General features: G+C 37.0%; 2 protein-coding genes across 2 annotated transcripts; both read left to right on the top strand.

Annotated features, from left to right (window-relative positions):
* The first annotated feature begins 3,907 nt into the window (after window positions 1-3,907).
* LOC131156622 (probable protein phosphatase 2C 60) lies at window positions 3,908-9,671 on the top strand. The gene is given in 6 exon segments (XM_058110450.1): window positions 3,908-4,309; window positions 4,835-5,296; window positions 5,851-6,218; window positions 8,089-8,325; window positions 8,896-8,975; window positions 8,977-9,671. Coding segments are annotated over 5 exon segments (1,191 nt in total). The 5' UTR covers window positions 3,908-4,309; window positions 4,835-4,977; the 3' UTR covers window positions 9,164-9,671.
* A 19,100-nt stretch (window positions 9,672-28,771) lies between these two features.
* On the top strand, window positions 28,772-71,207 carry LOC131156621 (chaperone protein dnaJ GFA2, mitochondrial). The gene is made up of 20 exons (XM_058110449.1): window positions 28,772-29,093; window positions 29,214-29,287; window positions 31,913-32,165; window positions 32,283-32,379; window positions 32,480-32,545; window positions 33,090-33,175; window positions 33,307-33,390; window positions 33,474-33,512; window positions 44,920-45,018; window positions 46,245-46,295; window positions 46,388-46,475; window positions 46,653-46,717; window positions 46,830-46,904; window positions 54,832-54,904; window positions 60,548-60,639; window positions 68,023-68,094; window positions 68,430-68,486; window positions 68,612-68,660; window positions 70,434-70,500; window positions 70,778-71,207. The coding sequence occupies exons 3-20, from the start codon at window positions 32,085-32,087 to the stop codon at window positions 70,872-70,874; spliced, it is 1,338 nt and encodes a 445-aa protein (XP_057966432.1). The 5' UTR covers window positions 28,772-29,093; window positions 29,214-29,287; window positions 31,913-32,084; the 3' UTR covers window positions 70,875-71,207.
* The last annotated feature ends 882 nt before the right edge of the window (window positions 71,208-72,089 follow it).

The raw sequence follows: 72,089 nt of genomic DNA, 5'->3' as shown, positions 1-72,089 counted from the left end.
ATTCGAATTACTTCAATTTCAACGGAATCTTTTTTAATATCTTGATCCTCAAAAAGATTTTTTTTTTTACCAAAAATGTTTAGCTGGTTTTATGAAACCAGGGGCCAATGACTAGCCTAGGGTTGGGCGGTTTGACCTGCCTCCAAACAAACAGAGGGTGGTGTAGCCGTGTAGGGCCTTGTTTGGTGATTGGAATAGCAAGTTCCCGGAAATTGGGTTGTAAATATTATAAAAGTAGCTTGCATTTTAAGTAAAATATTACTATTTCTCAAATAACAGAGTTTGAACATCTCTCTCTCTCTCTCTCTCTCTCTCTCTCTCTCTATACATATATATATATTTAAATATATATGTAATTATTATTTATTATTTATTAAAAAATAAATATATACCCCACAATTTTTATAATATTGTATAAATTATATATGATGCAATCATTCAATTATTTAATTTTATCTTGCCCATTTTATAATTGCAACTGTGTGAACTTTCTAGGTTTGGTTTGCTGCTGAAACAGAGCGTGCTAAACAGGGGAAGCCAACTCAGGCGGAGAAAATTGCCATCCACATGTGTTCAATGTGAGAATATCTCCAAATGCAATGTTCAGATTTCATATTGTGAAGGAAACAAAATTAGATGCCTTAGGTGCAAGTTACATATAGGCCCAATTAGGGCACAACTTTCCACACCTATTGCACTTTTTTTTAGGGAATTTTTTCAAACGTGGTTACATAACGAAATGAAATTTATCTTTTATCACATAGGCACTTTTATTTTCTTGTAAAGCTAAATTCGATAGTGTTAACCTAAAAATAGTAAGCTCTAATTTTTAGATCTCCTAAAAGACTGGTGTGGAATTTTCTGGTAATATTTGAATAGGACAAGTTGAAATTTCCCCCTCTCCCTTGATGGATAGAAAAAGGAAAATAAAATAAAGGGGAGTGCATTATTATATACCTAAAAAAAAAAAAAAGATTAAAAGGGACCACCTTAAGATGCCATATTGTGGAAAGAGAATGTTTTTGCTTCATTATGAGATTTCCTAAAGATCCTGTTTCAACCATTCATATTGTTCGTTCTAATAAAGAGTTTTCTTTATTTTGACGGATAGTGTAACAGTCTTGAACAAAACTCTATGAAGTTTTATTCGCTTTTACTCATTGACCTCACGATAGGAGTGTGCAAACAGTCGATTCGGTCAAATTGGCCTAATTAATCGAATTAATCAAAAATTTTGGTTAACAATAATCTCTAACCGAACCACCCAAATTATGTGTTGTAACCAAACTGCGCTTGACCGAACCAACTTTTCGGATAATTCGGTTAACCAATTTTGACTGAAATAATTTAAAAGTAATTATAAAAATAAAATATGATTGCAAATTTTAAAATTAATGTTTACCATTTCTTTTAATTGTAAGAGCTAAATTAAGAGAATGACATTGATTTAATAAATAAATTAAGAAAATCAAACAATTATATAATTTATAATTTATCAATTGCATTTAATATTGCTAATTTATATTTAATTTTTAATTAATTAGTAATTCGGTTAACCAAATTAAATTTCCCCATACCCGAACCAAAAATCAAATACCAAAATTATCCAAATCTATAACTGAACCAAACCGAACCAACCGAATTTAGTCGGTTAATTTGGTTAAACCTGAATTATGCTCACTCCTACCTCATGAGTTTCTCATTTAAAAACTGTCTCATTGTTGGAATCAAAACCATCCTTATAAATCTAGGATAGTATACATTCGATGTAAGATGTGACACACGGATACATGACTTTAAGCTCGACAATTCTAAAGTTGATTTTGTCCATCTAGATTCTCAATATTAAATAATTAACAATTTAAGATAAAGTAAGAACTCATGTCAAAGCAACAGTAAATATAATTAAAAAAATTTAAGTACTAACCAAGTCGTCATCGGGGCTGAGCTTTGAATCGTTTGAGCATCAAATACCTATTTAAGATTTTTATTTGTATTTAAAAAGTGACAACTTAATTTGAACCTTATCAATAAATATTTATACTTTAAAAATTAAGCACAATCTCATGAAGTGTAAAAAATATTTCAAAAGGAAACAATTATTTTAAAGTGTTCAACTAAATTAGACATAGTTTTCTACCAATTTCTTTTGACCATAAAAAAATATACTAAATTCAAATTTTCTCCTAATAATAAAAAATAAAAAATATTTTATTTTTTTAACCTATTATATATACACACACTCACATACAAACCCTAATTTTGCTCTTGAAATAATAAGAAGAATAGGCAAGTGGGGTGCAATGAAATGGGTAGACCCCAACTTAAATAGAGTGGGGGGGGGGGGGGGGGTTGGGAACATTTCCAAACTGAGCAAATCACAAGGCATGATCTTTGGAATAAAAAAGCTTGCACAACTACTAATAATAATAATACATAAATAAATAAAAAATTTTAGGAAGGAAATGACCAAAAACTCCGAAGGCCCAAAAAGCAACACATGATTTGTGGGCCAAAAAAGTAGTACCAAACTGCCCATTTGAAACTCATACAAATATTATCTTATCCATATGGGCTTGCAATGAACATACCAATGGTGAGGTAGCTTCTCAATATTGGGTCAATTAAAGTCTTCCTTTATACTTTCAAATGACAAAAATATCCTTCTTAAGTGTTCTTTTAATAGTTCAAAATGACAAAACTATCCTTTTTAAAGGCACCAGCCCATAACCCATTCGAGCACACCGAGAAAGTCTAAAATACCTATTTATATTTTAAGTTACATAAAATATCATTCTTTTATGCTAAATGCTTAGGTTCATTGGTGTTTTTTACAATATGTAAAATTGTGCTTTCTCAAATTTTTAAAAATGATTTAAAATTATGTTTAAAAACATAAAATTTAAATTTATGAAAATTTTTAAAAAATTATATAATTTAATAAAATTTTGACTCAATTTCTTTGCAAGATTCCAAAATTTATAAAATTAGTGACAAAATTTGATTAATTAGTTGGTTTATAGATTTATTTCAATTAAAATAACTTAAATGAAAGCTCCTTGAAGGTCAATCTCATGCATGTAAACATTTTGAAATGACAAAAATATCCTTCTTGTGACACATGCCTCAAGCCTGGGCGCTTTTCCTAAACAACCCATTTATCATTTGCCAGAGATTTTATTTACATTTTAAAATGACAAAAATGTCCCTCTCATGGTTCAGATCGATTGGAAGGGGCAAAAGAAACATCTTATTATTTTCAACAATTTCTGATCTTTAGTGGACCTGTCAGTAAGATTTGAATTCAGATGAAGTTATGATGATAAAGAAAAAAAATGACTGAATTTTATAAGTTTTTCAAAAAAAAATTTGATTTCTTTTAAAAATAAATGAATAATTATTTGCTTCTCACGTTTCGTGCGGGACATTCAGAAATATCTAGAAAGACATTTTAGGAATAGGTCTGATTCTATCTTTCCGTTTGAAAAAATGAATGATCCCACACAAGGTCCCCTGAGTAAATGCACTTGAAGAGAGCTGGCCAATCCGAGGCTCCAACTCATATGAAAGCTGCTCGGAGGTCAAGTGTGAAATGACAAAATACCCTTCTCGTGGTACACGCCCTGAGACCCTTTTTGGCCATTTGGCCTTTCCACGAACCCATTTGGGTAAATAAAATTTTGTTTGGCTTTGACCTTTGGAGGCGCGGAAGTTCTGTGCTGCTGCCTCCAGAAGCGGACGCGTGGACTAGGAAACTGGGCCACCAATAATTATCCGGATAAAAACAAAACGGTTACTTCGCTATCCGTCGGGTACCCCATCCCTCGCCCGTCCACGTGTTCTCACGTGCAGTCCGGTTCATCTAAATTCTATGAAATCACCGTAGACAATATCCTTGTCCCGTTAACTTCATTGACTCTCTCTCTCTCCTTCTCCCTCTAACACTGCTCCGTCTCTCTCTCCACTGCTGTGGAGCCCATGGCTGGACCTGTGCTTTGCTGGCTTCAAGCTCTCCAAGGCTGGTCTTTTATGGCGCTTGGCGCGGTGAGAGAGAGGGAGAGGTAGAGGTAGGGAGGAAGAGCTTCAGTTGGCGTAATCTGCTCCTATAAGTCATTTCAAGAACGCCCATTTCAATTCTCTTTTAATTCTGGGATGCAATCGAAAGTTCAAAACCCTAACGCCGTGTTCCTTTGTTGATGTCGTAGATCCGTGGATCTAACGTCTTTGAACTGGTTTCATTCTGTCGTTGGATCTTCTTCTTCTTCAATTCAAATCTGTCTAGAAGGCCCTAAAAGAGTCAAGTCGTCCTGTAAGTTTATATTGTTTAGTTGGGGCCGTTAACTTTTTTGATTTTTTATTTTTCATTGTTTGAAAATTGGTAGTTGAAAATTATTCTTTTTTAAATTCGTAGTTGAATTGTTCTGATTCAAGAGTTATTCGGGATTTCTGCAACTGGGGTTTATTTTTCCTGAGCTATTAGTTAAACCTTCCGGATTTCAAATGACTGACCGGTGACCGAAAAAAGTTGAGGGAGAAAAAGCGGGTTTGGGTTTGGGTTTGACTACCATTGTTTTCAAAAACCGCCGTTTTGTATTCGCGTTGTTTTTTTCATTTTTAGCGGCTGTTGTCGTCGTGGGTTTTCTGTTTTAAGGAGAAACAGAAATGGGTTTCAGGTCATGTGCCCTAATTCCCTTGTTTTGGTGCATTTCTCAACTGAAAATACACGAAAAGTTGGCTTCGTTGATGTCATGTCTTCGATCTGTTATGTTGTGATTGTTAGAAATTATTAGAAGTATAAATTTTGCGTCTTCGTTTGCTGTTTTTGATGCTGTAGTGCGCGTTGATTACGTATTGAGGTAGCGAGGACTGAGGAGATTACACAAAAAAACAACTGAGGTTATCTCAATTTGGGTCGAGGTGGTGTTTTCAGGTTACTAGATGTGGAGGACTTGGAGAGTGGTCTGGCTGAAATGAGGTATGTTATCGGGGTTGATGACATTTCTGAGGGCCTGTTGGCGGCCGAGGTCGGATCGATATGCTCATGCAGGTTCAGACACGGGGGGTCGCCAAGAGGGGCTGCTGTGGTACAAAGACAGTGGACAACACTTGAATGGTGAATTCTCAATGGCTGTAGTGCAGGCCAACAATTTGCTGGAGGATCAGAGCCAGGTTGAATCGGGCAATTTGAGCTCGAGCGAGTCCGGCCCAGTTGGCACCTTTGTCGGGATCTATGATGGTCACGGCGGGCCTGAGACATCGCGGTATATCAATGATCACCTCTTTCATCATCTCAAGAGTAAGTAACTTTAATTTTAATGGAATTTGGTCACTAATGTATTTTTACTCCATAAGTAGCTCACAGCCTGTTTATTGTGTAAGAAACGTAAACTAGTGGTAGAATATATGTATATTTTTCATCTGCTTATTTTAGCATGATCATCTTTATTTACATCTGGCTCCGAGTTTTGATTACTCTCCTCTCACAATGCCTGATGAAAAAATGAGGGAGCAAGAAGAGAATAAAACCTCAAATATGATCTTAGGTGCCTCCCTGGAAAAGAGAAGTCCTGCAAACCATAAAACATTATGATTCAAAATTTCACTTTTGTTTGGTTTTACTGTCGCTTGTTTCCAACTGAATGTAACATCTGTTTTTTCAGTTCAACGCTTCAAGTATTGACTAAATATCTAATTTTATTTGTTTATTAAATTATTAAAATACGGATTGCATTGTACTTTTCCTTCTATTTTTCTTTTTCTTTTATCCTTTTGTGGGCTTTTGGCGATTGGCGATCAATTTGTACTTCTTAAAGTTCCCAATTCTTAAAGTTCCCAATCTTTTTTTTCTAGGGTTTACGTCGGAACAACACTCTATGTCACTGGATGTTATAAAGAAGGCATTTCAAGCAACAGAAGAAGGTTTTCTCTCTCTTGTTACAAAGCAGTGGCCAATGAAGCCACAAATTGCAGCTGTTGGATCTTGCTGCCTGGTTGGGGTGATCTGTGGTGGAACCCTTTACATTGCTAACCTTGGTGATTCCCGTGCTGTACTGGGAAGAGTTGTGAGGGCAACTGGGGAGGTTCTGCCCATCCAGCTATCAGCAGAGCACAATGTGAGCATAGAATCTGTGAGACAGGAGCTATTTTCCGCTCACCCAGATGACTCGCAGATTGTGGTTCTAAAGCATAATGTATGGCGTGTAAAAGGCCTTATACAGGTAAATTCTTGTAATTATGGAGAATGATATTTGGCATTTAATGATATTTGGCATTTAATGTTAGTTTTGCAGCTTATATTCTCTGTGCTATTTCCATTTTCTGGACTTTGCAATGTTTTTGCACGACTTTTTTTATTTTTTGACTTGTGAGAATTTCATAAGACTAGTGAAGTTGAAACTTCCTTATTTTTCTTGTTAATTTTTTTTAAAATTTAAATAAATTGTTTGATCAAATATTAGGTTAACTTATGTTTTCAGGGCAATTTTGCCCCTTGTTGTACAAAAACGTGCATGCTGAGGTTCTTTAATTGTTTTTGTCAACCAAATGGTGATTGAAGTGGAGCCAGATGGAGTTCTTGTTATGTCTTTTAAACTCTCTCTCTCTCTCTCTCGCTCTCCTTCTCTCTCTTTCACCTATTGCCGTAGTTAGTAGGCAAGAAATGGTTAGGATTTTGAAAGTTTCAGATTTATTTTTTGTTCTTTCTATTTTGGGATAAGTAAAAGCAACTTAGCTTTTTTTCCCCCCTGGCTTGGTGGCGTGACACAAATGCAGTACTATTATTTCTGGATGGTTGTATCTTGAACAGCCTTAAATAACCCTTATCAAACGATACAAACTAGTTCCTTATCAGAAAAAAAGTGGAAGTGGACTTTCTGATGATTAGCCTGAGTTTGGCTCGATTGAACTTGGAATGTTTGAAATCTTTAGCAAAATGATGAGACAAGATGTTTCTAAAAGTGCAGTGGAAACATATATTGCTTTTTTTTTCTGTAAATTAATGGATCAGATCTACTACTTTATGCATGAGGGTTCCATCTTCTTTTGTTTCTTCAGTGCTAGCTGACAATTTGTCCCTGTGGTTTTGTATGTACCTTAAATTCTTGCATGGTAGGATTTTACATTTAGGTTTTTGGTTTGAACGATTTTTTATGCAGTTGAAAATATCGAAACATTGTTTTGAAATAGTTCTGTAGGCTGTTTGAAAAGATTTTTCATTTGAGCATCTAGCATGTTTCTAGGCAATTCTAGCTATTGATGAATTGCTAGAAGTTTTATATGGAGAGAAGTGTTTACTATTGGTTTATGGGGAATTATGAACATTCAGTTTTGCTTCTGTTCAAGGTACTCTCTCTGACTCTGTCTTGCTCTGCCCCCTTCCTTTCTTCCGTCATTGTTCTTATCAATTTATTCTGTTTCTCTTTCTAGGACTTCAACTCAGAAATTAGGTTACTGGATAGTCCATAACTGTTTCTTATTTTGGAGGACTTACTGTGGTGAAAACCCAAATATTCCTTGCTTTTTTAATTGGAATATTATATTGGGGGAAATCATCTATGTGGGACTTGAGGCTTGGTGGTTGTTTCTATCGTCGCAGATCTAGATTATGAATTATTTCAGTCAACCCAAATGACATCTACTGCTTTTATATTGATTGCCCTGCTTTGCTTTTTTACATTTGTTTTAAATCCTTTAACTGAAAGTTCAATGTTTAACATTTAGAAGTTTTGACTGATCTGTCAAAAAAGTTTATATACTTCAAGAAACTGCTTCTGTTCTTGCCATTTCTCTTGCTGCTGCAGTTATTGACTCTTTGTACTAACTAATTTAAAAATCTTGTCAACTAGCTTTAGCTCAAACCTTGTATCGCTGTGATTTTACCACTAGTTATAGATTACACTATTTTTCTTGTATTTTCTTATGAAAATATACAGTTCATATTTGATTTGGCAGATGCATAGACACATGCACCTGATTGTTGTGCAATGAATATTCTTGCAAGTCATGTCCATACTTGTTTGTTTTGGCTGGACATGAGAATCTCATATTTTGGATTTTGTTGTCTAATGACTGGAATCTTTGATGCTGTAGATCTCCAGATGTATTGGGGATGTATATTTGAAGAAGGCTGAGTTCAACAGGGAACCTTTATATGCTAAATTCCGCCTTCGGGAACCTTTCAAAAAACCAATATTGAGCGCAGAACCATCAATTTCAGAGCATCAACTGCAACCGCATGATCAATTTATTATATTTGCATCTGATGGCCTATGGGAACACCTTAGCAATCAGGATGCTGTTGATATAGTTCAGAATCATCCACACAATGTAAGTTCTGTTTTTTTCAGCACAAAATTTGGTATATTGATGTCTTATAATGGCACTTTAGAATCCCATTTGCATCGTGATTTTTGATGCAGTATTCATGAGGAAGATACCTGTTTATCAAAAAAAAAAAAAAAGGGAATTTAGAGAATTTGGATGCAATGTATGTTGGATAAGGTTGTAATTCCATTTTTTAGATGACATTTAGTCATAAAAATGTAGCCAATGGAGCTGCATCTGAAAATCATAATGAGTTGATGCAGTGTTGCCACCCTAGAGTATAGGCTTTGAATTTCATGAGTGGTGTCCTTGCCATGGAATGCCCAAACAGGTCCTGAATAGCCTGAAATTTGCGAGTTGTCATCAAACTTGCAGGCTTTAGGCCAAGTAAATGTAGGTTGGACCCGCATGTATGTGCACATAAATGGGGTTTCTGTTCGGTGTATATATGTGCATTTGGCAAAAGCTCCTGAATAGTAAAGGAATAAACGAAGCAAATGAAAGAGATTTAGTGAAGAGGATTAATGAGAAGTAAAGGGGGGAAACTTTATTTTTATTTGCTTCTTTATGCAGGGAATTGCTAGGAGACTGGTTAAAACTGCATTGCAAGAAGCACAAGAAATAGAAGTGAATACTCAAGATTTGAGAAGATTGGCGTGGGGTACGCCTACATTTTCCACGATTACTCACGGTGGTTGTTTTGTTTCTTGACTCAAATCTTGTGAGCAGGGCTGGCTCAGTCAAATCCCCTAGTATATCTGTGAGAGGAGGTGGAATTAGTCTGCCCTCTAACACTCTTGCTCCTTGCTCTACACCCACGGAAACTGGCATTACATCCTGATGTTGCTACTTCTCATGTTATTCTCTGTTGTACTACTCTTGCTCCTTGCTCTACACCCACAGAAACTAGCATTACATCCTGATGTGCTACTTCTCATGTTGTTGTACTACTCTTGCTCCTTGCTCTACACCCATGGAAACTAGCATTACATCCTGATGTTGCTACTTCTCATGTTGTTCTACTACTCTGTGTGTGAATACAAGATGGCCTCCAATTCCAAACAAGATATGAGGAGCAGGCCTTCCATTCTTTAATGTACCCTGTAACGTCAATGGCGAACTGATACTTCTGAGTAGCTTGTTTTGTGCCAGAGTGGGGTGAAAACAAAATCAAAAAGAATTGGGGAAGGAAACTTAAGGTGACAGTTATTATAGATCCTCGGTACAAGTTATTTCACCCTTTTTTTTCCCCTTTCCTTTTTTATTTTTCTCTTTCTTCTTCTGTGGGTCTTCGCTTTGGTAAATTGTAAGACATGGCAATCTACGTTTTCCTTCCCTGTGCTTGTTTATTGTCCTACTACAGTACAGTTACTGGTGCGAACATGAAAAAAAAGTTTCAGCGTAGAGTGATTGTCCACTTTTTGTGTGTGTGGCATGAGACGGTAATCAGGCAATGGAGTAATTGTTCTATAGGGAAACACATAAAGATGGAGGATTGTCAGGTAACGTCGATCAGGCATGCTTTCATCTGATGCCCACGGTTTGGCAAACACAATATTGCAATACAGTACAATGTTGCATGGACATTGCTCGATAAATTATGATGCCTTTTCAAAGATGGTGTTTAGGACAAGCAGAGCTATTCGTTTTTATGTGCATGATTGTAGAAACTTTCTACCTGGAGCATTTTTTCGTGCTGAGTCTTCTGTTATTTTTTATTTATAATTCCTATACTACTATAAGTGCATATCTAATAGTGCTTTCTTCTTACGGGGCGAGGTGGACGGCTGAGTTTCTCTCCTCTTCACCCCAAAAAGGGTGCTTCATTTTATTTACAAAATTTTCTGTAATCCCTAGAGTGTATGGCTGGTTGGTGGCAGAGGTGCAGAAGTAGAATGAATGAATAGTTTCTTGGTTGTGCAGAAATTATGTATCTGGAAAAATAATGCAGTCTCCCCGAGAGCCGGACTAACGATAACCTGCTCTATGGTGGTATCATACTCAGTTTCAAGCTACTACTATTGGCATGAAATCCCCACTCAGCTGCCAATCCTGCAAACGCCTCCATTGGACTCATTGGGTCCAAAGCCATTTCCACAATAGGTATCTCCGTCTCTGAGATGCGCTTTGTATGGTTCTACTCTACAACTACAATCTTTTCAGATGCCCTTTTGTTTGTTAATAGGCACATCAAGGCGAGATTAAGGTGGATTTTTTTGTTTTCTTTTTCTTTGTGGGGTTGGTGTATGCAGGTTTTGTATCGACAGCTTATCTTTGATGTGCTCTATTTTTCCAGGGTTTGGACATAAGGAATTAAATTAACTCTGGGGACTCTGTAGGGATGGGGAGGGAACCTCTTTTTCCCATCTGCTGTCTTATCTTTTTAGGGCATATGGCTGCAACCCCACGGTAACCCTTAACCCCTACCACGGTTTCATCCAAACGTCCCTTTAACTGAAGGCACAATTCTCAATGCCACTGCCCAGTTGCTTTTTTTTTTCTTTTTTTTTTTTTTAAATTTTTTACTCTACCAACTTGGGTTTTATGAAAAGGGTTGGGGTCATTGTGCATGGGACAGAAAGGGGTTGGTTTGGGAGCACTAACGATTAATATTGAATGGGTAAACACTAATAACTAGCATTGAGTTAGAAAAGGAAAAGGATTGAAAGTTGGAAGTATTGTTTATTTTGTGAAATTCCTAAGATAGTGATGTTTGATCTTGGATATTTGCTTTTGTTATGAGTGATATGAATTTATTATAATAATATTATTATTGCATTTCAAAAATTCAAATATAATTAATATATCTACATAACAAAAATTAATATATGATTATTAAAATTATGTTAATAATATTATTGAATGAACTAACATTTAAGTATTTTTCTTATTAAAAATTGATTAATATTTTAATTAACATTTTAAATATTATTAATTAGACAAATTAGTGAATCCAGTAGGGTAACTAGATTTGGTGCACTAATAGGTGGCTGAACAAGGAGGAGATGGAGGCGCCTGTTGGAGGAGGCCGTAGAGGTTGGTGAGAAGGTTGGCACAGTCTCGCGCACAATGGTGGAGAAAAGAGAAAAATGACTATCATGCCCTTAAGTTTTTAAAATTCATGAGAATGATACTAACTTATAAATAGTTAAAAGTAATTGATTATTACTGATTATTTAAAAAATATACATATTTTAAAATTAATTTTTTTAAAAATGTCGAAATTTGTGTGATCTCAAGAGGGGGGTGAATTAAATATTTAAAAACTTTTTGACTAATTAAAATATTTCAATTCACCACAGTTCATATCTTATTCAATATTAAAAACGTGTATGTAAAATGATTAAACTATCATTGTAGACATACATGTGTGTAACATATATCATTTAAATTAAATGTGTGTATGCAAATAGTTATAGTAGTAAATAAGTAAGCATACACATATGAAAATTAAAGTGCAATAATTAGATGAGATAGGAAGAGAGAGACATACGATATTTGTTATCGAGGTTTGGTCAAACCAGTTTACGTCTCCACATTGAGTATACCCGTCAAAGATTACACTATCTCTGCTCACTTAAACGGGCGGAGTAGAAGCTGTTACAACCTTTCCTTACGGGCAAAGTAAACCCTAACTCGATTACAAGGCTGAGCCCAACTTGTCTTCCTTACGGGACAGAGACTCCCCAATTTAATTTTTCGAGTTCCGATCTCACTTACGGGGCTGAGACTCCTCGGTTCAATTCATGGGATGAATCTTACTGATACATTAAAAATATTTTTGTACATGATAAAATACTTTTAAATACAAGCAGAAATGTACAACGTTTAAATTCTAAATAAATGCACTCTAATATGATATGAAATATGCTCAGTAGAGTAAGGGTGCTTTCAAAATAATTTTTATAATCTTTGAATATAATATGTATGATGAGGACCTCAAAGATTTAAATCATACAATCAGAATTATTTTTTTTCGCCAATATTTACATAAGAAATAGAGGAACCAGGGTTTTTACCTTTGCAAAAGCTTTGCACACTCAAACAAATACCCGCATTTAAACGTTATGTGCAAACCAAGTAAGGCTATCTTTTCGCCAACAAAATAATTAACAGTGGACATAAGTAGAGAATTCCCAAAACGTTTACTCTAACAAATCGTTTTTTCTCAACTGCAACCGAGAGAGAGTAAAACTCTTGAATGAAATAAATGCCCAAATAAAAATACTTTATTGTAAAAATAATTTTCAAGAAAAAATGAAAAAGAATTTGGAGAGTATAAAAAAATGACCCCAAAGTGATTTTGTAATAAAAAAATTATTTGGGGAAACTTTGATTAAGAAATAATTTGAGAGAATTTTAATGCTAATCAAAGTTGCTAATCTAGAGTTATGAAGGGGTATTTATAAATTTTTCGAAAATAATAACCGTTAGGGACACGCTTGACATTTTGGAAAAGTTTAATTATAAGTTAATGACATTTTAGCCCTTAAAAAATTTTCAACTCGAGAGGTTTGGTCGATCATATTAATAGGTTAGGTTGATCGTGTCAATTTTGAACTATGGATTTGGTCAACCGTCTTAGGGCAATTTTGAACCCTTCGTAGGTTCGGTCGACCATGGCTAAGGTTCGATTGACCGCTTGTATGGTTCGGTCAACCGTGACCCATTTGAACTGTGAGTTCGATTGACCAAGTAGTTGGGGGTCAAACACTTGTTAATTCGGTTGACTGTGGATGGTTAGTTCATTTTAGAACAATCGACCAAGCCAAGTCAATATATTAACTTCTGGTCAGCTTGGTCAACCGTGACATTTATACTGCCAAGGGTTCGATCGATCGAGACAATCAAATGTTTGACTTTAGGGTAGGTTCGGTCGACCAAGTTGGTGTACTAAATGGTTCGGTCGACCGAGACTTTTGAATAAAACCTAAAAACCCAACGTTGGTTGACTGTAAGCCCTAAAGCTATATGAAAATAGTTGAGTCAGGTGTAATCCCAATAGGGGGGGTGAATTGGGTATTTAAAAATTCTAAGGCACTTAGTTACCTCTTACACCCTTCTTATAAATTTACCAATAAATTCTTGTTACTCAATTACTTAAGTGCAAAACTATCCTATCTATGCATGTAATATACACAAATTAAATGCAATGCTGAAAATAAAGAGTGAAGGGAAGAGATAAGACAAACACAGTTTTACGAGGTTCAGTCGACTTGGCTTACGTCCTCTCCTTGAGCAACCACTCAAGGATTCACTAAAACCCTACTCCTTAAAGTGGGACGGAGCTTCCCGTAAAATCCATTGCTTATAAGAGGCACAACTTCCTCCTATTCCGCTGCTTACAAGAGATACAACTTTCTCCTCACACACCAGTTCACACCCCGAACCGTGTATACAATAAAATCTGAAAAATACACTCAAAATAATGCTTCTAACAAAAGCTTGCGAGTACAATTCCAAATTCCTAACACATGACATTGATATAACTTGAAGTTCATGAATGTATGAAAAACATACATTCGTTTATGTATGATATGTGTCACACACAAATTCGTATTTAAAATCAAAACTCTCAGTAATATTATTTGAAAGCCTTGCGTTACTAGGGTTCTTGGTTCACTTTGTAAGATGGCAAAGTATATTTGAAGTGAATTCGTTAAACAAAATCTTTGTCTTGAGAATTAAAAAACAACTCAATCAAAATCACAAAACTGTATTTCATGTATTCAAGCACAAACTGAGAATAATTAATTTTCAGAAAATACCCGCAATTAATGTATAGTTTTTAAGTACCAAGGATATTTAATCAAGTAGTATATAACTAAAATAATATATCCTTTTGGAAAGACACACTTGTAATCAAAAAATCAATCAAGCAAGTTAATAAGTTTTTCCTCGAGTAATGACTTCTCAAAAATATATTTTATATTGATAGGCATAACTCAAGATCAGAACTTTTCAATACTTAATCAGAGAACAAGTATTAGATGAATAAAAAGTCACAACACTAATAACTTCAAGATCAAACCTATATACAGATTTGAGTCCAGTTGATTACACAGTTCCCTTTGAAAATCTTATTTGATTTGGCCCAACTTGAAGATTTTAGATTAATGTTAGGCAATCGATAACACTTTTTAATGATCTTACAACCAGGTGTGTTCCGTCTCTTTCTTTCTTGTGTGTCTAACTTCGTTCTAGGTTTAAGATCTTCATAATATTAGTATATTACTCATTAGGATTGATCTCAGCCGTAGACAATTAATATAGCCTTCAAGTCTTTTTAATAAGAAAACTGCATTTTTAGAAAGGCTTTCCCGCGAGTTTCGGCAACCCGAACTCGACTTAGGAGGCAGCTATCCTAAGTGGCAACTTTAAGCACCTGATGTTCCAGGGTCAGGCGACCGAGGTACCTCTACCAGGTTCTGTCTTTCCTATTTAATTCTTCAGGCTACTGAACTTAATCTTCAAACTACCGAAGAAATTCTTCAGGCGCTTGAGGTTAACTTCAGGCTACCGAAATTCTCTCCTTTTTTTATTTCCTTTTTCCAATTAAAAAAAATATTTTGCTTTTTTTTTTGGGCCTTTTATAAAACATATATTTCATAATTTTCCAAATATTTATAGATCCATGAAGATTCCCTAATGATGTACATGAAATGCGTGAATCCTAACAATCATTCTAAGTTATGAGTCTCAAATTAAATCATACGAAAATGTAAGTACATGAAATCTAAATACCCATTCCCAAAATATTCTTGAACTTTGCCGCTTGCATCTTGATTCTCATACTCTTTGAGTTTCATGGTGCTTTCTAAAAATGTATAAGCTTTACTTTATGACGTTCATGACTCGTTATCTTTCCGTGCATGCTCAGTGTAAGTCATGTTCACAAACTCAATGCACATATCAAATATCAAGTGATTTGTCATTATCAAAATAGGATTGGACTCGTAGAGTCAACAAAAACCTTTGTAAGATTTTATCTTTGTATGAAAAATGTTTTGTATGAAGTGTAGGTGCCCTAAGGTCAGTCTATGGTCAATCTGAGCATTTAAACCATATCATGTAGATGCATGCATTATTACAGACCAAAGATAAGAATTAAATGCAATACAATTCAAAATATGTCTTCTTCTTTTTGCTCTTCTCTTCATGGAATATGCCAATATGATGCGAGTTAAGTCTTCTAACTTCCATTTCCCTTTTGCCATAAGTAACATGTACTTTGTTAATATCAAAATAGGGATCGGATTTAAAAAACCAACAAAAAATATTTTTTTTTGCCATTAATATATATATATTTTTATATAATCTGCATACAAAAAATGTAAAACAAAATTGTACTGGAAGGAAATGTCAAGTTCCTCATGGACTATGCCTTAATTGCTTTGAAAAGAGTAACTGGTCTGTACCAATCAGGCTCCCTTATTGTCCATTTGAGAGAACCCATCTCTGTTTTATAATGACCTAATTCGTGTAAGACCTAACTTGGAATTCACATAATTTAAGAATTCAGTCTTAAAGTCTTAAAGACTACTTTTACTTTAGTGAGTTGTGTATAAGAAGGTACCTTCTCTACCATGCATTAAAGGGCAAAGCAATGTTATGACAGTCCAGCCCAGTCAGTGCTTAGACAGTCACATGACTCAAAAACGAAAGTAACCTCTGTGTAGTATAATGCAACTCTGCACCCCCCCTTTCCTCCACATGAACTCAGGTGGTAATATGTTTGCTTTTGTTTATAATAGAAAGCTAATTTTAGAGATGAGGATACTTGCCATGTGAGCTAGCTAGCTACTAACTTCTACTGTAATGGAAAATTAGTTCAAAATTGTCAGAGATTTCTACTCAAAAGAGTCACTTGGAGTCTGAAAATTGTTTATTATCAGGGATATTCTAATAGTTATAATAATTATAGCACATTTGAAGTTTGAAAAATATTAAAAAAAAAGTAAAAGAGGACGAATTTGTATATTGTTATGTTTGGTTATCAATAAAGAAAAGACAAAAAGAAAATAAAAAATATAACGAATTAATGAACAAAATTTTAATTTTATACGTACTTAAGATTTGATTTTTCTTAATTTTTAAAAATCCATTTCACCCCCCTCTTGAGACTATTCCATTCCCCTCAAACTTGATTCCCAACATGATGTCTTGTTGTAATTTCAGCACAAATGACATTATTCTCTAAGCTTCTACAAACTAACCTTGTCCCATTATATAGGTCATTTGTAAGGTCAAGGATCCTTAGCAATAAGACAGGGCAATTCACTTGGAGCATAAGTCTATGGAGGCAATGCCCATTTGGCATCAAAGTATTCAAAAACTCTTCTGGGTATTGATTTTGAGTATCATCAATGGTTGTGTCGTAGCTAAAATATCATCTCTAGAAAACATACAAATGAGTTCCTTATTTAACATGTATACAAATTCATTTTTAGTAGCAAGAAATAGCACGATTTGTTATATACTCAGTTGATTGAACATTTTGGTGTAGGCATGGGAAAACATTATTAATAAGTAGGCTCTTTGCATTCTCCACCTTTCGGTACTTGATCATGTTCATTAGGAATTTTTATCATATCACCATTTATTGTAGTTCCCTCACCATTCCCAACCCGCTGTAGGTAATCACAAAATGTTGGATTAGTTTGTGCTCACATATTAATTGTCAAGATTAGTTATTCTATGTTATTCCAAAGATATGATTTCACCAAGCTTGCATTGATAGTTTGTGCCCTTGTTTCTTTAGGTACTATTGGTAATACTTGTCTGAAATCACAACCAAACACAATCACTTTACCCCCAAAAAGTTTCTAGTTGTTCATAATATCTTGTAAGCTCCTATCTAAACCTTCTATTGTCCATCTTTTAGCCATTGGCGCCTTATCCCAAATAATAATTCTTGACCTTCTTAATAATTCAGTTGTTCCATTCTCGTTCGGAATGTCACACATTGTGGATTCATTGCCATTAATGGGTATTTTATACCTTGAATGTATCATTTGACCACCTGGAAGTATGGATGCATCAACACTAGATGTTGCTATAGCTATTGTCATCGTTCCTTTCGATCTAATAGTGGCTAAATGCATGATACAAAAAAGTTTACTGGTGTGACAAGGTCCATCAATGAAAAATATTCAGCTAGTGTTAGTATTCGTAAGCTAATTTTCACTATTCAAGTATGTAAACAATTGTTGGTCTTCTAATGAAATGGGTATGGATAGTTCATCAACAATTTCCCCTTTCTCATTGAGCAAATACAATCACCATTTAAATGAATAACTAGTAAGTAGTAGTCATCTATTTTTTCCCCATGCTCTTGATAAAGAACTTCACATCCTCAATTGTTTTCCAAATTTATACCTATGGCATGATACCTTGTTCACATTTATAATCTCCTAATAATGTTTCATGATACTTATCCCATAATTCTCGTACATCAGTTGGTTGAAAATAAACCAAAGTACTAGGTAAAGACCTTGGCATTTTGTATGAACTTGCTTCGTATAGATATTGTCAAATATTGTCATCTATTTCTAGAAGACCCCTTTTTTGTGCAGTTTCTTTAATGTTGTATAAAGAATACCATTATATGAATATAAATCATCATATGATATTGGACCCCTAGCATTATTTAATAGGAATCTTTAATAGTATCTCTCTCCTTTCAAAGGAGTTACACTATTTATACGACCAATTACTCCTTTTACTTGTCTTTTTTGCCACAGTCTGTCTTCTTTATGATTGTCGCAATTCGTTATCTTGAGCACATGTCGTTAAAAGTTCAGTAAGCATTGTCTTTGGTAATAAATTTGAGTTAATAACACTAAACAAATTTTAGAGTTCACCATATGTAATGCATTGCTTGTTTGGGAGATGCAACTATAGATTTGTCAATATAGGGTACATTTCATTTAGATTGAACTCAAATATCCTTCTTGTCGCTTCTTGTGCAGATACACAACGTGTATCTTGAAAACGTTGTATCTTATCAATTCCTTCTTCACCACCGCTATTCATTGTATTAATGACAACTTTATCATAGCCATGACATATGTATTTATAAAGATATTTAACTACTTTCAAGAAAGAACATATTTCAACATTTATGTGGCAAATATAACGTGATAAGAGGAAGGGATTAGAAGGCACAACCCATTTATTATCAAAAATTGCATTATGAACAACTACCTTTGGCCTCTCAACACTCCTCTTATAAATAGGATTAGAATCCTTTCCCTGCATTATCTTTTGACAGAATGCCCTAGGATAATGATTTTGCATTTGTCATTTTGCATGCACAAATTTCTCTTATTAGTCTCTCCACATGGCCCATGAAGCACATGTTTAACCACCTTCTCATACAAATCAAGATTTTCCGTTCGATCCAAAATCTCTGCACGAACAAATTTATTAAATTGATCAAGACTTGTAATCTTATATTCTGCGTTTAAAATTATTAGCATATGAGCATAAGGTAGTCCCCTTTCCTAAAAGTCTATTACGTGGACACGTGCAGCAAACTTGCCAAAAACACTTCTTTGAACAATTGATCCTTCAAATCATGTAGTTTGACCTTAAACACCCAAGATATCAATTTAGGTCTATCTTGGGTCAATTGTCCTTCCTTCAATTCTTCCACATTTAAGTCAGGCATCCTTCATAACATAAATAAACTATAATAGGTTATGGAAGAAAATATCATGGATTAAGTGCTACAAATATCTCATTGAAATTGTAATACAAATCTAATCCTTTTAAGTCTTTCTTCCACGGGGTATCACATTCTCTCCCACTTACAGAACGCAACGTCCTCGTTGCGAACCCACATTTCCAAACTCAAGCGATGTGAACCTCATCACACTTTCAATTGAGTAATTGCTCTGATACCATTTTGTAACGCCCCGACCTGGGTCTGTCAGGGAGCACTGCGTCTTTCCTCCTCCACCTAGACCAGACAATAGGGGGCGAGCCTTATCAGACTAATGACTGACCCTACAAACCAACACGTGCCCTTTTTAGTGTGTTTTGTCCTCACTCACACACTTCCTGAAAAAACTTCCTAGAAGGTCACTCATCCTAAGATTACTCCAAGTCAAACACGCTTAATCGTGAAATTCTTATGAGAAGGCTCCCGAAAGGAAATGTGAACTTTGTTGATATGGGTTACATTTAATTCTTTTAAGCATTTTTTACACAGGATATCACACACACACACACAAACATAGCAAAATAAATAGATTTAGTACTTTTAAACAAAAGTTATATTAATTAAATAAATTTCATACTCGAACCTTTGTTTATGTCCATTGTCCTAGGCTTAAGCACTTGAAATGTACTTTATGTTTTAAATAAATGTTTCCTACATTGATAGAAATGCACGTTCCTGGTTGAGAAATAACCAATAGGCACATGAAAAAGTTATAAATTCTATACTACAATGAGTTAAAATTAAAGAACATGCGGGCTAGAACTACAAGCTAGTGTTTTTGGCTCCACCACATCGTCTTTAAAAAAAACCCAAGACGAGTCTTACAGAGAAATTGATATAATTAATTAATATAATTTTTTAATGGTTTATTATATAATATATTTTTTGAAAGATAGTTTTTAGAATAAAAGTATAGACATAGAGGTGCTTTCCAAAATTAACAAATTTAAAAAAAATTTAGAAAATAAAAAAAAAATCATTAATCGAATTATCACTAAGTAAATTAAAGATAAAATTTATCTAACTTTAGGCAGCAAATCATAGTTACACGGACATACATACAAGTATACACGCTTACATATAATAATATATTATATAAAAATAAAAAATGAAAAATTTATATGTATTTATTAAATATCTTATCCATGTCACATATATTAATATTAAACTTAATATCTTGTCATTGAATTTTAATATTCCATACTACAAGAAAATCCATTGTTGAATATACTGGAATTAGCAGTGGTTTAGAAACTAAAATTGTCAGCTCTATCAGCATAATTTTCCACGTCCCACCTCACGCCTACCCATCTAGTTTTAAGGTCCAGTCTTCTCCACATTTGTTGTGATCTTCGTCATCAATTGCAAGATTGATCAAGTTCAGATCTTCCCAATCCCAAGATGTGCTATCTAATGAAGTCTCAATGTGATCAAAATAGCTACCAATTTACTCTGCTATGGCCACAACTCATGCCTTTATTTCTCAACTCCAAAGTATTCTATTTTACATAATAGAACTATATTCCCTCCATATAAATTTAAATCTATTTAAATTTTCAAAAATGTTGCGTAAGTTGTCCTCTGAGAGATTATAGGAGGGAATTTTGGATACAAAACCCTCAATTAGAGGGTCATCCCTCAATTATAGGGACAGCCTTTAATTTAGCCTTGATATATGTATAACTAAATATTGATAAATTTCTCTTTTATATATACTCATTCATCCTTGTAAAGAAAGTATTGAATATACGAAATTTTTTATACTCTGTCATGGTATCAGAGCAAGGTCGTAGGACCTCTGCTCCAATTATCTAGTGATCATAATTTTTTTTTTTTCTATTCATCACCAAGAGTCTTGTGCACGGGCATCTCTAGCCCAGATGACGGCGACGGCGATACGCCCAAACACACCCATTCATCACCGAGAGCCTTGTACCCGACCATCTCTCGCCTACACGACGACGACGGCAACACGCCCAGACACACCTGACATCTCCGATACTTTGTCATACCTCACGACAGACGGTAGCTTCTTCTTCTCAATTGTTGATATGCCTCTGAGATCAGTCTTCAAGGTTGGTTGACTCATCTTTCTCGTCGAAGAAAATCAAGATCGTCATTCAATATTTCGTTGTCAAGAACAAAAGAAACCCTTCTATCCACCACAATCACAGCAACAATAGCAATCGATCCCAATCCATGCTCCCTACTCCCGATCCTTTTTAAGCTATTCATCCCAATTTTTTGACCTATCTTGTTTTCCTCTTCCTTCACAACAATCGCACACCCACTCTCGCAGGCATTGGCTAGGCTCCTATTTATTCTAGGAGCACATGTGCACGATGACCCCATCCACCTTAATAACTGCACACCCTCCCTCCAGGGATAATACAGAGTCCCATATTGATGAATCTTCACCTTCCTCCATCTTGGTTGAGTTGACCACAAAAATGACTGAAGTTTTGAGTAAAGCTTCAACCCCAACCCAAACCACCGATATTGCTACAAGACTAATCGGTATCAAGTAAAATGGCACCAACTAAGCTCTTTAGTCCTAGGTTGTCGAGATATATATCTTGGGCAAAGACAAATTGGGGTATATATACGACAATCTCCCTCAACCTCCTCAGATGGACTTGACCTTTAGACAATGGCATACATACAACTCTATTGTTAAAGGTTGGTTGATTAATTCCATGGATTCCTCCCTTATCAATAACATCATTTGATTTCTAACAACCAAGATAGTCTAGGATGCAATTGCTACTACGTATTTTGATGGCAGCGACACTATAAAGGCCCAAAAATTTTAAATAATAAGAAAATAAGAAAAGGAGGAAATTGAGTTTGGTGAAAACCAAACCGTCGATGGTTTGGGGAGGGGAGCAAAAAATCGTCGATAGTTTTTTATTTACCACAGGCCAGTTATAGGTGAAACAGTAAAACGAGCGGGTTAAAAACCCAAACCGTTGACAGTTTTGTGAAGGGTGTAGAAAACAGTCAACGATTTTGTCTGCAGAGTTGATTTTAAAGGGAAGTCCCACGAGCTTCATTTTTTAAATCAAAACAAAATCTCCCTCTCTCTCTCTCTCTCTCTCTAAACCCTACGGTCCTAACCCTCTTCTCTCTTCATTTTCGCTCCGATTATAGCTTGTTTTGACTATCCGAAGCTATCACGAGGTTCGTAGGGTGATTCTCTACAAATTAACAAGAGCGGATCGTTGAGTTGGAGTACCGGGGCACCACTCCAAATTTAGGATAAGTAAGGTATTTTAGGGTTTAATTGTTAATTTGGAGTATATGGGGTCTAGGAAATGATAAATGAGAAATATTATGGGGGTTGAGTTGATTAATTTGGGGAAAAATGTAATTTCAAGGTTTTGAACTTCGACCGCTGTGTGGTGTGGATTTAGGGTTGCTAGCAGGCTTCTTAGTAAGGCGGGTTAGGGGATAGATTAAATTAGGTATTTTTAGTAAATTAATCATTGAATATATAGTATTTGATTCAGAAAGATATATATATGAATTAGTATAGCTTTTGGAAATACTGATGTTGAATTGAGGGAACGTTGAAAACATATTTAATATTATTTTGTTAGCAAAATATGATTTCCTAGGCCAGATAATTTATTACAGAGTAGTACTCACTTGTGTGTGGCATGAGTATAATATTACTTTAAATAATGGTATGTCATAATATTTTATGAACTCCCTTCGTTGGCTCGTCGACGAAGACGCCGCCTCGTCGACGAGTTTGGCCGAGTCAAAGGTGCTATAAATATCCATTTGGGTTGCTTCTTAGCTAAGAAATGAAAATTCTCTCTCTCTCTCTCTCTCTCTCTCTCTAGATTTCTTCACCGATTGTTGCCTGAATCGACGATCCAATGTTACCACGAGAATTAGGGAAGGATTCTCTTTGAGATTTGTGGAACGGATCTTCATTTCGAGCATTTTCAGGTTTTAGCTTAAAATCGAGGTAAGACTCGGTTTTCAATTTTGTTTCGAAAGTTATTGTAAGGAATAGAATTTTGAGTATGTTCCGTACTGTGGTTTATTGGTTTTGGGAACTCGGTTCATGATTTAGGGGCCGTAGAGTTCGGGTATGGATTTTCAGGGAAAGGTAAGAGGATTTTGTTTATGTTGATTATTTTCGAAATTGGATTCGGTAGAACTGTGGTTCATGGTCTTCTGTGTGTTTTGGTTACTCATTTGGGGAAATCTAACGAGTAAAATTATGGGTTTTTCATATTACAATTTTGGGAAAAGGGGGCAATGGGTTGCATCTCTGGTTTCGTTGGAAAACCGTGAATACAATGTGATATATATTATGTTATGGGGATGGTCGTACCTTGACTTGTTTAAACTATATATTTTTTGAAAATCATGATTTTAGATTACCAAATGGGTGTGGATTGTTTGGTTATATGAACATGCATGGTTGTGTTTTACTGCAATGAAATAGGAATGAATTCCTAATTGTTTGGGGTTGTGAAAGAGTGTCCGGCTCTATATCTGAGGGTGTAAAATATCACCTGCCATGTTTGGTAAGAATGTTGGCTCTATATCCGAGGGCGTAAACCTTACCGGCTAATCACCGAAGGGTGTGGATCCACCAGTTGTACCGGTACGATGCCATGGGAGCCTAGGCTACGCCATATGCCAGGGACGCCGTGTAATGCGGGCTGGCTTTAGGCCGAAGGGTGTGACAACACCGGGTTACTTGATCGTGTGTGTGCGCGTGTGATGCACTATACTTGATTTTGTGAGAATACTGGAATTGCATTGAACTGTATATGTTTTATGTCATAATAATACTCATATGTCTCACATCGATATAACCTGGATCTGCCTTACTAAGAGGTGTCTCACCCCTATCGTACGTACATGTTTTTCAGGTTTTTCGAATAACCGGAACTAGTGTCTTTGTGTGAGAGCATAGTGGTCGGTGTACTACGAGAAGTACTTAAGTAAGTACTAGGACTGTATTTATAACGACTCGAAGAATAATGGTATTTAAATAATAAGAAGAAAGGGAAATGGAAACAGGAACAAAAGGAGGCAGTCGACTTTGTCGATGAACGCGATGTTGCATTTTGGATGGGATAGTCCTATGAAATTTTCCAGGTCTTGTCGACGAACACAGGGGATTTGTTGACGAGAAGATACCAAGAGAATATTTTTGGAAGCCTGAAATTCGTTGACGAGGGTTGAAGTTCGTCGACGAACTTTCTACAGGACTCTTCAATGAGGTGACGTGGCTTGTCGACGAATCCCATAGTATAAATAGGGTTAAACGTGATTTTCAGTGCATTTTCTTGCGTAGAAACTCTCTCTCTCTCCCATCCTTCAGTTTCTCCTCCTTCTCTCTAAGATTTTGGGTCGGATTTCCACCGGTTCGACAATTTGAAGCAACCACAACGCTAGTAGGAAAGTTCTCTACAAGTCTGCCGGAGCGGATCGTCGGTGGGGCTGAGTTGGAAATCATCCCAAATCCAGGGTAAGACTTTCTACTCAGTATTTGGTTATTTGATAGTTGTAGAAAGCGCAGTATGTGTAGAAATATTGAACTTTAGTTATGGAAAATTCCGTTTTCAGGGTGTTGAACGAGGAACCCTACGGGTGCAGGAGAGTTTGATTTAGGGACTTTTCAGGACACAGGTAAGGGGATAAACTAAGTTAGTTCTTTTTATGAAAATGTATGTATATGATTATAACATTTGATTTCAGGGAAATAAATATATTTATATACGGTTTATATTTGGGAAATACTGTTGATAATGATGGTGTGTTAAATATACGAAAAACCTGTTTTGTGTGGCATGAGTAGAAGTTAATATGAAATACTGTTTTCTGGGAATGTGTTAATGATACAGATTTTTATAATGGAAAACTGGCGTACGGGACGAGATTTTTATGTGTATGATTGCCGGCATACGAGTCGAGCTATGTGTATAATTTGCCGGTGTACGGACCGAGCTATGGAAATGATTTGCTAGCATATGGGCTGTACTATGTGTATGATTTGCTGACGTACGGGCCGAGCTATGTGTATGATTTGCCAGCGTACGGGCTGTGCTATGGATATGATTTGCCGACGTACGGGCCGAGCTATGATAAAATGTGAAATACCAGCGTACGAACCGATGATTTTCATGATATATGTATATATGCAAAATGATATGATTGACTTGATAATTAATGATATTAAATATTCATGTATCACAGTTTCAGTATATATTATATGATATCAGAACATGGTTGGTTTGGTCAAGGCTAGCACTTGCACGATATCGTTACTATGTGTCCATGGTCATCATGATCATGATATTTGTATTAATGCCGCTGTACGGAATGGTGTGAGATTGGATGGTTGATGTGGTTTTTAAGAAGTGTGTGAGCGCCCTTGGTGCACGGACCAGGTCTGGTAGACCCGTCAGACTTATAGACTGTGTTTTTGATTTGGCAGTGGTCGACCAACCATTGTCAGGTCCCGCCTTCGGGCCACACAACCTAGTCATGTGGGGGTAATATATGACAATAGCCAGTTAACCTACCTGAAATGTTTTTGTATTATTATTATATGAGATAATATATGTTTATGAAAATGCAGTATGTTCTGCCATGTTTTGATGATATATATGTTTTCCTAGATTTGACATAACAGTTTAATGAATATGTTCTGTATGGTATATGTATAACACAGTATACTCACGTTGCCACACACTAGTATTAGTTTATTTCTCTTACTGAGAGATGTCTCACGCGCGAATTTTATAAATATTTCAGGAGCCCCTGATAGGAAAGCGGGTAAAGTCCCACTGATCTAGTACCGTTGTTTTGCCCTTCCAGAAGGGCAAGTGTTTTGATAGGGTCGGGTACATTTTGTGGAAATGGCTCTAGGACATCTTTTGGATTGTGTATTGTGTATATATATATAGTGGTTGTAGTAACTCTGGTATTGCGATGTATGGTATTGTGAGATGTATATGATTGTATGATTCCTGCTGCTTAGGCTTCTGCTATATGTTATAATATATCCTTGGTACCCACGGGTCCAAGTAGGTTATGGTCTGCCGAGTTTTGTGATATTGGTTTATTTATGTTATGGAAGGGGAAAAAATATGTGGAAATTAAGCAGGTCATCACAGTATCGGATTGTCTTTTTGCGGTTTTTGGATGACACCCGAGTGTATGTTTTGTATTATGGAGTCCTGACTCCTTTTGTATAGACTCTGCTATGGTACAAGATATGTATAGAAAGAATATTTTTCCACCGTGTATTTGTCATGTATATGAATGTGTATAGGGTGTACAGGAACCCCACGGGGTTGGACCCTCGTTCATTGTGGCGTATCATTGGTATTTTGTATGATACAAGGACAAGTTAGATTACTTATTCACTCCTCGGTCCCATTACCGGTTCAGGGCGTGACAATTAACATGGGATATGATGTGGTTTCTGTATTCTAATATTTAAATTGTTATGAATGCTTTATTGGTTTTAAATATTAGCATACCTGATTAATTGGGGGAATTGTGACTACTTAGAATGACCCTAGGTTGTGTAATACTGATTGCGGATTAAATTGAACTTAGGCAGAAATTTTAATTTCCAATTCACCCTCTCTTGGGATCATACCAATCACATCAATTTGTTCAAATCTGAACCTTCCACCATATTAAGTCAATATAACCTTTGCTTAAAAAATAATTTATTTGAAAAAGACTTAGACATATACCGGCTTTCCACTTTCTGCCAAACTACTGCCGGAGAATCCCTTTCCATGACATGATATAGTATGTCATTGGCCAAACATAATCTGATAGTAGCTACAACCTTTGCTTCCAATTCCTTCCAATTTGAATCATCCATGATTTCAGGTTAAAATTCTTATAAAACCTTCACCTTACGTTGCTGCACTAATAGATCCTTCACTTTTCTCTGCCATAAATCAAAGTTTTTGGTTCCATCTAATTTGACAACATTGAACTTTGCAGAAGAAGTTCCGGAAGCCATTACAACAATACTTTAATACCAATTTGCGGTGTAAAATGAATGCGCAATGGAATAATAACAATATGACAAATGTAGCACTCAACGGTGAAAATATAGAACAACATTCATGCAGAGATAATAATGAAAGCAATAACAAATGCACAAGGAATTATGTGGTTCGACAATGCCTACATCCACATGAGCAATTATCAGTATTTCTTATTATCTTGTGGCAAAGACACAAACTCTATTACAGATACATCATATACAATGTATATATAAAGTTTCTGGAGGCTTTCCCTCCAAAACCCAACCAACTTAACGTCACTATTGAAAATTTGAAAATTGGCGCTAGGTTCTTGAGCCAAACCATCACTGGTTTCAAACATCTTGTTAACGATTTCAGATAGAGAGCAAAATCTCTCTGAAACTGGGCCAAATCGTCGACAATTATAGGGCTACCGTCGACGGTTTCCCTTGTTGACACCAGCATCTTGATGTCTACCATATTTTATTTTTTTTGTGTATTCCCTCCGTTGAGTATATGAGCCACATATCACAACAAAACTAGAAGACCCAAACAAACTAGAATGAACTAAGATTAATCTCTGGCAGTTGACAACCACCTACGAGCAACTGTGAGGTCTACAATTGCCACAGATGTTGAAGATGGAGCAAGAAAGATATACAATGGGAGACCAAAACTTACCAAATTTAATGGTGGAGTTTCCTTTTAGAAGGAATAGTTTTATTGCTCAAACACTTTAAGTTGGTACTTTTATTTAGAAAATCGCGGGAAGATTGTAAAAAGAAGTGGAAGATCCAATAATTTTACTTGTTTGCAGAAGAAATGCTAGCATTCTTGTATGTAGTAGAAAGAATGGAGGAGTTATGATGTGTATATAGGGGTGAGCATTCGGTTGGTTTAGTTAATCGAAATTTGGTTCGGTTGGTTTTGAGTTTGGTTAATATGGAATATCGGTTCGATTTGGTTAATGAGATTTCTTAACCGAAATTTTTCGGTTAAATTGGTTAACCGATTTTAATCGATTTAATATATATATATATATGTAATATAAAGTTTTAATATATATAATATAAAAAAATATATAAAATTTGAGTATTTATAATAGATAAAATGTTTTAATATATATATATAATTATTTATTATTATTTTAACTCAAAAATCTAATTGAAAACTGAAAATCGAAATTTAATGAAAATGAAAATCAAACTGAACCGAACCGAATTGAATACATTTTGAACCGAATTGAATCGAATCGATCGAATTTACTCTGTTTATTTAGTTTTGACCGAATTATGCTCACCTCTACACGTATGGGAAATGAGGAGAATTGACGAAGGTACTAGAACAGAAAGATTTAAGGTGTGAGATATCGAAACGAGGGATTCTAGAACTATAGCTTCTACCTTACAATTATTATTAACAAATTTTATATAATTAACCATAAATACATATTTTATAAAATAAAATATAACTAGACTAATCTGATCTGTTTTAACCGATTATAATCGAACCGTTCGCTAAATGAATCAAATATGGTTTTTTATTTTATATCGGCTCCCTGAATGGGTCGGGTCGGATTTATCCACGGACATCCGCCTTAAAAGCCCATTAATGATTAATGCATCAAGCCCAACAACCCCCCAACCCACTTTACCCACGTCCAATTCACTGCCAACTGCCCAGTGCCCATGCGCACGCGGCCACACGGCCCACCCCCCCCGGCCCAGATTCTCAGCACGGGTCACAGACTGCACACAGTACTCACGCGACCACCTCACTCATCTGAATCTTTTGATTCTTCTTTCATTCTCTGCGCTCTCTGCGTTCTCACCTCCCTGTTCCCGGTCACTTTGTTTAGGGTTTCATACATTTTTCGTCGCCGTCGTCGATTGCCGCCCATCGCTCGCTCGCTCGCGGAGCCTTGTGAGTCCGTGACAATCCTTGCCTCGCGGTGTTGCCGTACCTTCGCCAGTTCGCTGTTCGCCCATCGCTCTCTCGCTCGAGTCGCTCGTCGTTACAGTGTACACTCTTACTTTTTGTACACACTACACTGCACAGGAAGCACTCTACAGTCTGAATTCTGAATCTTCTGATTCTTCTCTCATTCTCTGCGTTCTCACTTCTCATTCACCTTCGTTTAGGGTTTCACTTTCGTCGTCGTCGACTGCCGCCTATCACTCGCTTGCTGCTTCAGCTTCACGAACCACGGAACCAGGTTCAACTCTCTCTCTTTTGGGGAAATTTGTCTTCTAAGTTCTGAGTCGTTTGTTGGTTTTTGATTTTTTGATTTTTCTTCTTCTGATTTTTTAATTTTTATTTTTGATTTCGTTTCTGTAATTTTTGACAATAATACCAATCAGACCATAAAAATTTGTCTTAAGTTGTATTTGAGGTAGTTGATTTTGAGCTTTGTACTTAGATGGTATTCAATATAATTTCACACTAAAAATGTAATTTTACAACTTATTTGAAAAGAAGCAAATATGTCGGGAGAACATTCAATCGTGGTTAAGAGTATGAGTTTCGAACTTATGATTTTAATTGTTGTGAATTTGAAAAAAAAAAAAAAAGTCAGTGCAATTTGAGATATGTAATTTGAGCATTGTTTGGCTACTTTGTTGGTAGAGCAAGAGATAATGAGATAGTTTTTAAGAATTAAGGTTACCTTTCATTCAATTAATGTCTATTATTAGGATATAAAATCATGATATAAGAAATTGATAGTTTAAAAAAATTAAAAGATGTTATCATAGTAATGTAAATAAGAATGCATCATGATATTGAAAAGAGAATGATAATATCCTATTTTTAATATGGAAAATTGGGAATGTCTATTTTGAGAGATTCCCCGGATTTGAAAATAGCTGTGTTTAAAGAAACTTGCATACTTTAAGAGCAGTTGTAATGTTTAGATTTTAGAGAGACTCACTCGAGTCACGCGGTTTGAGTTTCTATTTTGAGTTGGATTGGGACTAATTTATTATGTTTTAATGCTTACAGTTTTACTTACATGAATCATGAGTTGTTAATTAGTATAAAAGATTGAATGATTGATATAGTTATTAGAAAAGTTAATACACAAACTAATCGCAAGTTGTCGTATACAACTTAAATTATTATGACAATATAAATTATTAATAAAATCATATTTGAGAATGGCAGATTATCCGCCCATGCGCCATGAATTATCCAATCCGAAACCGCCTAATCCGCCACTTAAACGAGTCAAATATGGATTATAATTATTTCACTCGATAATTTGCCTTATTCGCCGCGGATTATCCGGCTTGATCTGCTTTGCCAGGTCTAGTCTGGTGCTGGCCATCGCCCACCCAGCCGTCGCTTACTGTCTCCAACTGGCTGCCCATTGTCCGCAGATGTCGCTCGCAGACTCAACGATTCAATGGGTTCCTCCTCTTGCTCTCTCTCTCTCTCTCGGCCATGGCCCATGGCCATGGTTCAAGATTCGTCCAGATTAGGCTGCCCATTGGTCCGCCGTTGCTCGCAGTTGGACGCTCGTTTTGAATATGATTTTTATACAACTTTAATGCATTTTTGACTTTTAATTGTTGGGGTTCTTGATGAGTTTCTTTCTTTATGATTTTTTTAGGCGACCCCCTAGTTTGGCGATGCATGAATCATTTTCTTTTTCAGTGATTATAGCCACTGTTTTCTGGTTAATCACTCGTAGGATGGTTTAAAATTTGGATTCCTAATACATATCTTTTAGTTCTTGATGGGTTTCTTGTACATATTATCCTTTTGACTTTTTGATGTTCAAACCTTGGATATTTTAATTCACAAGTGAATGTTTTGTGTATTTCTTTTAAAAAATTAGAACTTAAATTGTGGATTTTGTGTATGTTCAACTCATGGATTGGATGTTAATTTGAAGCTTACAAATTTGTATCTTTTGAGTTTTTTAATTTACACAAAATTAAATGGGAAAAAACAAATACAAATTTAGGCAATTTTAAAATATTAATTGAATTTAATGGTTTCATTTTGGTTAATCGTTGGATATTTGTCTAAAATCTAGTTGACTGAATTTCGGTTAACCGTTCAAAATGGTTTGGTTTCGGTTCACATTTTACGGCGAATCAAAATTTTGGTCCAGTGAGGGGTCACCATTTGGTTATCCAAACCATGCTGTCCCTTGGTTGAATCTGCCCAAAAACCACCAAACCAAACAAAGTATGCCCCTACTCATTCCACAATGATGAGCTTCTTCAATTCTGAAGAAGCAATCTGGAAGTGAAAGAAAGTACTAATTTTAATTAAATTAAGAATACTATAATTAACATAAATTAGTAAGATAACATTCATATGTTATAAATATGACAATATAATCATATTTTATTTATATTCTTTCACTAATTTAAATTAAGATTAAATAAAAATAAAATAATTAATTTAATTAAGAATATTATAATTAACATAAATTAAAAAGATAATATTCATATGTTATACATATGACAATATAATCATATCTTATAAATATATGTTAATAATGTTGATATTTATAATTAAATAATAATCATATGTTGTTTTACTTAGTAAAAAATATTTAAATATTAAAAAAATTAATTTAATTTAAAAATACTAATAACTTAAATTAAAATATTACTTGGAAAATAATCATATATTATTTTATAATGTACTGCGACATGTTTGTTATTGATGTAATATAATAAATATTGTACTTATTTAATAAAGTACTTATTTAATAAAGTAAGTATCCAAATACCACTTATATAAGTAACATATAATGATCAGCACTTATTTTTACGTACAAATCAGTACTTATTTTCAGCACTTGTTAATTTTAGAGCTTTTTCAGCAAAGCACTTCTGCGTGCTTGCAGGGTACTAGAACCTTCTTCTGCCACAGAAGGCCAGTGGCGCCTCCTCTTCCCCTTTTCCCAACCCACTACACCCCCAGCCAAGACCAGAATAGAAGGCAAACAGAAGCAAGAAAAAAACTTTCCCATCCACATATCTCCTGAAAAAATAATGGTTCGCTCCCATGGCGTTCAGCTTCTCTGCCGGTTTGCCCACTGGTCTCCTTCCCTTCTGCAAGACTTCACCAAGGCCGTATGTTCCTTTCTCTCTCTCTCTCTCTCTCTCTCTCTTCCTCTCCCTCTCCCTCTCTCTTTCTCTCCCTCTCTCTCTCTCTTTTAAATTTTGAGTGTAATTTTTTTTTAATGATAGCTCGGTGAATCATTGATGCGAGTGGGCTACAGAAATTATTACAAAGCAGCAATATGCAACCCATCAAGGGTTCTTGGAAGTTCCAATCCTGAAATTGGTATTAGAAATTTTGGATCTTTATTTGTGAACTCAATTGTTGTGAATGTGTGGCCTTTTTTTCTGTTTCTATTTTGTAATTTTTGCGTTTCAAAACACAGTGAATCGGTTGTGGTTTGGAGCTTCGAATGGAAGTTGGGGTGCAGTGCGGTTCATTCATGGAACTGGTATGGATCTTTTGTTCTGCTTTCATTTATATTTTGTTTGTTTTCGGGAAAAATTATAAGGGAAATAAATAAATAGTATAAATATTTATTTAATTTTGAGTGCCAGAGAAGAGAAGTCATTTGTTTCTCATTTTTTTTTTTTCCATCTGTTTTTGGTTTCTGTCTCTGCAACATAGAGGGTTCTTACTGTTTGGTGTCTGAGAATTTAGGGGGTGGAAACAATTCATTTTTTGTAAGCATCATATTTGAGCCCCAAAAATAGAAAGCTTTATAGAGATTGTTCCAGTTTGTCACTTTATAGAGACAAGGCGCAAGCCAGCACAGAGAAAGAGCACACCACAAACACAGCAACAACAGAGTATTCAAAGCTTCAGCCGCAGAAACACAACAATTAAAACTTCAGTTTATTTTCTGTTCTTACGGCTAATTGGCAACCATTTTTTTTTTTCCTTTTTTAGTTACCACTAGTTGTTTTCGTTCAGAGCTTATCTTTTTTGGTTGTCTCTAATGTTTTCCTGAGTTTATATTGGCCTGTTTTGTCCAGCACATATGGCAGCGAAAGATTATTATGATGTGCTTGGTGTGAGCAGGAATGCAAGTGCTTCTGAAATCAAGAAAGCCTATTATGGAGTATGTTTCTGCCCCATCTCTTGACTAATAAATTTCTAACATACAAGTCGATTTGCATGCAATTCGGTGTATGCAAGTTCCATTACTTCTTAGTTGTAATAATTTGCATTATCTTTCTAATTATTTTTCAGCTCGCCAAAAAGCTTCATCCAGATGCAAATAAAGATGATGCTGATGCTGAAGCGAAGTTTCAAGAAGTTCAGGAGGCATATGAGGTATTTTATCCATACTGAAAATATGTAGCTTAATCATTTGATTTCTGAATTGTTAAAAAAAAAATTTGTTTGCACTCTTGTAGGTTTTGAAAGATGAGGAAAAACGTTCACTTTATGACCAGGTGCTCCACATTACCCTTTTAAATTTACACCTATTATTAAAGGGGATAAACATTTACTCTGTAGCCGTTCTCATCTCCTCAAATTCCTCTTCTTGACTTAAATATGAAAATAAACCTTTTGTGATACAGTGCTTAGCAGCTGTTACTTGATGACATTAAATGTTTTCTTCCTTCCATTATTTTTTTCTTTCTTTTGCCTATGTATTTCTAAACAATATGTTTAATTTGTCATGCGTTATCATTACTTAATTGTTTTCTGTACAAAATTGAAACGTCATGTGATGTGGGACAACATCAATGATCTGCAGCCATGAAAGAATGTAAGAGAGATAGAGGAGAGTAAAGGAAGAATTAAGAGAAGGAGAGGAGAGAGGAGATACAAGGGGAAATCACACGTTCACTTTCAAATTCAAATTCAACAATCAACTTTTATGTGGCTTTCATACTCTATTTACTAGAAAGTTCTCTAATACATGATTGCACATATACCTCTAAAACTAGATGAAATTACAAACACACTAAAAAATTGCACATATATTACAAACAAGCCCCCAAATACACATAATCGTGTACTAATTAAACTAAACATACATAATAAACTAATTAATTAAACACAACAACCCTTTCCCAATTCTTCTCCTTTAGTCTCCAACAAGAATCTTCCTAGGGTCTTGCTTCTTGTCCTATATCCAATCTTCTCCAAGCTAGAAAAAAATTGGCCTCGAATTTTGCATTGTTGGAGGATTAGATGTAAGAAGCAAACTTGGACTCTTTGAATTCTTGAGCTTGAGTGATACAAGAAACCACATTCCATATAGACTTGAGTTGAGCATTAGCATCAATGAACATATCGGGGATGACAAACTCAATATCAGGAATGTTTGAGAAACTTTGGATGTCCTCAAACACATGCATTTACTTGCTTGTAGCGTCTTCAAGCTGAGTAACTTTGACATGATCAATAAACTCACATTCTTTGTCTTGGCTGGTTGGTAGAGCAGGTTTCAAAATAATTTTCTTCCATTATAGTGAATTACATTTGTGTTCTCATGTTATTGAGTCACCCAAATCATCCATCCAAGAACTAAGGAGTACATGGCCAATATTCATAGGTATGTATCACCCCCAAACATTAGCAGAATATTCACCCATTTGAATAGGAACCAAACATCTTTCACAAACTTGTAAAATAGAGTTATCAACCCACACAAACATGTGGAGTTATTAACCCACGATATCTCTTAAGGGGTGGGGTTCTAGTTGAAGTTGCATTAGGGTGACTCTATTTATAGAAACAATATTCATACCACATCTTCCATCAATGATGATTTTGCAAATATTTCCTCTACCTTCAAGAAAGGTGTAAAGAAGCTTAAATGTTTATTGATCGGTAAAGAGAAATTTATATTAGTAGGGTATCAATGGAATGCCAACCCAAGGTACAAAACATCAACCACTATGTACAGTGTTGTAAACATCCAGGATTAAATTAAGATCATTAAGAATTTGCCCACTAAGCCAGCTGAAAACAACATCAATCCATTGCTCTTTACAAATTTGAGCAGAGTAGTTGTATCTTTGAAGGTTCTCTTATTCCTTTCTTTCGAAGCACACCAAAAGATGATTAGAGGGATGAGATTCAAAGCCTTTTGCTTCTCCTTGGTGGCTGTGATGCCTTTCCAAGCCCAAATCTCCCCTCCAATGGAATTTGCAGTAGCCGGGACAGTGGAGTAGAACGTGGTCGACTGATTCCGTATCAGCCATATAGAGGAACATCCATTTGTGACTGTAAGCTGCCTTTTCTGCAGAACTTCAAGGGTTAAAATATTTCCATGTGTAGACGCCCAAACAAAAAAAGGCAACCTTTGAGGGGGCTGCTGTCCTTCAAATATGAATCCAAGGAAGGCTTCTAGTAGAAAGATTTAATGGTGAAAACACCATTTTGGTTTGTTGGGGATGTTTTGGCAATGGAAATTATAGAGATTTCTATAAAAGTTGGAGAGTGCAAGTTCTCATTCTGCCACATTCCTAGTAAAGGGAATATTCCAGAAATTCTTTGATAAGTGATTTGGAGATGATGTTTGATAAGGGCATTTTCGTTACAAGCCAAACTGTAGATGGAAAGAAAGGCAGCTGTAAGATCACTGTTTTGATGCTACACATCATGCCAGAAGTAAATGTTGACCCCATTTCCCATTTGAAATCTCACAAATTGGAAAAAAAACCACCCGTTCTTCCTTGATGAATTTCCAAACTCCCATTCCATAGGAGGTCCTATACTATTGTGTTATCCAACCATTTTGCTTGAGCCCGTATTTAGAAACAATGATATCCCACCAAAAGTGGTTTTTCTCTTTCATGAACCTCCATAATCACTTCCCGAGGAGGGATTATTGAAAGTGAGGAGGGATTTTAGCCCCAAACCTCCTAAATAAATGGGTTGTTTAACTACTCGCCACCGAACAAGGCAATATTTAAACTCCTCCCCTAAGCTTCCCCAAACAAATATTCTTTGTATTCCCTCCAATCTCTTAGCAACTGGGCCTGGGAAGCTTCCCCAAAGCAAAGTTCCAAGCCAACCGAAATTAGGAACCTATCGATCCTTGTAAAGGAAGGCAGCTCGTTGGAGTTAGCCCAAATGAAATTGCCACCAATGGAAGGGAGATCAATGAGGGACATTCATTCTGATGAAGTCAAGGAATTCTCTCATGGCTGTCCCCACTTCTTTCTTGCGTATAAATAATCATGCTCAAATCACCTCCAATGATCCAAGGAGCATCCCATCTACTAATCTCAAAGAGTTCATTCCAAAAAAAGATCTGGAGGGTCCTTCGCTTGGACCATAAAACCCTATGAAAATCCATTGAAAGTTGTTAATCATGTTTCAACTAACAGGAGATTGAGAAGGAATTAATGGAGTGGTCCAACAATTCCACAACACTAGGCTTCCACAAGACAACCGCTTGAGCTGCCTCCAAGGGAAATCCAATCAAAAGCGTCTTAGCCCCAAAGGCCTTTGATCAAGAGCTGCACCAATATCTCCACCTTAGTTTCTTGCAAGCACACCACATTGCCCCCTTTAATCCTTAAGAAAGGACTTAATAACACTAGTCTTGGTCGTTAAGACCCCCCAAATTCCAGGAAATGATTTTCCTTAACATGATTTAACACAATGGCTCTGATTATTCTCCTGTTTTTTAATTCCCTATTGGTATCCAACTTTCTGATACTGTCCGATGGTTTTTTTTTATTACTCATCATCTCCTCTCATCTCTTTCTTCCAGTATCCTCAAACAATTGCAAGGCTCTGTCTTCAAACCCTACGAAGGATGCCCCTATGGTTTTGCTTATTGATTTCAACATGGTGTCAAGTTATTGGAAAAAGGTGTTCCCTTTTCTAATAATTTGTCACCTTGTTGCAATTATATATCACCAAAGACTGTTAAACAAACAGCTGCTATTGATCCTCAATCTATTCTTGCAAACCACATATCTGATCCTGAATGTTCAAGAATTATTGTCAGTTCACATGTGGTCTAGAGTCTTCCCAAAAATTAAACAAATTCATGAAGAAAACTCACAAAAAGAAGCAATGCAGATTGATTTTTATTGCTGGAAGTGACAAATCCAGGCGCCAAAGTGCTGCTGGTACTCTAATTCTTCAATTTCTAGCCTTTCATATCAAGATATCGCATTTGTTCACAAAATATCACACTGCAACCCAAATTATTGTGGCTGGATCAATTTCTCGTGAGTCTGGAAGTAGCAAGTTATTCTGGAAACTTGTCTCATGCGCATCGCCGATGTGTGAGGCGTGTGAGTTGCCGGCGGTGACTTTCTGGTGATGAAATTTGGGTTGAAGAGAGATCAGGCAATGAAGATTGCAATGGTGGTGGTGGTGTGATGAGAAAAAGCACACAAAGGTAGGGTTTCACAAAGGGCTGTTGGCTGGGAGAAGTTTGCCAGCACATGTAGCTTCAGCAGTAGCTGGAAGGTGATGAAATTTTAGGAGATGGGTTACTGGTTGGTTCTGTCCCTGAAGGTGACAGAGGTGTTGTAAAATTATTGCTGGATTTGGGTTTTGAAATTCAGGGCACGGCTGTAATTTCTGTGGAAATAACAGATTGCCAGACTGAGACTTTCCCTGCTGAGAAGAGAGGTGAGAATAGGACAACTACAAGAGATTAGAAATAGGGAGAGAAGTAAAGAAGAGAAAGAGGGAGAAGTTGAAGAGAAGGATAAGAAAGAAGAAGGAAAGCGATTTGCAGAACAGTACTGAGAATAGAACAGAGTAGAGAATAGAGAAGGAACAGAAATCAGTGGCAGAAAGAGAGAGAGAGAATGAAGAAGGGAAGAAAAGGGGAAGAAGAAGAGTGAAAGGGGAATATTGGAGGATTGAAATGGAAGAATGTTGTGATCATGATTGGGCACTGATACCAAATGATGTGGGACAGAATCAATGATCTGCAACCATGAAAAAATTTAAGAGAGAGGGAGGGGAGGAAAGGGGAAGAAGACGGAAGAAGGAAGAGAAGGAGAGGGGATACAAGGGGGATTCACACATTTGCTTTCACATTCAATTTCAACAACAACCTTCTACATGGGTTTCACACACTATTTGTTAGAAAGCTTCTAATGCATGAAATTACACATATACCCCTCAAACTAGATGAAATTACGGAGAAACCCCTAAATTACACAGATACAACTAACAAGCCTCCAAATACACATAATCCTATAATAATTAAATTAAACATACACAATCTACTAATTAATTAAACACAACAACCCTTGTCCAATTCTTCTCCATTAATCCCCAACAAGAATCTTCCGAAGGTCTTGTTTCTTGCCCTACGTCACCAGGTTAATAAGTTTTATATTAAAACATGAACAGACCTTCAACTTTAGTGAGAAGTCACAAATTGTAGTTAAGACCCCTTCTTAAAATGAAAATGCATCTAGTGATAACTTGTCAGTAGCTATATGAAGTTATGAACAGTTACAAACATAAGGGGATAGGGGAGTGGGCCAAGGGGCGTGGTACCTCCAGTGGTGATTTGTAATGTGGTCATCTAAACACAGCAAGTTGGCCCTTCAATACTTTGATTATTTGCAAAAGGTCCCAAAAGCATGCCATGTGGTTTGTGAGGTGAGAGTTCAAAAGCAAAAGGGGGATAAAAAAGAAGGGAAGAAAAAACTAAAAGCAAAATATAATAAGAAAAGCCAAGCTAAAGGGCCATCCAGTCCCACTGAAAATCCGAAAAGCAAGTTTCTCCAAAATAAGATGAATATGCGCCCACAAAGAAGTGAAGAAAAACAATTGTTTTAATGTAGATGCAAAGGCAAAAATACAAAAAGAAAAGCATATGACAATCTACATCCACAATTACACCTCCCAATACCTCTAAAGAAGAAAAAAGCCTTCCAATAAATGGGGACACCTTTCACCAAAGAAACAAAGTAACTTATTCCTTGAGCTCCAAGCCATCGAGGAATGCAGAAAGAAGTGGGAATAATCACTACCGTGACACGTCACACACTTCCAAACAAAAAACTTTGTAAGGTCTCCTAATATGCAGTTGTTTGTGTTAACTCTATTAATGATGGTCAGCCAACAAAAGCCATAAACCTGAAGACAATCTTGCCTTTCTTATATGATTAAACAGATGGAAAGGGGTTATAGAAAGAATCAGGAGAGAATAGAAGGATTCACAGGAAAGACCCTGAACCACCTAAAATTCTGATATTAAAACCCGCCCTAGAAGAAGGCTGGAGAAGAGTCCAACAAACTGAGAAGCGTACAAAGCCTGTCGGCCTTCCTATGATGTAGGTTTATGAAAGAAAATGATGATTTCGGGAATTACAATCCCCATCAAGAATCCAGAAAGTGGAAATTGGTGCATTATGAGAAGTTGTGAGACAGAAAGAGAAGAAAATGCAAGAGAAACGCTATGTTTCCTACCTATAAATACTTCCAAAATTGAACCTGAGAACCGTCTTGATGTATGATGGGAGGCAAGTAACTGAATGGATCATTTTGACCCAAGTTGGAGATTCAATTCAAATAACAGGCTCAAGGATTGTTGGGTCCTTAGCCTGTTAATTAGTAGTTATTATGTGTTTTTAATTTAATTTCTGGTTAGGCTTATGCATATGTGGGAGTCTTTGTAATTTCTTGTATTTGTTTGGATTTATTTGTAATTTCTTGTAAATAAGCTTTCTTAAATCAACAGGGTTTGAGTTCCAACTTCCCACTGCCTATGTCTTCTTCTTCCTTCATCATCTTGTCGCCATTCTTCTTCTTCTTTTTTTTACCCTCTTGTAGAAAACCCTTACACTCTGTTCTGCATTATATGGTATCACAGCACCCTCTGTTCCAAGTTCTTTGTTCCTTTTGCTAGCTCACCATCCTTCACACATACTTCCTCTCTTCATTTCTTTCATTTATCCCACTCTTGTTTCAAGTTGAATGAAGCAATGCAGTCCACAATCAAGTCTGCCATAGTGCCACAATTTCTACTATCTTCCTATAAAATTCCTTCTTTCTCCCATCATAATTAGCACATGATTTCAAAAAAAAATGTGGCAACTTTTTGAACAGTCTCACTGGAATCTTCTTTTGACACTTCCAACTCCATCAAGAACAGAAACCCTGAATGGTCTTTCCACGAAGTTTCATTGTTGTCTGACCAAACTGTCTTAACATCGTTGTGTAATGGTTGTGGTTGTTGCAGATGTTATGTAACATGTAACAGTTACTGCATCTGTGAATCCTTATTTTGCAGTAGCAAATTTTTAGAAAATGCACATGTTCACCTCTTTTGACCTCAACACTTTAGATGCTAATGTTTTGAATGAATGTTATATAATTTTAATAAACCTACATTCAACTATTGAATATTAGTTTGGTTTTCAAGTCGCTATGTGAGAAAAGCCCTAATTTGGATGTTTTTAGCAACTATTCTATTATGAAGGCAAGAAATCATAAATACAATGAAAAAAATAAAAATCATAGCAAGTTTACTGTTCATGGCAGGGAGGTGGAAGAACTCTCTTCTTTGTTGTTATTGGAGGGAAGTCATCTCTCTATTGGGAGAATATGGGGTTGGCTTTTGGATTCTTCATAAGTTTATTCTGCTAAATCTTCCATTAGCATTTGATTAGAACTTATAGGGTCTTTCCTCTTCATTGTTCTATTTGGAGGGCTAAATACCCCTGTAAGATTAAGGCTTTTGTTTGTTTGGTTGTTCTTGATGGAGTTAACGCCAATAACTGTTGCAGAATAGGAGACCTCTGAAGGCATTATTTCTGGTTGTTTTTATGTTCGTTGCATGCTCTTTTTTTTTTTTTGTCAAAAAAAAAAAAAAAAAGAGTAAAGCTTATATTTTTTCCATCAAGAAAAAAATACCAATAAATGAGTCAAAATGTGAGCCTATATGCAAAGAAGCTCATGAACTTACTTGAAGATTTAACTCATGAGTCTTTTAAAAGCCTGCTTAACTTTATAAACAAGCCAAAACTTGTGAGCTAGTTAACTGAGCTAGCTTGCAAGCTTGGCAAGTTAAGTATTGTCTAGCTTGAGTTCAAATAGTTTAGTTTTTGAGCTTTGAGTTTAATCTCAAGTTTTGCTCGTTTATATTAGTGAGGTCATCATAGCCGAGCATCAAGTAGCTCACGAACAACTTGGATTATTTACAAGTCCAAGGGAGAGGCCCTTTCTCTTAATCTCTGTGCTATATGGGACAATGGAGGGGACTCTCCAACAAACCCTGGCTCATTGCACGTGCATGCTGTGTGTGCGCCCTCATTGTTAGTGATCTATACTCCTTACAGCCCAAGTATGTAAACTGTATATTGTAAGTAGCACAAAATATGGAGTATAAAATTAAGGCTAGATTGATTTATTTTTTCCCAGTTAGATTTTCTCATGAAACTAAAGTTGAAACTGAAAATTGTATTTTCAAATATAGAAAACCAAAACTGGAAGCTGGAATCAAAAAACCAAATCTGGTTTTAGTTTGCTTTCAATTATTTTTGGTAACATATGTATGCTCTTGGTTGGGAATATTCATATTATTTGCGATACTGGATATGTGTTTAAGACTTGATATCTTCCTTAGTCATTCACTTGTTCATTTTTGTTGGAGCTTTGATGGAAAGCTTAGTGGTGGTTTTCATTTTTCTATAGGACCCCTTAGGTTTGAGCTTAGACATTTGTTTGGGGATGAACTTTTTCTTTTTGTTTTTAAAGGGCAAAAGACATTGACCTCCCTTGTGATTTGGCAAAAAGACATTGACTTCCACTAAGATTTCAAAAATTCCTTGGACTTTCCTTGAGGTTTTAAAACTCCAATGGACCTCTGCTGACATTTGATTTTTGTTTTCCTTGTGAAACCCCTCCCTCTCTTCTCTCTACCTTCACCAGAGTCTTTTGCCATGATGATTGGAGACCGTGAAGGAGATTGCAAAATATCATTTCAGATTGAAGGGAAACCTTTGTTTTGAGACTGGATTGTGGGTAAGAGTGAGTTTCTATTTGTGGTCGAGCATCAACCTGGGTGAAATCGGAGGGTTTGTTTGTGGTCATTGTTGGTCAAATGGTTATGGAGAGGCTGTGGTCAGTTTTTGGAAGATTGGGAAGAGGGAGGGATGGAGGGTAATTGCTAGTTCCTTCCACTACTTTTTCTACTTTTCCTTGTGAAACTTTACCCTCTATTCTCTACCCTCAACAAAGTCTTTTGCTATGTCAATTGGAGACCATGAAGAAAGGAGACTGCAAAAGCTAATTTTAGATTGAAGGGAAAACCTTCGGATTGAGACTGGATAGAGTGGGTAAGAGTGAGTTTTTTTTTCTTTCTTGAGCATCTCTCTGAGTTGGTGGGTCAGTTTTTGGTCAAATGGTTTATGAAGGGAATACCGTTAGTTTTTGGAGGTTTGGGAAGAGGTTTTCAAAGCATGATGGTTGGAAGTGTCAGATATTGGCCTTCTATATGGGGAAGATTTTGGAGTTAGGTTTGGGATGGAAGGGGGAAGGGGTAAATTTTTTTCCCCTCATGGGGATAGGGAGAAGGATGGAAAGGATTTATTCAGGAATTTGGATTGATGGCTAAGGAAAATTACAAGCAAAGGTAAATGATTTTGGCAAAGGCAAGGTTGGTGAAGGGGTTAGAGGAATGCTTGTTTGTAGAGCAAGGTTCTGAAGGAAAGAAGTAAGCTGTTTTTTTAATGGTGTGGGCGGTGATCCCTTGGGTTTAAGGGTGAAGGCAACCGCACCATTGTCTACGGTGTTGGTTGGGGACACTAGGGTGCCTAAGGCGGCTATTGTTTCTCAAGTAAGTTAGGACGATGAAGGTTGGATGGAATGGATCTGGATGTCTGGTGGTTGTCTTGGACTTGGGCTAGATAGCTGGTTCGAGCCTGGGACTATTTTATAAATCGGCCCAAATTCAGGCTGTAATTGGTTTGGAAATGGACCAATATTGTAAACAAGCCCAAGATCAGGCTGGAGTGAATTCAAGTCTTGGCTAGGTTTTGGAAAGGAAGGAAGATCAATTTTGTCATTTAAGTGAACAGGCCCAAATTCCTGGCATTAACTTTAGAGTTCAAGGGGCTTCTAAAGTTATCCCATGGCCAGATGTGTACTAAGAGCCTGGGATGGGGGCATATAATCAGAAGGCTTCTAATGGTGGGAAGACGTCTTCTACTCAAGAGAAAAGAGTTGAGCATAGCGGTCTAGCTGGGGATGCTTTTCCTGTTGGGTTGGTGAAACAGCCTTCTGTGGAGGATGATAAGGGTGGACAAACTCACGTGAAGCAGAAGATTAAAGGGCACAGGAAGAATCGAATCGATACTAGATTGCATTTGGAGGAGGTTTGTTCCTATGGGAGTAGTAAAGATGTGACGGGATGTAATAAGATGGAGGATATGAAGGTCTATATCAGAGGGGCGGGATGAATCAGGTAAGGGATTTCTTGTTAATAATCATTAGAATGGTTAAATTTTAAAATGAGAATTTGTAGGGATTTTTTTTTGTTGCTGAAGAATCTCAATACAGCTCTCATTCAGTCATAGAGAGGGACGAAGGGAAAAATCAGATTGAAAAGGAACACAATAGGGTGACATTCGAACACTGACTGTGAGTTTGCCTGTGATTGTGGGTTATTGTTGGATTCTTTCAACTATCAAATTGGTCATGATTCTGATTTTTTTGAATTTCTTGGTGACCTTTCTTATTTTTCGTCTCCTCCTTTGGAAGGTTTGAAGGATGTTTCTGTATTTGAGAAGGGGGTTTCGGTAATGATTTAATAGGAGTAACAGGATTCTCCCTACCCACGGAGGAGGTTAGTATGCAGGATCCCCTCCCCCCCCTCTTTTTCTTAATCAGCATAAAGAACTTTATTAATAGGGAATCAAGAGGATGCCAACCTAATATACAGTAGAACAAGGATCATCCACCTTGCAGGGTGGCAAAATCAGGAATTACATTGTGATCACTCAAGAACTGCCCACTGTGCCAGCTGGTAACAGTTGAAACACACTGATATTACTAATATGAGGCCCTCTTCTTGTTTTTTTTTTCTTCCAAGTACTTCAAAATATGGAAAGAGGGATGAGAGTCAAATCCTTCCTGTTCTCTTTGGTGGCTCGAATGCCTTTCCAAGCCTAAAACTCCCCTCCTGCAGAGCTGGCAGTGGCCCACTGCTGCCTGGTCAATGAGAAGGCCACGCTTCAAAGATTCCTGGTCAGGGGGCAGTGCAGGAGGATGGTTTCAACTGATTCAGCAACAACCGTACATAGGAATCACCTGTTGGCGAGGGTCAACACCCTTTTCTGCAGGTTGTTAAGGGTTCAAATAGTTTGTTGCCTCCCAAGCAAGAAATGCAGCCTTTTTGGGGGGCTGCTTTTTTCCAGATGTAATTCCAAGGAAGCCTTTGAGGTGTTGAATTGTCTATACCGTATAGGCATTTCACTCATTGACCCATATTCATAATGCGCATAAGGATTTTATTTTCCATAAATTTGGGATTGTTTAGAAAATCTGAATTTTTTCATGCTATGTTTCCTATGCCTGTGAAGTCCTTGCTCAAATTCTTTAAGCTAGCATTAAGGCATTTCACTCATTTATCCATATTCATTGGTGTGGAAAATTCATAATACACGTAAGTGATTATATGAGTGAGCCTGTTCAAAAATCATCCCCAACAAATCAACTATTAAGGGTTTTTCGTTTTTTTAATGTTATTTTTATAAACATCTATGAACTGCATCTTGTGATTATTCCATAATTGATGTTCCAGTTTAGTGTTCCTTGCTCTGCATCTGGTGATTATGTTGTAGTTGATGTTTCAGCTTGTTCCTTTTATTAATAATGATGAGTCTTGCTTTATTGGTGCCCATAATTTGATAGGTTGGCCATGATGCATTTAAACAAGCTTCTGAAGGAGGCCCTGGTGGTCCTGGCATGAGAAATCCGTTTGAGGACATTTTTTCCACACCGATGGATGATGTATTGACTTATTCTAATTGTTCTTGAGTTTGACCCTTGATTCTCTCTAGAATTGCTTCTCCTTATTTAGTCACATCTTTATTCTAATTTGATGCTGAGCATTTAATAGGCTGATAATTTAATCTGAAAATGAGACTTCATCTCTGTATGGTTACATGAGTAGATATATCTTTTTAGAGTATTGCGTGTGTGTGTTTCTATGTTACATTTCAATTGAGAATTAGCATAGTGCTTTTGGTGGCTGAATTAGTGCTAGGACACTCCTTCTGCAGTTTTTCTTTATAGAAGAATATTGTGATACGAGTGCTATGAGATATTATGCAGTTGTTAGTATTGTGACTCATGAAATGTGCATGTAAAATGATGCAATTTCAAATGGGTAGAGTGGTTCACATCTCAATTTTTTATGTTTGATGTTTCCCAGTATAATAAATATGATAAGATACAGTACATATGAAATGAAAGATGGTGATGCACTTTATGATTAAAAGGCAGCATTTGAAGCTTAGTTACTAGAAAATTCTGGCTGTGTAATAAACTGAGAATTGGTAAAAATATTTTGAAGCATTGTAATGTCATTCCTGAGCACTAAATCTAGCAATTAGGAAATTTATGCTGTATTTTCCAAATGACATGTTATTAACAAACGTGTGTTATTGCAGAGATCAGAAGACTCCAACGCATTTGATTTGGAAGAAAGCTTCATTTATGCAGCAAAAAATGAAGCTTTCTTCCAAATCAAATGCGTTGGAGTCTTCTGATCTCTATATTTTCGTGTCATTTTTTTTCTTTTTTCTTGTATTAATGAAGTTTTTGTTTCATTAAAAAACACCATATTGCTTCGACTCTCAAGTGTCTAATATAAATTCATATTTGTGTCTATCTCATTTTCAATGCACTTGCCTGTACATATAGGCATGCTATTTTGATTTGATTTTTGAAAACTAATAAAAAACTATGGGCTATGAATTCGTATTTTGTAACCACTTAGATTATTGATTGATACATGCCCTGAGCTCAGAGAATCTGATCATTTATTATATTTGGTTTATAAACTAGAATGTAATCATATTATTCCTCGTCATTTTTGACTGGTATTCCAGTCTCACTTTTCCACTTAAGAGTTTTTGTTGGACCTAATTATCAATCAGTGTTAGTAAATTTATATTAATTTCACCTCCCTCTTGTGCTTGATGTTGCACCTTGTTCAATATTAATTGCATCAGATTTTCAAGTCAATATTTAGGGATCGGAGGCTTGGAGGCGAGGATGTTCAGGTTTTCTCCATTTCATTTATGTTGGTGATTTGTCTATATATTCTAGAATTGATTCTTTGACATAACTATTGGTTTTTATATTTTACCTGCAGGTTTCTATTGAACTGTCCTTCATGGAAGCTGTTCAAGGATGCACCAAAACTGTGTCATTTCAAACTGATTTGCCTTGTGAAGCTTGTGGTATACTTAAATTTTTGTCTTTTAAAAAATTTCTTGTGTAGCATTTACCAATTTACTTCTCTGTTTTTGGCTCCATTTGGTTGGAAATTATTGCGCTGATGCTATGGTGAGGGTTCTTTATTTATGTTGTTATTATAATACTAATTATAATATGGCAACACTTATTATTTGGTTTAGGTGGAGCTGGTGTTCCTCCTGGGACTAAGCCTGAAACATGTAGACACTGTAGAGGTGCAGGCATGGTTAGTTTTTCTTGGAAGTAGATTTATATTCCTCATAGTTTCTGCAAAACTAATAGATTCATAGATAAATTAATAGATTTATTGATAATATATCATGTTCCTGCATCTCCAGAGATTCGCGCAGCAGGGCCCATTTAGGTTTCAGTCTACCTGTACTGCCTGCGGTGGGAGTGGGAAAACTGTGAAGGTATGATGTGCTGCATCATTATCCTCATATTGTTTTTTCCTTGGAATTCATGATACATGAATGTATTCTTTTGGAACAAATAAAAAACGTACTCTTTTTAGTTGTTAAATTGAATATTTTTATGTATAGGGTACTTCTGTTGTGGCATGGACATAGTGTGCAACTACCCATGGGCGCGCACAATGAGCATGTTCCACAGCTCCAAAACATTCTATTTTTTTTAAAAAAAATATATATAATTTTTTATTATTACATTTTCTTAGTAGAGAAGATTAACAGTCATACAAACATTTAGATATTCAAAAAATGAGACTGCTTCTGTGTTTGGGATCATGATTTCATGCCTTGGATTTGAATTTGTATAAATTTTAGACGAAACTCAATACACTTTTAATATGGCATTTTATCTAAATTCGCACAAATCCAAATCCGAGTTCCCAAGTCCACGCTCCCAATGAATGGTAAAAGTAACTGGCAAAATGAAAATTTCTTTTATAATAGTAATAGACTATGGTTTTATTTAATATAACACAAGGAATGAGATCACTGTGATTAATTATCTTTAAAATTTCTATGAATTTTAAAATGTTAAAATGAGTTTTAGCATATAAGGCATTTTAGTTAGCTAAGTGGCTGCAGGAAATTTCGATTTTTACTTTCTACTCATTGTAAATCACTCCATAAACCTTACTCTTGCTTTGGTTTCGATATATTGTAAAGCATTCTGTAAAATTTACTTTTTCCAGAATTGTTATCCAAGTAATAATGGGAACTTCTCAAATATTCCAATTGCATCTGTCTTGCTCTAATTCTTTAGATACTATATTGCTGCAGCTATGCCCAAGACCTATTTGATGGTTCCCATGTATTGGATGGCTTTTATATTTACACTTCCTTCACTTTGCACACCATTTAATATCAAGTGGTCTAATTGATTGGGAGACCAAGTTTTCAATAATTTTCATTTTTCGTTCCATTTCTCTATTATTTCCTTAATTTCATTAGTATTTTTTTTCTGCTTCCTTAGTTTTTCCTCTGCTTGCCATCTCTTTGTAAAATTGTATTATTGCCACATTATGTGGGGACTCCACCCCCTTCCAAAACTATTTGTTTTGTGTATAATTGTTTTGTAACTTGAATGGTTGAAGATTTTTGGCTTGCCATTTTTTTTGGAACACTCATTTTATCTTGAATGAGCAAATATTTTTTAAGAATTTTTTTTTTTACTTTAAAATTGTTTAGATTATTAATTGGTGAAGCTAAATAGCGTTTAAAATTTGTATCCTAAAATTGTCAATCTTGGTTCTGAGTTGGTTTTATCCATTCACCCAAGCTTGGTATAGAATGTTTCTTTCAATGCTGAAGCCTGCTACTTGGATTTACAATTTAGGTTTGAAATGAAAATTGTGTGTGTTCTAAAATGCTGTTGTAAAAATTTCTTCATTCTCTCATGCTTTGATGCTTTTCATTAAAATGCTACTATTAAATTTCACAATGGTGTTGTTTTACATAAAAAAAATGGTGATGTTGTAAGAAAATGATGTCAATTTTGGTCTGAATGCCCTTTCCATAGGGTTAGCTTTCATTATATAGAAGAGGTTTACATAGTTGCTGCCATATTTTCAGGCAGATTTTCAGCACGTAAATGCTGGCAGGTTTTCAGGAACATGCTGCCAGCACCTAAATGCTGCCAGGTTTTCAGGAGTATGCTACCAGATTTGCAGCATTATTTACAACTGATATATACAATATAAATATAAATTAAAATTGTTTAACTAAGCTATTTACATCCTAAATTATCTTTGTTAATATCCCCCTATAAATTGATGCTGGTAGATCAAGAAGCATCAATTTGTCAACCAAGAACTGATGTCGGTGCCGAGATAGAGTTTTATTGAATATTTCTGCAGTTTGATGTTTGGTGGAAATGTGAGAAAGAGTAATCACTCGTTTGTCAAAGGATTCACGTATGGAGTGGCAATTGACTTCGATATGTTTCGTACGCTCATGGAAAACAGGATTAGCGGCTATCTGAATAGCACTAGTATTATCAGCATGAAGAGGAGTGGGATGAAGTTGAGAATATCCAAGTTCACCCAATAACCCACGAAGCCATGTGATCTCAAAGCATTCGAAAGACATAGCACGATACTTTGACTTAGTGGAGGACTTGGAAACTCTGTCTTGCTTCTTACTCTTCCAAGAAATGAGTGCATTGCCTAAGAACATGCATCAGCCAGTAATAGAGCGACGAGCATCCACACATTCGGCCCAATCAGCGTCACTATACCCCACCAACTGTAAGGAAGATTCCTTAGGAAATGACAACCCGCATGTAGAGGTGCCCTTCAAATATCGGATAATGCGGCAGACAACGGCTAAATGAAGATGTTGGGGAGCCTTCATAAATTGGTTGACTTGTTGCACAGCAAAAGAAATATCAAGACGAGTAATAATTAAGTAGTTCAAACTCCCAACAAGCTGTTCATACAAGGATGGATCTGATAGAAGTTTGCCTTCTTCCTAATGAAGCTTATGATTTACCTCCAAGGGAGTAAGAACAGAGTTACCTGATTGGAGACTAGTCAATGAAATCACTTCCTGCGTGTATTTGTGTTGGTGTAACAACATGCCAGTCGGAGTAAGCTGCGCCTCAAGGCCAAGAAAGTATTGCAGGGGACCAAGATCTTTCATGTGAAAAGAGCCCTTGAGATGCTGTTGTAATTGCTTAATTCACGCAGTATCAGAGCCAGTAATTACAATGTTATCAACATATACCAGAAGCAATACAATTCCTCCAAAAGTCTTGCAAAGAAAAAAGAGGAATCAAACTGGCTCTGAGTAAACTGAAAATCAAGTAGAGTAGAGCGAAATTTATGAAACCATGCATGCGGAGCTTGTTTCAGTCCATACAGGGATCAGCGTAGCCGACAAACCGCTAAGGAAAGTGTAGCAAACATGCCGGGAGGTGGAGACATATAGATTTCTTCCTTCAAATCCCCATGTAGAAAAGCATTCTTTACATCCATCTATCAGAGAGACCACCCCTGCGATGTAACAAGTGCCAAGAGAGCCAACACAGTAGTCATTTTGGCAACACGTGCAAAGGTCTTTTCATAATCAATACCATACCCTTGTCGGTTCCCAAGAGCCACAAGACCAGCCTTATATCTGTCCAGTGACCCATTAGATCAAAACTTGACTGAATACACCCATTTACAACCAATAGGTTTGACACCATAGGGTACAAGTCACAAGGTCTCAAGTGTGATTATCTTGAAGAGCTTAGATTTCTTCTTGCATGGCTTGTTGCCAACATGCTTGTGTGTCTGCTTGGGTATATGAGTGAGGAACAAAAATAGTGTCGAGAGTGGTAGTAAGTGAGGTATGAGGAAAACCATACCTATCCGATGGGTGTGTAACCTGAGTGGAGCGCCGAGGAACCACATAATCAGATGACGGATCAATGTTCGGAAGGGGCGTTGAAGGAGGAGGAGGACGTCGATGATATACCACAACTAGTTTAAATCGCTCAATAGAAGGAGACACATCACCAAAAGCAGGAAGAAGAGTAATAGGAGTATTAGAAATAACTTGAGACCAAAAGAAATATTGATTTTTGAAGAAAATCACATTTTGGGAAATTTGTAATTTATTTGCATGAGCGTCATAACAAACAAATCCTTTATGAGTAGAACTATATCCCATAAAGGCACACATGACATACTGGGCAGCAAGTTTGTGACACTCCATAGGTGGAAGATGAACAAAACAAGCACACCTAAAAGTATGAAGTGTTTGATACTCGGGAGATATGCCAAATAATTGAAATAGGGAGAATCATAATTTAGAGTGGCAGTAGGCAAATAATTGATCAAATGGACAATAGTAGATAAAGCTTCTACCCAGAAGTTAGAAGGTACAGAAGAATCAATCAACAAAGTACGAACGACATCTTAGAGATGATGATTCTTACGCTCAGCGACTCCATTTTGTTGAGTGGTATAAGGACAAGAACGCTGAGAAATGATCCCATTTTGCTGAAGAAAATTCTGAAAAGGATGAGATATGTACCCCCCCCCCCCCCTGGCGGAGTCAAAGCGTAAAATTTTGATAGTATTGATCTGTCTCGACGAACGCAACAAATTTTTGAGAGATAGAAAACACGTAAGCTTTAGAGCGGAGAAACTATATCCAAGTGAAATGTCTATAATCATCAATAAACACTACAAAATAACGAAATTGGCCATGAGAAATAATAGGACTCACACCTCAAACATCAGTATGCACAATCTCAAAGCAATTAGAAGCACGACTACCATGTGCAGGGAAAGGTAAAGTTTTACTTTTACAAAAAACGACAAGTAGCACAGTCATAAGATACAAGACAAACGTCCCACTTTAGGCCCCTTCTCGAGCATTGTCCCCAACACCTGATCCTACACAAGACAACCACAACGAGAAAAATAAACATCATAGTTATTATCTACCAATTGTCCAACAGAAAGCAAATTGGTGGACAATCAAGGAGAGACAAAAACATCGCGAAATGAAGAGCCCAAATTACCAATAGCAGTAATTGAAAGAGTACTGCCATCAGCAATCTGAATATTTTGTGTGCCTTTATACTTACGAACATCATGGAGACCCGTCATATTACCCGTCATGATTAGAAGTGCCTGAATCAACAATCCAAGAAGTTGACTTAGTAGCCGTACCATGCAAGCCTAAGGCCGTAAAAGCAGACACAATCATTTGTTGGACCATTGCTGGTGTGAGAACAAACGAATTAAAGCTTACAGTGGGTGGCGCAGAAGAAGAAGAAGAGGACCGAACAGCAGCCTGAAAAGCGTGGGATTGGCGATGTTGAGGCCGCACTCGACAGTCTTTGATGAAATGGCCGACTTTCTTGCAGTAGTTACAAACTTTCTTAAGACAATTACGAGCATTATGACCAAACTCCTTGCAACTGTAACATTGCAACTTGTTCCTCCCTCTCCCTTGTGCTGCATATGCTATATTCACAGCCTCAGAAAATACCTTCTTAGAAGTCATACCCATGTGAGTGGATAACCGCTGTTCTTCGTACAACAAATCTCCCAAAAAAATCCAAAGAAGGAGCTGGATTATGGTTCAATAAATTGGCGCGAATGGGTTCAAATTCAGGTCAAAGTTTCATAAAAAACTGATCGCGTTGACTCTCAGCATGAACTGCTTGAAGAGCTGCGAATGCCGCAGGGGAGCCTTAGCATGACAATCATGGTTTTAAATAAAGGCTGTGACCGTTACATAACGGTTTTTTGGGTTGCCGATGCCGTTACACACCGCAAAATTGGTGTGAAGAAAAATCACGGCCGTAGCAGCCGTTACGGACCACGGCCATTACGTAAAGGCGACTATGGCCGTTATGTAACCGCTACAAGACTGTTACACCAAAAAAATTATTTTATTTTTTACTTTTTCTTCTCACTTTTTCCCTCTCATAAATCATTCTCAATATATCATGTGGCGAGAGGGGGAAAAGATTATAATGAGGATGACAATGATACAAAGTTTACTATTTCTTTAAATACTCACAATAGATGCATTAATTAACAATTTGAAAAATACTAATTAGGAAAATATTTTATTTTGATAATATTAGTAATGCGATATTTATGTTCTATATTTTTCAACTTCAACCATCTTTCTTTTCTAGTTATTTTATATTTGTATTATTTGTATGTCTTATGTGTCTCATAGATTAATGGAGTGTATAATGTATTTTGTTCTTTTAATTAATTTAGCGCACATAAAAATTTATTACAGAGAAGAACAATGGAAAGTATAATGTGCACACACACATGTAATTTTTCTATCAATGGTGGTTTAAAACAAATGTAAACTTGTTGCTCTTACCAAAGAACTTAGTTACTCTAACTAAATGATCCAAAATACACAAACTATTTCTAAGAAGAGCTAAAAGCTTAAAACATGCAAATACGCTAATATGCACAAGGTTGTGCATGCTTCAAAAAAATTCACGGCCGTTACACCCGCTTCCCGTTATGTAACATCCGCTACTCCCGCTTCCCGTTACACCCGTTACCGTTACGTTATGCTACCCGCAGCTGCGATTTAAAACCATGATGACAATTGCAGAATATTCGCTCCAAAGATGAATAAAATCAGAATAAAATTGTTCAATAGGTAAGTTACCTTGATTGTAATTACTAATTTCCAACTCTAATTGGAACTTCCGAGCTTTGTGATCTTGGTGGTAAATATGGTGGAGATAATCTCACATAGCTTGAGCCATAGTAAAACAGTGAAGATTGGTCACAAGGTGAGACTTAATTGTCCCCAACATTCAAGCGATTACCTTAGCATCCTTGACCTCCCATTGTGCAAATTCCTTTCCATCAATGGGAACTTGAGCAGAACTATCAATATGATTTGATGATTTCAAGAACATTTTAAATTGAAATTCCCACGTAGGGAAATTCTTTCCATTAAATCGAACAATAGTCTTTTCAATAGACATGATGAAAGGCACAAAAGAAAAAATAAGTCCAAGCAGTCAACCAAATAAACAGCGAGCCTGCCCTGTGTATGAAAAATGACACAGCAGAGGAAGAAACACAGCACCTTCTTCGATCACACCAAGAGGAGTCGAAGCTGCTGACCACTACAGAAACTTCTGACAGCCACAAAGAGGCCCAGTGACCACGATAAAATAAAAACACCGTGATGAGCAGTCTGCAATCAAAGACAGCGTGCACAACTAAAAAACAAAAAACTCCGGCAGCCCCCAACAAAACTCAAAAAACCACCAACGTGGACACCACAGAGAAGAACGACTCCCACGAAAAGCAAGACGGAACTTGCTGAAACCGAGAACAATGAATTCAGAAGAGGGGTTCTGATACCATGTCAATTTTGGTCTGAATGCCTTTTCCATAGGGTTAGCTTTCATTATATAAAAGAGATTTACATAGTTGCTGCCATATTTTCAGGCAGGTTTTCAGCACCTAAATGCTGGCAGGTTTTCAGGAACATGCTGCCAGCACCTAAATGCTGCCAGGTTTTCAGGAATATGCTGCCAGATTTGTAGCATTATTTACAACTGATATATACAATATAAATATAAATTAAAATAGTTTAACTAAGCTATTTACATCCTAAATTATCTCTGTTAACAAATGAGACTACAAAAGTTGGTTCCCAGCCAATGAAAGAGGCAATGCTTTATTCTGAAATTTCATCATGGAAATTTCTATACTGTTCCTATGTTATATAATGTTTGTTGGAATGACACAACTTTTGCATGGTCATTTGCTTAGAATAGCACTACTATTTTCTGGGTCAGCCATTATGCCCCTATACAACAACTATATGGTTTCCATATTATTCCATTCTGCATACCAAGCATGACCATAGAGCAATATATATTTAGTGAAATTGAAGACATGCAATGGCCTAGTAGTAACAAAGGTTCATCCACCTAATTTGAGTAGCATTCAAACCTTGCTGTTCTTTTTCCCACTTACCTATGAAAAAATGTATTTAAGTGGTGATTTCCTGTCTAAGTTATTTTTGATTAAGTATAGTGGTCATTGAGGTGGAAAAGTTATAATCTTATATCGTATTCATTTGATCTCCAATTCAATTTATTTGTTTGTTTAATAAAATTTTTCAATTTATTATGGCAAGACTTGGGCAAGGTTTGCTATATGCGTTTTGCATTGGTCCCCAACAAAAGCTCACCCATATATTGGGATGGGGCCCCACATTTGAGTCCTGTTCCAGTCCCAATGGTATGATTTTGTTGGTGATGAGCGTAAAATGCACATGGAAAATTTGATCATAATTTATAAGCATGAAGTGTGCATAGTTTTTCATGAAATTTGTATATTTTGATTTACTAATATGTTTAGTTCTCCTATAGACCTTCTGCAAGTCATGCAATGGACGACGTGTAATGAAAGGATTGAAGTCGGTCAAGTTGGATATTATGCCAGGTATTCTATGAATTCTAATGTGTCTTCAATATTGTGCTGCAAAAAGATAATGTTGTTATTGGATTGCTCTGGTGGTGTCCTCATACCCATGCAGATTTTTTGTGTGTGACTTTTGAAAATCTACATGTTTGGTAGCTTTCCTTGTTCCCTTGAGGTCCGGTTTTTATCAGCACACATCCTTGCCATAGTTTTCAAGTCCTTTTAAGATTTGGCATGTCAGAAGAATTTTTCCCAGTTTGCTTGTGAAAAAGAGGGAAAGTAATATTAAGAGAGAGGGAAAGGATTTTATTGAGATTAGTAACACTAAGGATCTTGTATGGCTTGCTATAAAGAAAAAGAGACTTATGTTAAATGATACCTGTGTTTAACAGGTAAACTTGACATTTTTCAAGCTTTCATGATGCTTTTGTTTTTTGGGTTAATTGACACTTGTTTGAACCCGATATTCTTCAAGTACTTGAAAAGCTTCTTCTTTGTGAAGAAATTTGTTTCAAATGCTTAGGGAAAAATGAAATGTTACATATTTGGGCTAAACTACTCAACTGGGTTTATGTTCATGTCCATGTCAACTGGTACATTAAGTAGTTTGATGTCATTGAAAGCAAAACTATGTTGAGAGTGCTTCTAATATCTAGAACTATTGCCTTGAGACAAGAAAGATTGCTTCTGCTTTTGCTTGCTTTATTTTGAAGATGTCATGATGTCTCTTATTAAAGGAATGTGGTCAGTCATTCATGGTGATGCCTTCCCTTGGCCTTCTATTTTAAGTGTCCTCAACATTTAATGGCTCTCATTGGTTTACTACTCTTGTGCAGTGTCACGGGCTAAGCTTGTTCAGGGCATTATGCTTGCCTATGACCGCTTATCTCGTGTGTTTGGGATGGGTTTCCATCATGTAAATACTAGTGTAGGGTTATTTTCTAGTATTTCTTTCATTGTAAGCCAAATAAGGCAGTATGACTCCTCGGTCACTTTGATGTTTCCTAGTGCTAGAGTGAGAATGGCCTAGAAAGCTCTTTAGGGGAGGGTGAGTGTTCATCAATCATTGTAAAACTCACTAGCCATTGTCAACGTGCTTAGCCTACTTGCCTCCCTCGCTAAGTACAACATGTCAACGGAGGATTTGTTAATGAATTACGTTTGCTTCGATATTTACTGCTTGGTTGCCACGGCTTTCATGAATTGATTATAATTTCCGCTGCTATCTGATTGAATGTTAATGAAAGTGTTCCGTGGATGAATGTTGGTAAACAAAAGGCTGGCTAGTTAAGCAAGAGTGCTTTAGCTAGCGCCGCACGGCCCTTCACAACGGTGTGAAAAAGGCGGACCGTGACATTTGGTATCAGAGCCCAAGTCGGTGACACTTGGTGAGAGCCCAAGGTTGAGTTGCTACGTGAATTCGTTTGCCTTCGTTGTTGGGTTTGGAAAGCTTTGGTAAGTGACCATGGCACCAAACAATGCTGAGAGGATCAGCGTGCTGGAAGCACAGGTTGAAGAGTCAACCAACACTATGGCCGCGGAGGTGGCCCAGATGAGAGAACTTGTTGATGAAGTGAGGGGATCACAAAAACATCAAGCAGGTTTGATTGGCGACATGTCAGAGGACTTTCGCCACACGGTGGAAACTTTGCAAGCCCGGATGGCAGATCTGGATGCAAAGGTAAATGTGATGGTTCTTGCTATGGGGAACTCCAACACTCCGGGAGTTAGCAAAACCAAGGTGCCAGAACCCAGGACGTATGGGGGTGCCCGAGATGCCAAGGAGTTAGAGAACTTCTTGTTTGATGTGGAGCAGTACTTTCGAGTTGTGAGGATGGCCTCAGAACAGGCAAAGGTGGATACTGCGACCATGTACTTGGTTGGTGATGCCAAACTGTGGTGGCGTACCAAGTACAGAGAAATTGAAAATGGAAACTGTGTGATTGATAGTTGGGCAGACTTGAGGAGAGAGCTCAAGGCCCAATTCTTTCCTGAAAATGTTGAGTATAATGCAAGGAGAAAACTGAGAGATCTCAAGCATACGGGTTCAATCAGTGACTATGTGAAACAATTTTCTGCTTTAATGTTGGATATTCGGGATATGTCGGAGAAGGACAAGTTGTTCTATTTTCTAGAGGGGATGAAACCGTGGGCAAGAACTGAACTTCATAGACAAAGGGTTCAAGACTTGTCAACTGCACAAGCGGCTGCAGAACGCTTGACAGACTACGCTGGTGATGAGACCACTTCGTCCAAACGGTTTGGCGGAGAGGGAAACGGTGGAAAGTCTTTCAAGAATGGCAAACCCAAGAGTGGGGGAGCCGACCCTAATTCATCAACCTCACAGGAAGCTTCGTCGTCTCGAGGGTTCAACACACCCAATGGAAAGGGGAAGAGTAAAATTGAGTGTTTCTTGTGTCGAGGTCCTCATAGAGTTTTTGAGTGCCCTCACAAAGCATCACTTAATGCCTTACAGGCTTCCATTGTAGAACAGGCAGTGGAAGACGATGGGGAAGAGGATGAAGCCCCGAGGGTGGGTTCAGTGCGGTTAGTGAACGCATTGGAAAAGCAGGCCAAAATACCGAAAGTTACACGAGCAAAAGGGTTAATGTTTGTGGACTTGAGGATAAATGGGAAGAGTACTCGCGCTATGGTGGATACGGGGGCTACTCATAATTTTGTTTCGCAGTTGGAAGCAGGAAGACTCAACTTATCCTTAGAGAAGGATACAGGACGCGTGAAAGCAGTTAACTCTGTAGCCCAGCCTACTCTGGGAGTAGCCAAGCAAGTGGTGATAAAGCTTGGACAGTGGGAAGGTCATGCGAATTTCACAGTGGTGCCATTGGATGACTATCCAGTCATTCTAGGAACGGAGTTCCTAATGGGGACGAGGGCAGTGCTGATGCCTTCGGCTGGTTCCCTGTGTCTGATGGGAGATCACTCGTGCATGGTGCAAGTCGTTGCAACGAAAGGAGACGAAGGGAAGTCCCTTTCAGCCATACAACTCAATGAAGGATTGGGTCAGGGTGAGCAGACACGTCTAGCCACGGTGGTGGTAGACAAAGAAGTAGGCCAAGTGCTGGAGCCTACGACCATCCAAGCGGTGTTGGATGAGGATAAGGAGGTGTTGCCGGATAAGCTGCCTCAAAATTTGCCTTCACGACGGACTGTGGAGCAAGAGATCAAGTTGTTATCAGGAGTGAAACCACCTGCTAAAAGGCCATGTTGGATTGCGCCTAGAGAGATAGTAGAGTTGGGGAAACAGCTTGATGAAGTGGAAGCGGGATGTGTTCGCCCTTCCAAAACACCGTTGGGAGCATCGGTGTCGTTTCAGAGGAAACATGAAGAGCATCTACGGAAGGTGTTCGACAGGCTGAAGGGAAACAGTCTGAATTTGAAGAAGGAGAATTTCTCTTTCGCTCGGCGGAGCAACAAATTCCTTGGTCAAGTCGTTGAACAAGGTCGTATCCGGAGGGGTATGGAGAAGGTAAGGATGGTTCAAGAACGGAAGATCCCCACGACAGTGAAGGAGTTGCGTTCCTTTCTTGGCCTTACTGGATGCTGCAGGAAGTTCGTTAAGGGGTATTCGCGGAGAATGACTCCAATGACAGGACTACTGGGAAGGTATTATTGGCCGCACACGCGGGATGATGTGGTTGATTATACCAAAACTTGTCTCACTTGCCAACAAGACAAGGGGGAGCGGAAGAAGTATGGTACTTTCATGGCCGCACCAAAGTACTGTTCGGCAGAGGGGACGACACAATTGTTCCTTGTGACTATTGTGAAACTTTGGGGTTTTCCCCAAGTTATTATTTGTGACCAAGATTTAATGTTCACTGACAACTTCTTAACAGAGTTTTTCAGGATATTCAGGTCACACCTTGACATCTCTTCGAGTTATCATCGACAGACAGACGAACAGATGAAGAGATTCAGAGAGCTACTAGATGAGTACTTGCGCCATTGTGTCAATGACAACCGGAAGAATGGCGTGCAACTACTTGATGTGGCTCCATTCTGTGGCAACGCCCAAAGGCGCTCAACAACCAAAAAGAGCCCTTTTGAGCTTGTTATAGACCAGCTGCCGCTGTTACCTCACACAGTGGGCGAGCCGTACAGACGAAAGAGTCCTAAGGCATACATCTTCACCAGTGAAGGGAGACAGAATGCAGACTTTGCCCAAGCCTATCTGGATAAAGCTTCTAAGCAGATGAAGAAGTGGGCAGATCAGCAGAGAAAACCGCAATTTCATGTCAATTGCCTCAAGCCATTCAACGCCAACACCAACGACCTGAGCAGAAGTCAGTCAAACAGCGTAGAGTTGAAGACAGTGCAACCTGACAGACATGATGTTGAAGAGATCCTTGCAGGCAGAAAGTTCATATCCTCAAGGAAGAAGCGGCAGAAGTTCCTAGTGAAGTGGAAGCGCCTTGATGACAAAGAAATCAGCTGGATTTCTACGGAAGATTTGAAGCCATTCGTGGACAAAGTTGAAGTGTACCTATCGCCAAAAGTCTACGAGGCCGTCGACGGCATAAGTGGGGGAGAATGTCACGGGCTAAGCTTGTTCAGGGCATTATGCTTGCCTATGACCGCTTATCTCGTGTGTTTGGGATGGGTTTCCATCATGTAAGTACTAGTGTAGGGTTATTTTCTAGTATTTCTTTCATTGTAAGCCAAATAAGGCAGTATGACTCCTCGGTCACTTTGATGTTTCCTAGTGCTAGAGTGAGAATGGCCTAGAAAGCTCTTTAGGGGAGGGTGAGTGTTCATCAATCATTGTAAAACTCACTAGCAATTGTCAACGTGCTTAGCCTACTTGCCTCCCTCGCTAAGTACAACATGTCAACGGAGGATTTGTTAATGAATTACGTTTGCTTCGATATTTACTGCTTGGTTGCCACGGCTTTCATGAATTGATTATAATTTCCGCTGCTATCTGATTGAATGTTAATGAAAGTGTTCCGTGGATGAATGTTGGTAAACAAAAGGCTGGCTAGTTAAGCAAGAGTGCTTTAGCTAGCGCCGCACGGCCCTTCACAACGGTGTGAAAAAGGCGGACCGTGACATGCAGCATTGCTACATCCTTTTTGCCTTTCTTTCATGTTAATTGACTTACTAGCATAAAGAGGTCGTCTTTTTCCCCTAGTAATGGAGATCAACCTTGCTGGGTTTTTATACTCAACTGATTGTTTTCTTTTTCTGTTCTGATTGGGGGTGTTCACAGGTTAGATCAGGTTGTAATTCCTCGCTGAAAATTGACTTTGTCAGTTATTGAAATGCTAAACTGCCCAAGCCACCTTTCCCTTCAAAACGGTTTGGGCTGTGTAGTGTGGAACCCTACTTGGTCACTGTTTGTATTTCAAAAACAGACCGTACCCCCCCATTTAAGATAATCAAGCCGGTTGGGGATGGATGGGATAGGTTGGGTGGGTTAGTCCTACTGCTTGGTGTACTTGAATGATCTGTTCAGCATTTTGTATTGATCGTCTTCAGATTTTTAGCTCGTGTTGCTTTCCAGGCCAATGTTTAGTCAAAAGGATCGTGAAAAGAACCAGTGAAATATTAATTGCTGTTATTGTTTTCTTGACAAATCAATTGCTACTGTTTCCTTATCCTGTGTCTATTTCTTGCTTTATCTGAATTTGTGTGTATCTGCAGGAGTGGATACTGAAGAAACTATAAAGATGCACCGGACTGGTGGAGCAGATCCTGAGGGCGATCAACCTGGTGATCTATATGTTACTATTAAGGTAACCTCGGTCAAGTTCCATCATTGCCAATGTTTTAAAAGTTGAAGGTGTAAGACAAGGCCTTTTACCCCCAACAGGGAGGGGCATAAGCTTCAAGGTGTTGAGTCATAAGACTTTTAGGAATGCATTTTTAATTTAAAAATTAAATAATTTTATGGAATGGGAAAATAATTTAAAAATTAGAATATTACAAATACAATAGTTCAAAAATAATACATAATTATCAAATCACATCTAGGCCATTTTTATCCGAGAAACTCAAATGAAACATGCCAAAACATAAGCATAAGCTCTATTATGTCAGTTTTGTCATTCATTTTTTTTTTGGCCTTGGGGGGGGGGGGGGGTGGGGATGGTGAGGACAATTGCTTGTCCGTTGGATGGAGAGCCGTGAGCACTAACCTACTAAGTAGCTCTCTTCAAATTGGAGGGAAAAAAAAAATAAAACAGCTCATGGAGAAGCAAGCCTTTGTGCAGAGAGTTCTAGATTTCCAATCCAAGAGAGAGACTATTGAGACGAGAGAGAGAGAGAGGTAGAGAGAGATTCTCAAAGAGAGGATTGTCATATTTTTTATCATCCTAAGTAAGGCAACAACCCAGTCATCTTCTCGAAGGAGTAGTTGATTGAGGGTGTCCATTGTGGGGGAGAAGGTTCATCATTGGGGCAAGGTTGCCCGTGCCCTAAAAGTTGCATGAATGAACAACAGATCAGGGTCTTTCGAGCCCTAATGATTTCTTTCCATATTTTTTATACCTATTTTAAAAAATAGGTATAGACATTAGACGCCCCACTATGGGTATGCCTTTGGGTTTGAAACATGAAAGGTGCCCCTTTTGGGTGGTAGTGGCAATCAATTGTGTTTGCTTTTTAGGATTTGCATTTCACTGTGGGGTGTTTCAGGTCACGTTTTTAAGTTTTTTTAAAACTTTGATCATTGAACAGATTCCAATTGATACTCTGGGTAAAATTTATTTCAGTTTTTTAAATTATTATTTTTATATACTATTAATACTCTTTGCCAAAGGGAGAAGTCTAATAACGGAGTTGGTTGTGTTTAGATGGGGGAAAATAGTTAAGTTATGAAAATTAACAGATGGCACGTTAGGGGTGTAGGGGATTTTAGGAGAAGGGGTTTGATTAGCACAGTATTAATTAGCCATTTTCTTGATATTGTGTTTATCCAGAAAACTAAGCTTGAGAGCATTATTTTGGGTGTGGGGGTGTTGTGAGGAGCATTTGGGAGGGTAGATGTAAGGATTAGGAGTTTATTCCTCTCATGGATTTTTGTCTGGGGAATTCTTATCGTGTGGGATACTCGTTTAAATTAGAGTTGATAGACTTGAGAGGTTCTTTGGTTTTGGTGGATGTGAAAGGCAAGGGTCATTGGTGGGTTTCTTTCGTTCATGGGCCTTCTAGGCCTACTGTCAAGTCTACATTTTGGGATGGCTTATGTGCTGTTTTTGGTTTCTATTCCCCTAAGTGGATCGTAGACTTGTAGTTGGTGATTTCAATGTCATTAGGTTTTTTGAGGAGAAAAAGAGGGGTGGGAGGACTACTTCGTGCTACAGAATTTGGATAGGTTCATTAGAGATTGTAGCTTGAGAGACCTCCTGATGGATAATTCAAATGAAATGACATATATACCCCCAAAATTAGGCGAAATTACAGACACCCCTAAAATACACAAATATTACAAGCAAGCCCGCAAATACACATAATTTTATAGTAGTTAATACTAAAATAGAACTAATTAATTACACACAACAATCCTTGTCCTATTGTTATCCATTAATCTCAAACAAGGGTCAACTTGGGTTTGGCTTCTTATCCTACATCATAGGGTTAGTTGGAACTTGATGGACAGGTTACTTTTTAAAATGGGGTTTGGGAGAGTTGGCATTCTCGGAGGAATGGTTGCATGTCCAATGTATTCTAGGTTAAGACAATTCTTTTCTGAATATATTGAGTCAGCTTCGACCGGGTTTCTGGGCTTAATGGTGGTGCTGCTATTAATCTGAGTGCTAGTACGGTTAGGGAGTTGGCCTCGTTACCGAATTCTAGTATTCCGTAATGGTCCTTGTCTTATTAAAGGGTCCCTTTGGGTGGTAATCCTAGGATAGCGGGCTTACGGTATCTAGTTTTAGAGAGGGTGTCTAAGCGTTCGGTGGAAAGGCACATCATTCTCTAGGGGGTTGCGTTACTCTAATTCAGGCCTACCTTGCTGTATCTGTTTATATTATTTATCTATTTATAATATTCTTGCATAGTTGTTAGAATCTTGCAATCCGCGATTCAATCTTTATGACTCATCGATTCCACATCAAAATAGATTCGAATCTTACTAGCAAATCTAGAAACAATTGAATTGTTGCCGAATCTATCAATCTGCCTCCTGAATCTGGTGAATTGATCGAAATCCATAGATTCCTTGCCAAGAGTTTTGTGCTAAATAAAAAGGATAAAATAGAATTTAGCTCTTTACAAGAACATTTTACACTATTGGACGAGTATTGGGTTCTACCACTGAGAAGGGGCAAAACACTCATTGTCTAAGGTGGTACTCATGTGTCATTGTGTTGTTAGGGCAAACGACGCTTACGCGGGATCTCGCTGCCTAAAGGAGAATTTGGTGTCTTTCTGGTCAGTAATGGAAGCAATTGTTGCTACCGTCGTAAAATAAGAGCTCTTGGCTCTGCCCATTCACAAGGGTTGGATATTCCTCAATGTCCTGGCTATTCACAAAACATGAGAAAGACACGATTAGCTGCTTTTAGTCTTTCAAGAAACAAATGTGATTGAATAAATCCTCCTCTATCTGTTGTGGGTCAAGGGCTCCTTCTTCTGTCTTTCCCTACTTGAATGCCGCTGTACATAGACCATAGATATTTGGAATTAATCATTTATCACTTGGAAAAGGAACATGATTTATTATAATTACAACACATATAAACGCAAATTATTTGATATAGTTCATGGTCTATTAGAAGTAGAAGGCGCTCCAGTGGGATCCTCACGGACAAAAAAAGATTACTGTCAATTTGAATTGATAGAGAAATTCATAGACCTAGGTGGGATAGGAGAATTGATAAAGGGAATAGAGATGATGATAGAGATTCAAAGTTGGTTTTTTTTTTAGTAGTTTATTCAATCATTTCATTTTTTAGGTTAATTATTTTTTTAATTTATTTTGAGAAAGAATATGCTTGAAGTGTATATATATATATATATATATATATATATATAAGTAAAGGAAACTTTATTGAAGAGGCTGGGGGATGCCAATCCATGGTACAGTAAATCAAGCACCCTAAAGGGTGTCACACAAATCAAAGATTACATCATAATCATTAACAACAGTCCTACAATGCCAGCTATTGACTGCAGTAAACCAGTGTTCTTTGCTGTTCTGATTGCGGAGATTGAATTTCTGAACACTCGCCTGTTGCTCTCTTTCTAAATGCATCATGAAATTGCAAGGGGGAATGATGGACATAGCCTTTCTCTTCTCCTTTGTTGCCTGAATCCCTTCGCAGGCCTAGAGTACCCCTCCCACAGAGCTAGTGATAATCTACCTTTGTCCTATCAGAGTCGGTGCCTATAGAAGGATCTAACAGTGAAGGTCCCTTTGTCATCTAAAGCCCAAAGAGGAACATCAGTGCTATTATGGTATTGGAAGCTATAAAGCTGTAGAAGTATGTGAACTGGTTGAGTTCCCAATCTTCCACATTTCTAAGGAAGGGGATGTTCCAAAAGAGCACCTGACCTGAGGTTTGAAGGTGTTGACTAAGGCAGGCATCTTTATCACATGCTAAGTTATAGATGTCTGGAAAAAAGACACTAAGAGCTTCTTGATCGTGCCATGAGTCATGCCAAAAATAAATGTTGTCCCCCCTCCCCACTTGAAATCTGATACAAGACGTGAAATCATTCCAGCCTTTCCTAATTAAATTCCATGCCCCTAAACTAATGTGGTCCTTTGTTAGCTTGGGAGATCCAATCATTATGTTCAAGCCCATATTTCACAACAATGATTCCCTTCTGAAGGTGGTCCTTCTCAAACATGGATCTCCACAAGCATTTCCCTGATAGGGCCTTTTATTGATAGTGTGAGCCTCCTAAATGAAAGGTTTGTTTCACCATGCCCCATTTTGACAAGGTGAAATTTGAATTCCGCCCCGAAGCACCCCCAAAGAAACCTCCTTTCGATTCCTCATAAGTCTCTTAGCAACTGAAGTTGGTAGGGGAAGAAGAGACATGAAGTAAACAGGAAGATTTGTCAAGGTGCATTTGATGAGAGTGAGTCTGTCACCTTTTGATAAGAAATTCCTCTTCTATCCAGCCAACTTTTTTCAAAATTTTCAATGATAGGACTGCACGCTCCTTTATCTTTCACCAAGAGGTAGCCAAGGTAGTTAATAGGGAAAGTACCCATTTTGCGGTCTAGGAGACCAGCAAGGAGAGGCACATCTACATTTTCTCCTGCCGGAATGATTTCTCTTTTCCCACGGTTAACTTTCAAACCTGAAACCACCTCAAACCCTGCCAAGATACATCTCAGATTCATAATGTGGAGAGGGTCATCCTCGCAAAAAAGGATAGTGTCATCAATGGAACAGGAGATTTGTGACCTCCAAGGACCTAACATGCCTGCCAACTCTATTCTTTTGAGCAGCCCTTCTCCTGTAGCTTTTATCAACACAAGGCTCAATTCCTCCACCACCATGATCAACAAAAAGGGGGATAGATGGTCCTTTGTCTCTGACCTCTAGAGGAGTGGAAGAAGTCAGCAGGGCACTCGTTGATTAACACTGAAGCTTGGTGTGCTGATGCATTAAGTGATCTAACTACACCAACGCTCCCTAAAACTGATTTTTCTGAGAGTACAAAGAAGGAAGTTCTAGTTGACGTGATCAAAAGCTTTCTCCATGTCAAGTTTGCACGCCACCCTGTTTTTCTTTTCTCTCCATTGAGTATCCTCTACCTCGTTAGCTATTAGGATTTAGGGTTGTATCCATGATTTGTCTTCCCACCACAAAGGTGTGTTGATATTGCCTAATGACTTCCGGAATCCTTTTTTAAGCCTCATAGCAAGGACTTTAGCGAGGATCTTATTGATACTTCCAAGGAAGCTAATTGGACAAAAGTCCTTAATGTTGGTTGCCCTGGGTTTCTTCAGGATCAGGGTAAGGAAAGTGGCATTGATGCTGCTTAAAAATCTACCCAATCTAAAGAATTCCTCAGAAATATTAATAAAATCCTTCTTAAGCTTGCCCCAGTTTGACTGGTAGAATGATAAGGAGAACCCATCTGGTCCTGGTGCTTTGTCTCCATTGCAATTCTCAATGGCTTGGAGGATTTCAGCTTCATTAAAGGATTTCGAAAGCCACTCTGATGGAGGGGTTGATAGATGTAAAATCGATGCTGTCCAATACAAGTCTCCAGATTTTGGATTCAGAATAAAGAGCTTTATGAAAGTTGCTGATTCTCCTTGTGATGTCCTTCTCAGCTAAGGTGTTCTCCTCGATTTCATTGTTGGAAATGGTGTTCAGTCTACGATGGGCACTCGCGGTCTGGCGGAAAAATCTGGTATTCTATTCTCCCTCCTTGAGCCGCAAGGCTCTAGATTTCTACCTTCAGGAGGTCTCTTCAAGGCTAATAGCCTTGGTCAGCTTTTTCAGTTGTTGATAAACATCAAAAGTTCTGTTTTTATTATTTTTTCTTGATTCCTTCTCTTAAACAGTGTAAAGTTTATTTTTAATTAAAATTTCTTGACTCATTCCCTTTTCATCTGTTTACGGAAAGCATACTCATGAACATAATTTTTTTACTGTCAAAATTAAAATTTATTTTACTATTTTGATGCTTGTTCATATATCAATATGTGTATGCCATTTAGAATTGATTTTGGAAATTGTAAATCTTATGATTCGATTCAATTCGATTCTTGATTCCCAAAATTGGGTTTCAATTCACAATTTGAATCTTGATTTGAACTATGGATTCTTGCGCATATTGCTGGTAAGCTGGAGAAAATTATAAGAGATTTCCTTTGGTCTAGTGTAGGTTTAAATTGGTATGTTTATATAAAAAAATAATAATACTATCCTCTTGGCTAAATGGATTTGGTGTTCCTTTTGGAGAATTCTTCTCTTTTACATAATTTTTAAAAATAAGTTTGGATTTCATGTGAATGGTTGGGGATACTAATTTGGGGCTAATGATCCTCTTTGAAGAGTCTGAGGAGGTGTCTCTCTCAGATTTATCCCCATTTAATTCCTCATTCTAAGTTTGTTTTAGGTGAGGGTTTGCGTATTCATTTTTTGGACGATATTTCGATGGGTGATGTTGCGTTGTTTATTTCTCTTCCCGCCTTTTTCACTTGAGTTCAGGGCATAATGCCGTTAACCATTTTTATTATTATTATTATTTTTGTATTGAATAGTCCTTTGCCTTCTTGGGATTTTCATTTTTTACGGGCTTCTTAATGATGGGGAGGCAGATTAGCTCTCTTCTTTGTTGTTGGCATTAGATTATTGTCTTTTCCCCTTGGGTGGGGAGAGTCACCTCTGCTACATAAAAAAATTTTGGAAGGATAAAGTCCTCCCCCCTTCCCCAGAGGCAAAGAACTTGAGGCTTTTATTTGGTTGGTTGTGTTTAATAGAGTTAACACCAATAATATGTTGCAAAGCTGGAGATCTTCGAGAGCACTTTCTCCAGATGTGCGCTTTTTTTTTTACTGTAAACAAAAAGAGCTTCTCATTTGCTTTGCAAGGTAATATGAAATTTTTTTATTTGAAGGGGAAAAAAAAACAACTTTGCTGACAGTTACATATTTTGGTCAGAAGCTATGCTTGGAAAATGGTGAGCAAGCTTTTTGGTTTGTTGGGAGGAAGTTGGGTTTGCCCAAATTTGGTGGAGAATTTGTTAGGCATCTCTTTTTGTATCTTTGGCAGGAAGAAGGATGTTGTAGTATTATGGAGATGTGCATTTTTTGCAGTGTTGTGGGGTTTATGTTGGAAAATAATATGCGTATCTTGTCTAGGAAGAAGCTAAATATTTCTTTATTATGGGATGGGATTCATTAATTAGCAGCGTTTTGAGCTCTTCTGAAATACAATTAAATTGGCTATCTTTGTTACCTTGATTGATTTTTTTACCCTTTCTTTTTCCTACTTTTTGTTTTTTCTGCATTATTTAACAGGATTTCTTATCTCCCTCTTTGTGCATTCTTTATTCTTTAATTAAATCATATTCTTTTGTTACCCCAACCTTTCCCTGCCACCCCCGTCCCCAACAAAAAAAATGGTCATTGCTATTTTCTGGTATTTAGTGTAGGGATGCGTCTTATTTATCATGCTCCATTTCTTTAATTTCCTTTGTAGGTCAGAGAAGACCCTGTTTTCCGAAGAGAAGGCTCTGACATTCATGTTGATGCTGTCTTAAGTATCACTCAGGTAATGTTTACTTTGATATCAGTTTGCTTATGAAATGCTTTGAGATGCTCTAAGGCATGATGATCTTGGAGTGTGAATACAATGTGGAGGAAGCAGAATTCGTGTAAGCTGGAGATGTATGAACAGGATGCATATTTCATTGTGCCTAGAGTTTGTGCAACTTATGTTGAGTGAGAGAAGTAATCTGATAACATCATCTATCAGGTTCACAAATAAGCAGATAGTTTACACTTATTTTCCAAGTTTAGCCACTTTAATGTTTCTTCTGTCAATCTGTCATGACTGTACCTGCCAAATTTCTTTCAATAGTGGAGTTTACTGAGTTTCTGTTGCAGGCAATTTTGGGAGGAACCATCCAAGTCCCAACTCTCACAGGAGATGTTGTCCTCAAGGTCTGTTCGTAGTATCATCTCTGTTTTCATAGTAAAACATCTATTGTAATTCTTTTTCAATTATAAAATTACTCTTTTGTAGTGTTTGCATATGTATCATTATTAGATTTGTTTCTGGTTTGTAGGTCCGTGCTGGCACACAGCCTGGTCAAAAAGTGGTTCTGAAGAAAAAGGGTGAGAAAGATATGCTTATTTTGTTATTGTCTGTGCACATTTAATTTAGTGATTCTGTTGGATTGTTGAATCTTTGTTTAAGTAGATATCACTATATTATGAATTTCATATGCAAGGGGAATCTTTAATTACCCTGTAAGGTGATTTATTCACTTTGTGTGAAGAACATGGAACTGCATAATCAGTGTGGGTGAACTTTTCACAAGATTGTTGGCCTTAGTATTTTAAAGTATGTCTTTTAATTTACATCTGATAAGAACTGTTAGAAAAATTTGACTGTTAATTGAGTGGAAAAAATGCAATAATGCTCATAGATTTGGACATTTGGCATTCGTTTATTTTGTTTGTCCTCTTCTTTAGTGTTTTAGGATTTATTCTGTTTTTTTTGGGCTTACTGTTAAACTTAATTTATTACTGAAGTGATTGATCTTCAAGTGTTCACCGTTGACTCTGTTCACACTCCCTCTATTTATTTCAGTGTTTGGTGAAGGCACCAACATGATAATTTGATTGAATCTTCCAGTTGCATATTCAAGAAATATTTAATGTTGAGTTTGTATCTGTCTTTATCTTCTTTGAGAGCTAGCATCATGATGGAAAACAAAATCCTTGTCTCATTTAGTGGTCTGAAAGCTACTTGTGCCTGATGGACAAAAGAAGGGTTTGTTAGAGAGGGATGTTGCCTAAATTGTAACCAATGAGTTTTGTCATTAAAGGTTGGATTGAGGTTTCTCTTGCAATGAACTGATTGGAGAATACCCTCTTTTGTTTATGCTGAAGCAGAAAAACGTATTTTTCATGCCATGTATAGTTAATTCTGAAATTCTAGCATTCTAGAGGGAAGGTGACTAACAGCGAGTTGCACATAACCAAGTTCGGTCACAGTCAATTTTTTGCTAAAGGCATTGACTTCTGTGAAGTACATATTTTTCAGTTTTTAGTATCAGAAGAAATCGTATGCTGGATTTGACACTTTTGTGTATAATATAGATCCTTAGAAATGAGGAATAAAGTTGCAAATTGTCAGGTTCTCTTTTTGTGCACAGACACTGACTTTATTAGAACATGCTGCTATAGTTGGGTATGTGAGAAAATGCAGTTTCAAAGTGAAAAGATTATTAAAGAAGTTGGTTTTCTAAACTGAGAGAGAGGACTCATGCTCATGGAATGTCAGGAGTTCTGCTTGTGCAGTTCACTGTTGACTATAATGACACCTATCACCTCTATGGACTAAATATTAATTAAACATGAGGTATTATAATTGTAGAAAAGTTGCCAAGATGAGAGTGTTAAGGTGGATGAGTGGTTTAACATTAAATGATAAACTAAAGAACAATCATATTTGCGGTTAGGCGTAGCTCCTATTAAAGATAAGGGAGGGACGACTTAGATGGCTTGGGCATGTGTAGCATAGGCCAAATAGTACACCATTGAGGAGTATGTTAGTTACTATAAGGGGCAGTAGAAGGGATAGAGATAAATTTGAAATAACTTGGAATGACAAGTAAGGATTTAATATCCCTGAATTTTTTGGAGGAAATTATTCATAATCTCATAAATTGGCGGAACAAGATTCATGTAGCCTACTCCACATAGTGAGACTTAATGCTTGGTTTTTTGTTGTCATTGTTGTATTATTAATGTTACAAGCTCTGTGCTTGTGTTATTCATGTAGTATCCAATGATGTGCATTATTGTAAAAACTTGAATGATGAAGTGCATTAAACTTTTTATTCACATTATTTTTATAATTGTTTCATTTTTTTTTTACAGGGATTAAGGCCAGGAGCTCCATCTCATTTGGGGATCAATATGTGCACTTTAATGTCAGCATTCCAACGTAGGTTCCTCTTGTTCCAAGATTCTGTTGCCAATGGTTTTCATGCAGTTGCAACCTAAGCTTTTACAAAAGACAGAATTTATGGCCCTTACTATGGCTTCTCATAGTTGATTCATACGTCTCATGGCATATGCTTTTTTGGGTGTGGATGCATTCCTGTCATTTTGTCAAGTAAAAGAAAGGAAATGTGAATTGTAGAATGAACTTTGCTCATCTGGTGGGAAAGCAATGTTTGATTTTGACATTTTTTTTTTTTTTTCTAAAAAAAAATTTCCAGGAGCTTGACACAAAGACAACGTCAACTTATTGAAGAGTTTTCCAAGGAAGAGCAAGGGGAGTATGATAAGAGTGCTGCTGCTGGAGCATCGAGATAAAGAGATCGACCATAGTAGCCCCCATTCAGTCATATAAATTATTGTAGTTCATGCCAAGCTTGAAGAAAAGTGAATGGACGAGTAGATGGTATTTGAGAAATGACCCACCCAACTAGTTTTGGGAGTTTTGTAGAAGAAATTTTGGGTTGCAATTTTGATTTTTTTCCCCTTTTCTTAAGAGAGGTGTGTAATATTTTCCTTCCTCAAGACTCCATTACATTTAATCATTTGAGGCCATCGTGGGTCATCTTATTATGGGTTTTAGCTTATATTGTACATATATCGATATTATTATTACATGATAATGAAACATTGCTTCTTGTTTTGGTGATTTATGAGCTCTCTTTTTGGCTCTGGCCAGCAAAGGGCTGATGGAATTTTATTTTGTTGTCAAATTCGTTTGGCCATTGGCAAAGATTTGTTTGGTTAATTTGATGCGACTCTTTAAGAATTTCAGTTGAAACAACAAAATATCTGCTTTTGTTGGGAAACTTAAATGTGGTAAAAATAAGAAAAGTCTAAATACAAGGCCTTGTCCAGCATGTCAACAATTGGATTGATAATTTTTTTCTGTTGTAATATGTTTTTTATTTTTTATTTTATAGGAAAACCTATGATATGATGTCTCCAGAGGAACGAAGGCTCCTACTACTATTATATACGAGAATGAGAATTGGCAAGCTAAAAGTTTTAAACCTGGGTTTGAATTTTCAAGCTGATCCCAAGCTTATAAGCTTCACTCGGTCAAACTCAAATATTTTTTTCTTCATAATTTAATATCCAAGAGAACACAATATCTAAATTCAAACACCAATCAGGTTATATGGACTCATTAACCATCCAATTTCATCATGTAAATTTTTATATTTTTTGGGTAAAAAGTGACCTTCCAAGTATTTGGAAGGATAAAAAAAAAGAAAAGAAAAGGAGCGAGCCCAATGACCCTCAGGCTCCTGTGCAAGTGGGTTCCACGAGGCTCCACTGATGCTGTGATGCAGGTTAGCCTCTGTGTTGATTTATTTTCCTAGCACGCTTCCGTGGGAACTACACTATCCTTCGGATAAGCCAATGAAATTGGATGAGGGCGTTTGAACATCATAGAGCTTAAATAATCCCCAAGTATTTTATAAACAAAATCATACTGGGTACTAAAATTACAGAAGGCACAAGTTTAAAGTGAGATTATTGAAACAGTGGAGAACAGGAAAGAATCAA

Source organism: Malania oleifera, chromosome 5 (assembly GCF_029873635.1).
Source record: "Malania oleifera isolate guangnan ecotype guangnan chromosome 5, ASM2987363v1, whole genome shotgun sequence".
Classification (NCBI taxonomy): domain Eukaryota; kingdom Viridiplantae; phylum Streptophyta; class Magnoliopsida; order Santalales; family Ximeniaceae; genus Malania; species Malania oleifera.
Note: the sequence above shows the minus strand (reverse complement) of the source record. Positions and strands in the feature narration are given on the sequence as shown.

Excerpts from the sequence above, each read along its gene's own strand:
- LOC131156621 (XM_058110449.1), top strand. The coding sequence starts at position 32,085 with ATGGTTCGCTCCCATGGCGTTCAGCTTCTCTGCCGGTTTGCCCACTGG. Across the intron at positions 33,513-44,919 it reads AACGTTCACTTTATGACCAG|GTTGGCCATGATGCATTTAA; the intron begins GTGCTCCACATT and ends ATAATTTGATAG. Across the intron at positions 68,487-68,611 it reads CAGGAGATGTTGTCCTCAAG|GTCCGTGCTGGCACACAGCC; the intron begins GTCTGTTCGTAG and ends TCTGGTTTGTAG.